Source organism: Lagenorhynchus albirostris, chromosome 6, assembly GCF_949774975.1.
Source record: "Lagenorhynchus albirostris chromosome 6, mLagAlb1.1, whole genome shotgun sequence".
Classification (NCBI taxonomy): domain Eukaryota; kingdom Metazoa; phylum Chordata; class Mammalia; order Artiodactyla; family Delphinidae; genus Lagenorhynchus; species Lagenorhynchus albirostris.
Window position 1 is genome coordinate 74125332 of NC_083100.1, and position 72089 is coordinate 74197420.

The following is a 72089-nucleotide window of genomic DNA, read 5'->3' on the forward strand; positions in this document are numbered from 1 at the left end:
TGGATTTCCTTTGGCAAAAAGCTTGAACTAAGGACATATTTCCTTCCAGTGTTTAAAATGGTCCATAAAAACTATGTTGTAAGCACTGAATGAATTGTACATAAATTATATATAAAAGACGTGTTAATACTCAACAAATGGTAGTTGATTTTTATAACACAGATTTTACTAAAGACTAAAACCTGTGTAAGTGGTTTTATTACAGTTATACTGAATCTTATTCTAGATATTAAGTTAATTTGTACCCTGAAGTTTTTCTAGTTCCAGAAATGTGTTTAGCTCTGCAACTTAGACACTCGTGTTCAGTAGAGGAAACAAATTCTGTTCTGAAAATAAGGTCATGAGCTTAAAACTGGCATCTATTTTTACCACTGTTGCTCCAGTGTTTAGGGATGAAGTGAAGTGAGGGAAGTGAGATGACTCACACCGAGTACATCAGTGGGATCTGCAGAAAGTTTGCACGAAAAGGTAGGTAGGAATGTTCCTTCACAAGGTTCAATGAGATCATGTTTTAAGGCACATTTCTACTCTTCTCATCATATTAAGCAGTAAACTAAAGAATTAGAGATTATAAATAGTAGCCCTGGGGTATACAACTCTAAAGAAGAAAAAGGAACAAATGTATAAAACCACAGGACTTTTGGTCTTCAGACACAGAAGTAAGCAAAATCAATCAGACTTCGGCACTTTTGGTTCAATGAAACTAAAAGTGTTCCTCACAAGACGAAGAAGAGTTGGACTCACTTTTTGAAGTTAGTAGCCTTTGCTGAATTCCACTGGGATTTTGCAGTAACAAGCTGAGCCTAGAAAGATAGGATAACAAACAGCATCCTTTGACCAGATATTGAACAAAGTAATTCAGCAGACTGGTGTTACATACTCTCTCCCACTTCACAATAGAACAGGAGGCTTATGTGTTGGTTCCGTATTAGAGGCATAGAGGCCAGACAAGAAAACTTCAAAAACCACTAGTACGAGAAATGTGAAGAGAGAGAGAAAGGTAAAAAATAAACCAAAAATATTCCCTTTAAAACAGCCTACTGTCAAAATATAAGTTGACCCCAGGTGAATTTAACTTTATGTAATAGTCTGAAAAATAATCTGAAATAAATAAGTTGAGTTGAGTGTTCTCATTGAGGCAAGTTATAACTTTCATTTTAATAAATCAAAAATTATAAAATAAAAAATGGTGTACATGAATCAAAACCGGGTGGACACAAAAAAGAATAAATTATAGAACTTGGAATTATTATAGATGTCATTAAATTTTAACTTATCAAAATAGACTTTATTAGGAGCATTGAAATATTATATTCCTAAATTTATCTGAATCACAGCACAGAAAGAGAAGGAGATAAAAATATGAAAAAGCAGTTTTTTTTTTTTTTTTTTTTTTTGGTGGTACGCAGGCCTCTCACTGTTGTGGCCTCTCCCGCTGCGGAGCACAGGCTCCGGACGCGCAGGCTCAGCGGCCACGGCCCACGGGCCCAGCCGCTCCGCAGCACGCGGGATCCTCCCGGACCGGGGCACGAACCCACGTCCCCTGCATCGGCAGGCGGACCCCCAACCACTGCGCCACCAGGGAAGCCCTGAAAAAGCAGTTTTAAAAGCACACTGAGAAGCTCCAATGTATGTTGGATATTAATTCCAGAATAAAATACTGAAAAATTTAAGACAGCAATGTTTGAACAAATAACAGCTAAAAGTTTTCCAGAATTAAAGAAACTAATCTTTAATTTAACAATTTCTAAGTAGAATGAATAAAAATAAATACATTACTAAGGGGGACCTTCAAGATGGCAGAGGAAAAAGACATGGAAATCACCTTCCTCCCCACAACTACATCAAAAATACATCTACATGTGGAACAACTCCTATAGAACACCTACTGAATGCTGGCAGAACACCTCAGACTTCCCAAAAGGCAAGAAAATCCACATGTACCTGGCCGTGTGGATGACAGGGTCTTGGTGCTCCCGTTGGGTGTCAGCCCTGAGCCTCTGAGGTGGAGAGCCGAGTTCAGGACATTGGTCCACCAGAGACCTCCTGGCCCCATATAATCTCAATAGGCAAGAGGTCTCCCAGAGATCTCTGTCTCAATGCTAAGACCCAGCTCCACCCAACAGACAGCAAGCTCCAGTGCTAGATGTCCCAGGCCAAACAACTAGCAAGACAGGAGCACAACCCCACCCATAAGCAGAGAGGCTACCTAAAATCATACTCAGTTCACAGACACCCCAAAACACACCACCAGGCACAGTCCTGCTCACCAGAAAGACAAGATCAAGCTCCAACCACCAGAACACAGGCACCAGTCCCCTCCACCAGGAAGCCTACACAACCCACTGAACCAACCTCACCCACATCAAAAACAACAGGAACTATGAACTTGCATCCTGAAAAAAGGAGACATTAAACACAGTAAGTTAAAAAAAATGAGAAGACAGAGAAATACGCAGCCGATGAAGGAGCAAAGTAAAAACCCACCAGAGCAAACAAATGAAGAGGAAATAGGCAGTATACCAGAAAAGAATTCAGAGTAATGATAGTAAAGATGATCCCAAATCTTGGAAACAGAATGGAGAAAATACAAGAAACGTTTAACAAGGACCTAGAAGAACTAAAGCGCAAAGAAACAGTGATGAACAACACAATAAATGAAATTAAAAATTCTCTAGAAGGAATCAATAGCAGAATAACTGAGGCAGAAGAATGGATAAGTGACCCTGAAGATAAAATAGTGGAAATAACTACCACAGAGCAGAATAAAGAAAAAAGAATGAAAAGAATTGAGGACAGTCTCAGAGGCCTCTGGGACAACATTAAACACACCAACATTCGAATTATAGGGGTCTCAGAAAAAGAAGAGAAAAAGAAAGGGAAAAAGAAGAGAAAATATTTAAAGAGATTATAGTTGAAAACTTCCCTAACATAGGAAAGGAAATAATAAAGTCCAGGATGCGCAGAGAGTCCCATACAGAATACAGAATAATCCAAGGAGAAACACACCAAGACACATATTAATCAAACTATCAAAAATTAAATACAAAGAAAAAATATTAAAAGCAGCAAGAGAAAAGCAACAAATAACATACAAGGGAATCCCCATGACGTTAACAGCTGACCTTTCAGCAGAAACTCTGCAAGCCAGAAGGGAGCGGCAGGACATACTAAGTGATGAAAGGGAAAAACCTACAGCCAAGATTACTCTACACAGCAAGGATCTCATTCAGATTCAACAGAGAAATTAAAACCTTTACAGACTAGCAAAAGCTAAGAGAATTCAGCACCACCAAACCAGCTTTACAACAAATGTTATAGGAACTTCTGTAGGCAGGAAACACAAGAGAAGGAAAAGACTTACAAAAACAAACCCAAAACAATTAAGAAAATGGTAATAGGAACATACATATCAATAACTACCTTAAATGTAAGTGGATTAAATGCTCCAATCAAAAGACACAGACTGGCTAAATGATTACAAAAAAAAGACCTGTATATATGCTGTCTACTAGAGACCCACTTCAGACCTAGGGGCACATACAGACTGAAAGTAAGGGGATGGAAAAAGATATTCCATGTAAATGGAAATCAAAGAAAGCTGGAGTAGCAATTCACATACCAGACAAAATAGACTTTAAAATAAAGACCATTAAAAGAGACAAAGAAAGACACTACATAATGATCAAGGGATCAATCCAAGAAGATATAACAATTGTAAATATTTATGCACCCAATATAGGAGCACCTCAATGCATAAGGCAAATGCTAGAGCCATAAAAGGGGAAATCGACAGTAACACAATAACAGCGGGGACTTTAACACCCCACTTTCACCAATGAACCAATCATCCAAAACGAAAATAAATAAGGAAACATAAACTTTAAATGACACATTAAATAAGATGGACTTAATTTATACTTATAGGACATTCCATCCAAAAACACAATACACCTTCTTCTCAGGTGCTCATGGAACATTCTCCAGGATAGACAATATCTTGGGTCACGAATCAAGCCTTGGTAAATTTAAGAAAATTGAAATCATATCAAGTATCTTTTCTGACCACAACGCTGTGAGACTAGATACCAATTACAGGAAAAAAACTGTAAAAAATACAAACACATGGAGGCTAAACAATACACTACTAAATAGCCAAGAGATCACTGAAGAAATAAAAGAGGAAATCAAAAAAAAACCTAGAAACAAATGACAATGAAAACACAACAACCCAAAACCTATGTGATGCCACAAAAGCAGTTTTAAGAGGGAAGTTTAGAGCAATACAATCCTACCTTAAGAAACAAGAAATATCTCAAATAAATAACCTAACCTTACACCTAAAGCAATTAAAGAAAGAAATTAAATGTGATACAAACAGATGGAGAGATATACCATGTTCTTGGATTGGAAAAATCAACACTGTGGAAATGATTATACTACCCAAAGCAGTCTACAGATTCAACACAATCCCTATCAAACTACCAATGGCATTTCTCACAGAAGTAGAACAAAAAATTTCACAATTTGTATGGAAACACAGAAGACTCCAAATAGCCAAAGCAATCTTGAGAAAGAAAAACGGAGCTGGAGGAATCAGGCTCTCTGACTTCAGACTATACTACAAAGGTACAGTAATCAAGACAGTATGATACTGGCACAAAAATAGAAATATAGATCAATGGAACAGGAAGGAAAGCCCAGAGACAAACCCACGCACATATGGTCACCTTATCTTTGATAAAGGAGGCAAGAATATACAGTGGAGAAAAGACAGCCTATTCAATAAGTGATGCTGGGAAAACTGGACAGCTACATGTAAAAGTATGAGATTAGAACACTCCTTAGCACTGTATACAAAAATAAACTCAAAATGGATTAAAGACCTAAATGTAAGGCCAGACACTATAAAACTCTTAGAGGAAAACATAGGCAGAGCACACTTTGACATAAATCACAGCAAGATCCTTTTTGACCCACCTCCTAGAGAAATGGAAATAAAAACAAAAATAAACAAATGGGTCCTAATGAAACTTGTGCATGATTGAGAAATAGCATGCACAAGACCGGAGAAGTTGCATCTCCCTCAAAACAGTTTCATACCCTCCCAGAACTTTTAGTCAGATTGATTAGTGAGGGTCTTCCCCCATACAAAGCCTCTTTAAAGTTTGTAAAGACTGGGAGTGGTGGCTATTTTTTCAAATGTGTGGATTTTAACACTAAGTTATGAGACACACAAAGAAACAAGGAAACATGGCTCAAAGAAACAAAACAAATTTCTAGAAACTGATCCTAAAGAAATAGAAATATATGAATAAAGAATTCAAAACAACCATCATATAGATGCTCCATGAGCTCAGAAGATGATGCATAAATGAAATGAGGATATCAACAAAGATATAGAAAATATAAGAAGAAGAACCAAACAAAAATTTTGGAGCTGAAAAATATAATACTTGAGCTAAAAAAATTCACTAGAGAGGCTCAAGAGCATACTATAGTGTATACAGAAATCAAATTATAATGTTGTACACATGAAACATATACAATGTTATAAACCAATGTTACCTCAATTAAAAAAAAAATGATCTCAAGTTAACCTAATTCTACACCTTGATGAACTAGAAAAGAAGAACAAACTAAGCCCAAAGTTAGCAGATTGAAGGAAATAATTAAGATGATAGCAGAAATAAATTAAATACAGACTAGAATAACAATAGAAACAAATCAACAAAATTAAGCTTGATTTTGTTGGAAATGATCAGTTAGATTAACTAGGAGCAGAAGAGAGAAGAGTCAAGTAAATATATCCAGAAATGAAAGAGGAGACATTATAGCTGATGCCACAGAAGTTAAAAGGATCATAAGAGACTACTATGAATAATTATTTGGCAATAAATTGGATAAACTAGAAGAAAGAATACATTTCTAGAAATATACAACCTACCAAGATTAAATCATGAATAAATAGAAAATTTAAACTTACCTAGAATGAATAAGATTGAATCTGTAATCAATAATCTCTCCAACAAAGAACCCAGGACAAGATGGCTTCACTGGGGAATTCTACCAAATATTTAAGAAGAATTAATGCCAATACTTCTCAAACTCTTCCATAAAACTGTAGAGAAGGCAACACTTTCAAACTGATTCTATGAAACCAGAATTATCTTGATGCCAAAGCCCAAGAAGACATTTTAAGAAAAGAAAACTACAGGCCAATATATCTGAAAATTACAGATGCAAAATCCTCAACAAAATACTAGCAAACAAATTCAACAGCACATTAAACAGATTGTACACCATGACCAAGGAGGATTTATCCCTGGGATGGAAGAATGGTTCAATATTACAAAATCAAGTAATGTAATAAACCACATTAACAGAACTAATGGCTAAAATCACATTAATGTCTCAATACATGCAGAAAAATCATCTGACAAAATATTATACCCTTTCATGATAAAAAAACCCCCAAAATAGGAATAAAAAGAAATTACCTCAACATAATAAAGGTCATAAGTGAAAAACTCACAGCTTCCATCACACTCAATAATTAAAGATGGAAAGCCTTTCCTCTAAGATCAAGAACACAACGCGATGCCTACTCTTGCCACTTTTATTGAACATTGTACTGGAACTACTAGCCAAAGCAATTAGGCAAGAATAAGAAATAAAAGGCATCCAAATAGAACAGGAAGAGTAAAATTATCTTTGTTCACAGATGACATGATCTTATATATAGAAAACCATAAAGATCACACACACACACACACACACATGCACACACCACTGTTAGAACTAATTTAAAAATTCAGCAAATTTGTAGGATATAAAATTTACATGTAAAAATCAGTTTCATTTTTATACACTAACAACAAACAATCTGAAAAGTAAGTTAAAACAATCTCATTTACAATAGTGTCAAAAACAAAACAATACTTAGAATAAATTTAACCAAGGGAGCAAAAGACTTTTAAACTGAAAACTACAAAACATTGTTGAGATGAAATTAAATAGACATAAATAAATGGAAAGTCATCCTATGTTCATGGATCAGAGGACTTAATATTGTCAAAATGTTCATATTACTCAAAGTGATCTATGGATTCAGTGCAATCCTACCAAAATGGAATTTTTCACAGAAAGAGAAAAGCTATAATAAAATTTATATGGAACCACAAATGCCCATGAAGAGCCAAAATAATCTTGGGAAAAAAGATCAAAGCTGGAAGCCTCATACTTCCTGATTTCAAATCATTTTACAAAGCTGCAATAATCAAAAGAGTATGGTATTGGCATAAAAACAGACATATTACAGATAAGTGGAACATAATAGAGTTCAGAAATAAACTTACACAAATATGGTCATAATTGTTAATATAGAAAAGACTTAGTAATTCATTGGACAGCACTATTAAAAATCTCCATGTTGATATGCACATTTGAAATTTTGGTAAAAAACATAAACTTCTAAACTTAGTTAAAAAATAGAAATAGTTAATAAAAACAATGATCATTAATAAATCAAACTGAAAATTCTCTTCATATGGTGGACTGAACATTTACTTTTATCCCTGCTACTCCAAAGTCTTCACTATAATGAAAGACGCGGGTCAAAATAAAAACCCACAGAGGCAAAGAAAATAGAAGCATCAATAACAGCATAAAAGAGATTTCAACAAAATGTCAATAGCTTGGAAGCAAGTGCATCAGTGGTAATTAATTTGACAGGATATTAAGGAATCCTGTTTGTGTCTCAGTACCCTGGAAAGTCTTAGCAGGTTCTTGGCATTGACATATGGGAAAATGTGAGGCTGAAAACATGAGGATTGTCTAAAAGTCTGAATAAAATTAGTTAGTAATCTAGATCCCTTCCTGCTCTTGTATAATAAGAGGTTTGCTTAAAGAAAGACTGAACTAGTACCATGAACCTCAGATACCAAGATCACCATGGCAGCAGGGAGATGAGGAGCTGGGAAACAGGGGAAGAGGCCATATGGAACTCCATGGATTCCAGGGAAAGGTCCTGTTCCCTCAACAACTTGCCTCCAAGAACCCTGCCAGTCTTCCTCTATGGGAGACTGGTCCAAGAGAAAATACATTCACCTAGTCCCAACAAAATGGCAGTGTCTCATTAAATCACTCTCCAGGGAAGCATACCAGGGAATTTCAGAACTTCTGATCAGCTTTTAAGTGCTTGTTCTTAAATATTAATCAACCTCCAAAGGTGCCCAGATGCTTGACGAAAACCTTTAAGACGAAAAACAGAAACCAAACCAAAGAAAAAGCAACTCAGAGGAAACAGGGAGCTGAAAAGAATATATAAATATGTAGATAAAGAAGTTTTAAATATGTAAAAGCATAAGATTATGAGCTTTAGAAAGATTTTTCAAAATCCATGAAAAACATGTCATATAAATGTAACACTCAAAAACAATACCTAAAGAACCCTTGGAAATTAAAAATAAAATGTTTTAAAGGAAATAGAAAATTGAAAGATAAAGTGGAAAAGATCTCCCAAAAGCTAGACTAAAATGACAGATTTAAAATATGGGAGAAAATTACATAATTATTTTAGGAGGTTTGATATGTGGATAGTGGGAGTTCCAGGACATAGGGACAAATAAAATGGAAGAGAACTGTAGTTACCAGAGAAATAATAAAATAAAACTTTCCAGGACTAAAGGCCATGAATTTCCCTATAGAAAGGTCCACTGAAGACTTAGTATGAGAGAGGGGAAAAAAACCACCTCAGCTCATATCATCATGAAATTTCAGAATGCCAGTAGTCAACCAAAGATGCCAGAAGCCCCCAAAGGAGATAAACAGATCACACACAAAAAAACAAGAATGTAAATGGTACTATTCAACAGCCTCACTAGAAATTGGAAAACTATGGAAATGCTTTCAAAGTTCTGAGGAAAAATGATTTGTTGAAGTCCAAACCTAGCCAAGCTGAAAATGAATTTCAGGGATTAATTAAACTAAATATATTTTAGATATTCAGGTTCTCAAAGATTTACCTGCCATGTTCCTTTTCTAAGGAAATATTTGAGGATGTGTTCCATTAAAATTAAGGGAATCAACCGACCAAAAGGAATAAAACTAGTCCACATAAAAAAGCAGAACTATGGTCTTCCCTGGTGGCGCAGTGGTTGAGAGTCCACCTGCCGATGCAGGGGACACGGGTTCTTGCCACGGTCCGGTTAAACCCCACATGCCTCGGAGCGGCTGGGCCCGTGAGCCATGGCCACTGAGCCTGCGCGTCCGGAGCCTGTGCTCCGCAACGGGAGAGGCCACAACAGTGAGAGGGTACATTACTGAAGGGGGAACTGAAAAGCAAGTAAGCAAACAAACAGAAAAAACACCAAGGAATTATTAACTCCAGGGAATATAAATTTTGCACTCATAAGTAATTCATGGTCCATTAAGTGGCTCAGCTGTGAATATATTTACATAGATCAAGTAATGTAAACACTGCAATTCTGGATTAAACTAAGATAATGATGCAACTATATTGCATCTGTGCTGTGTACAGGGTGGGGGGAGTTGAAAGGAGTGTCAGGAAGTAGGCAGAGGGACGGAGGGGTGGAGAATGTAAGAGAACTAAACCTTCCTCTTACATAGCGGGAAAACAATAAATAATATTATAATATTCTTCACCTCAGCAACAGCGTATCACTCCAGTTGAATCCAGTTTGTAATTTTAGCCTCACTTACAGAACCAGTCATATCGCAGGGGACCACCAGTAGGCTGGCACCTCTTCCTCCGAGATTGGAGCCCCAGCACTTTGGGGTCCCTCTTCCAAACTTCTAACAATTCCAGCCCCTTCTCTTTGTTCCCATAGACCTAGGGCTGGTAGCTGCTTCTTTTAGTGGCTACCTCTTTGATAACTTGGTTTTCCTTTTTGCCTTTGCAGTTACCTAGCTAAAAATTCTTTATACCTGGTTAACGATTCTTTATATTTAATTTTCTTTGTTGAAACAATTGTGATTTCTGTCTCCTGATTGGACCCTGAATGGTAAAATAGTTAAAACTGAAAATTTAAAAATAGCACTACCCATCTACTGAATAGGAATATAGAAATAAATATCAGTTGAAACTACTAAAAGAGGTATAGTTGATTGCTTCTGGAGGTTTTTGTTTGTTTTGCTTTGTTTTATTTGGAGCAGAAGATTCATTTCTAAAGAAATCTCACTTAAAACCATATCTTTAAATGATAAAAGAGGAATTTCTCTGGTGTAAAGGTTGAATCTTGTTAACCAGAGCCATCCCTCATAAGACATCTCCTTGAAAACCTATGGAGAGAAGCCAGGGAACATTTGTAATGTGGGTCACGAAATAAGGAATATCAGTCTCAAAGTTTCATTCTTATCCTCAATGGTATAGAATCCTAGGTATGTGATTTACTAAACATTCATTTGTCTATTGTCTGGTGATAACATAATCTATTGCTGTCTCCAAATACTTATGATGATATTTGAGTAGGATGAAGTATCCCATTCATATTTAAATGGTATTCAAAAATGAGAATTCAGAGAAGGCAGTCATTGAGAAAAGAGGTAACACTTAAGGTGGACCTTGCACATAAGAGAGATGAGAAAGGAATTAGAGGACAGTTAGTCAGAAATAGAATCATAAAGCAGGAATCTTAAGCAACCAAATATTCGGGTCATAAGTCCACCATTTTACAACTAAAACTTGTGAGAAAAATTGTTTGCAGTGTTCATTCAAATATCAGTATCTTGTTGCCCGAGGTTACTTTAGACATACAGTAATTGCATCTTGTTTCCCAGTGTTTGTCTTAGCTGTCTGGTGTCCCACCGATCCATTGATTCTTCCCCACAGGCTACTGACTTCAGTTTTCAGTGAAGAGCATGCTGGGAGAAGGGCTTTGTTTTTTCAATGCTTCCAGTAGAGTGATGTTGTCCTGGAAAGTCAGATTTCTAGGTACTTCAAGTTTCCTGTGGCATTGGTTAATTATCCAAAGGGAATTTTATATTTCTAGGAGAAATATCTCCAAGTCTTGGAGTCCCTGCAATGCTCTTGTCAATCAGACTTGAAAACAGTCTTTGTCAAACAGCAGGGTCTGTATGAATGTAGGTCAAAAATAGAAAAGCTTTCAAAAGATTAGCAGCAACTGGTGAAAGACAAGATGGTATCAAAATTATTCACAATCCCTTTCTTTCCCCTTAAAATTCATTAAGAATATCATTGTTGATGAAATCTACTGGATTTTAACAGTGTGTGTGGCTCAGAAAATAGCTCTTTCATTCCAGTCTTCCAATCACCACAGAAAAATTGTAAGCACTATATCCCCTAACTTTTTAGAGGCAACAAGAAGAATTTGGAGTGGAATATAGAAACGTGTCTTTTTACATGCCTATGTCATATTAGAAGCAATTTGATAGGCACAGACTTCTTTTTAAAGAAAGTCAGTTCCAATGAAGATTTGGTATATCACTTAAAAGAAAACCAGGCAACCCCCCCACCAAAAAAAAAGGAAATCAGGCAACCCCCTTTGCAGGAATAGTGTACATGATTCAGTAATAATTTCTAGCCTGTTAAAGTATCTTAATTTGTGTTGTTCTCCTAGAGATTCCTTTAAAAAACATAAGTGAAGGAATTTTGAATTTTGAGTTATTGCTGCTGTCACCTTCAAAGTACAACATATTTTAATTTTCAGTTTACCTATACAATAGGTGGGGATTATTTTAATTCTAAATGATACCTAGTATTTCTAGCTCTTTTACTCATACCTCATAAACATAAAGACAGTGTTCAGTAGCTAATTAATATTAGTTTCTAGGTACCTTCTCATCATTTTGTGATCTTCACAACAATCCTTGAATTATGGAAGCTCAGCTTCCTAAAATTTAGCCGCATTGTGCAAAAGGAGGGCCTGGGACTCTTTTCTCAAGGCAGAATTCATGTTCTTTCTACCATATCAAGATGCTTTCTTTGGTAAGAAACACAAGGGTTTAGATATACATAGTACAGGTATAGTGTCTGATGGTAAGAAATAGTGAATCATGTATAAAAGATGACAATTAGTTCAGAGGTCATGTAACCACTTTGGAAGAGATTTCCAGAGCAACAGAAAACCAATAAGAAGGGAAAACTGACATCTGGGAAATAGTAAGGATGGACTACCTCAAAGGGAAACTGAAATTACTTGTTCGGGGGGAAGAAATAGAAATTCCTTGGTCTTTCCCTTATGAAAATTCCCTTTATTGTGAAATGAATAACCGTACGGAAAATTTTATGGATGCTATACTTTTGGTATGAAGTGAAATCTATTTTTAAAAAAGAAACTAAATTCCCAGTGTTTTTGTCAGGCATACTTGTACCTACTGAGAGTGTATATCAGTACAAACTTTCTGGAAAGAAGTTATATCCAGAATCTATGAAATGTCTTATTTTACTGTGAAATTTCACTTCCAGGAATTTTTCCTAAGGAGAAGATTAGAAATGGATACAAAAAATATGTATATATGTTTTGAATGTTTATTGAAGTATTATTTTTAATACTGAAAAAGTAGAAACAGCCCAGATGCCCAACTTTATGGAAATGTTTAGATGTATTAACATGCATGCATAAAATGGAGTAATATGAAACAATAAACACAATGTGTTTGAAGAACTCTTTGTGACTTGGGGATATGTTTATAATATAACATTATGTAAAAAAAAAAGATGCAAACAATGTGCAGAGTATGATTTCAATTTTGGGGAAAAATATTTCCAAAATGAAAAAGGACTGAAGGAAAAACACCAAAAAAATTTTTTTACACTCCTACCAGTAGGTATTTATTTCCTCACACATTTGTCAAGACTACATATTATAAAATCTTTTAATTTTTCAAATTTCCTGGATGTAAAATAGCATCTTGTTTTAACCTGCATTGGTTTAGTAAAGTTCTAAATAAATTCTGATAAGAAACCAATTAAAATGTAATTAATTTCATTTATGGAAAATTGACATTTTTTCTTCTACTTTTATTGAGATATAATTGACATCCGGCACTGTAAAAGTTTAAGGTGTACAGCACAATTTGACTTACATACATCATAAAACGATGACCACAATAAGTTTAGTGAACATTTATCATCTCTTATAGATAAAAAATAACAGAAAAAGAAGAAAAAATATTTTTTCCTTGTGATGAGAACTCTTAGATTTACTCTCTTATAAACTTTCATATATAACATAGAGCAGTGTTAATTATATTTATCATGTTGCACATCACATCCCTAGTACTTGTTTACCTTATAACTGGAAGTATATATCTTTTGACCACCTTTGTCATCATACAAAGATATTATATTATTTTTTACTATATTAATAGCAATTATAACAGTAAGATTATAAAAGTCTTTCTTCAAACTTTTTTCTATTTTCCAAATTTCAACAGTATATTACTTTTATAATCAGAATATAAACAATATCTACTTAAAAAACTTTGAACATTTCAATCAACTTCTTTTAGACTTGTCTTTTTTTTTTTTTTTTTTTTTTGCGGTACGCGGGCCTCTCACTGCTGTGGCCTCTCGCGTTGTAGAGCACAGGCTCCGGACGCGCAGGCTCAGCGGCCATGGCTCACGGGCCCAGCCGCTCCGCGGCATGTGGGATCTTCCCGGACCCGGGCAAGAACCCATGTCCCCTGCATCGGCAGGCGGACTCTCAACCACTGTGCCACCAGGGAAGCCCTAGACTTTTCATTTTAATAATTTGTTCTTTTGATCTTTTAGATCGTTTTTCAAAATATGCCTGCTTGTTGACACATCATTCTGAATATTAATTTTTCAGATGAACTCAGCATTGCAACAATATTTCAATTAAACCTTTGGAGTGAAATATATACTGTTAATGGGATGAGTATTGTTTTTATTTCAATTTGTTTCTGGTTTTAGGGAACCAGTGGTAATTCAGGTATTACTATGCCTCATTAAGAGGGTTTTAACTTTTATATTTATGATTGATTTGGTTTAATCATTTTTCAACTGTACATGGACGATATTTTCTTCCTCTTTCTTGGACATATTGCTCCAGGAGCAGCTTTTAAAAAGAAGAAAAAAAAAAAAGATAATCTTAAATATTCTCACCACAATAAAGAAATGGTAATTATGTGGTGTGATGGAGGTGTTAGCTAATGCTACAATGTTAACCCTGTTGCAAGATAATGTGTATCAAATCAACACTTTGCACACCTTAAACTTACACAGTGTTATATGTCAATTACAGCTCCACAGAGCTGGAGAAAAAAAGAAATGCTGGAGAGGAATTTTTGAAATATGTTGAAGAGAATTTTAAAATGAGCTGGAGAAAGGAGGAACAGATAAATTACTTTTTCATTACCCTCATTTCAATACCAATATTGTTTTTAAGGTTATAAGACTCAAAAGATCTTAGTATAAGGGTACCTGAAACTATAAAAAAGAAAATAGAGCATGTCCATCATCCTCATCACACTTGCTCTCCTTTCAGACATGTAAAAATACGTATATGCTGATTTTATCTTTACAAAAAAGTAATCAGACTGGAATATACTTACTCTGTAAACCTAGTAGTAAAAAGTAGACATCTTTTCCATTCAAAAGCTATGGACTATTTTAGTGGCCAGAGAATATCCCATAGATAGATTCCCAAGATTTATTTCATGAATTCTTAATTATTTTCATTTTTTATCATTACTAGTAAGACTGAGATAATCATTCTTGTATATACATTTTGACATATTTGCCAGATTTCTTTTCACATCTAGCAGAGCAAGTCCCCCAACATCACTTTTCTTGCTAATATATTTTCTGGGAATTTTCAAAGTGTGTTTTAATAGTTCCTTTATAAAATGATTTTGTCGTTACCCACTCCCCAATACCAGCACCATAAGTATTTTGATTGAGAACATGTATTTTTAAAAATTAATTAATTAATTAATATTTTGGCTGTGTTGGGTCTTTGTTGCTGCTCACGGGCTTTCTCTAGTTGCCGCGAGTGGGGGCTGCTCTTCATTGTGGTGCGCAGGCTTCTCATTGCGGTGGCTTCTCTTGTTGCGGACCACGGGCTGTAGGCACATGGGCTTCAGTAGTTGTGGCACATGGGCTTAGTTGCGCCGCAGTATGTGGGATCTTCGTGGACCAGGGCTCGAACCCGTGTCCCCTGCATTGGCAGGTGGACTCTTAACCAATGCACCACCAGGGAAGTCCGAAAACATATTTTTAATGTAATTATGCTTTACTGCTTGCTTTTGCTTTATACAGTTTGCCATCTTAACTGATTTTCTGTATAGACCATCATATGAGTAAAAAATCATAACATAGCAATATTTTTAATATTTATATCTCTAATTTTGTGATCTTGACTAATTGCATCAGATAACAATTCTAGGATGATGTTAAATAATAGTGGTGCTAATCATGTATGTCTTCCTCACAAATTTTTTTTTAAGGCATGATGCTGTCTTTTAGATAGAGATAGGTTGTAATTTTCTTCATTCTTCTACTCTTGTTTTACAAAGAGTTATTTTTTTTAATCAATAGTGATTGTATTTTTGGCCACTTTATTTGTGGTATATGTGTAGTTAACAATAAGTATTTTTCCTATTGACCCCTTAAAATGAGGAGGTATTGATTTTTTAACATTGATCCATCCTATCATCCTGAGAATAAGTTTTACATATCCAATGTATATTATACTGATGAATCTGTTTTGTAAATATTTAGATTTTTGCTAATATTTATAAGTAAGAATGGTCTGCATTTGACATTTTTGCATGTTAAATTTCTTGTATTAAATTCAGAATTATACTGACTTTATAGAATAACTTGGTAAACCTTTCTTTTTTAGTACATGTGCAGGAAATTGTTTAAAAATCTAGTAATTAACCTATTCTTGAATGTGTGATGAACGTATTTAAGCTTTCTCAGTCAAGTTCCTTTCTTGGGAGTAGTTCTTTGACCGTTTGTTTAAATTCCTTTTAAGTTATAATATATTTGGTTAAAATTCTGTCAATTATACTAATACATATATTCTTAGAAAATTCTTCATTTCTTTGAGATTTCCAAATTTATTGTTATGAAATTCTGCATAGTGTTCATCTACAGATATTAGTTCTCCTGAACATCAGTATTTACATCCTTTTTCTAATTTGTAACATTTTAACTTTGTAGTTTTTCACTTTTGCTAAGGATTCTTACAAGACATTTACCACTTCTTAAGAATCACTTCAAAAATGCACCCTCAAATTTATAAAATTAGGGTTTTTTTCTAATCTATTAACTTTATCTATATTTATTTTTCTACTACAGTGTCTAAGTTTATTGTATTCTTTACATGGCCTTTACATTGAATACTCTAAATATTAGTATGTATAATATTATATAATCTGGTATATATTGTTATACGTTGTATCAATATAATATGTGTTATGATATATATGTTATATAATATGTATTGTCTGGATATGCTTATATAATAATAATTACTTATATTTATTTGTAGTTGTACAATCTTTTTAATGTTATGAATTTTCCTTTGACTTTGGACTTGAATACATTGTATAAATTGTGATATAGTTTTCTCATTGTCCTGAGTTTCTAAATGATCTGTTATGATGGCTTTGATATCCTTTGACTCTTTTTATTCAAATGTTATTTTAACAGTATTTTTTAATTCCTAAGAGGTCATATTGTATTTTTCTTGCTTTGTTATTAAGTTTTAGTTTTATTTCATGGATTTAATGGAAATTGGTGTGCTGGACTTGTGCTTCTTTTTTAATATATTGAGATTTTTTTAAAGATCTAGTAGATAATCAGTTTTAAAAATAACTTCCATAGGTGTTTGAAAAGAAAGTGTACATTTTATTTTTCAGACATAACAGTTTGGCATAGCTAATCAATAAATCATATTATTATATTATTCAAATCCTCTATATATGTTTGATATGTCAAGAATGAATCCAGTATATTTAAATATTCTACCACTACTAAATTTCTATAATGTGTTTCTACAGGTGTACCTTTTTTTCCCCTTTATATGTGTTAATGAATGGTTAATCAACTAAACTGAGTAAGGAACATTTGGGTCGAAATCTATTTAACTCAGAATTTCTTATGTCATCCTATGGCAGTTAGTGTTCTAATGACTAATCTAAAAGGTTAAATTTTTTCATTGTGTGAGTAACTTTGTTCATTCATACTGGGTGTTTTCTTAATATTTAATATAAAATTGTGTCTTTAATATTCAATAATTTTATCAAGACCTAGTTAACTATTGCTATTAACATTTTTTGCTGTCTGGTGTGCATTTTAAGTTCAGGGAAATTTTCTTTTCTTTTCTTTTTGGATATAACTTCTGTTTTACTTGTTTTGATCTATGCCAAAAACAAACAAAAATACCATCTATGTGTTTATTCTTCACTGATTGGCTTCCAAAACCTTCAGCTCATTTCTTTTGCCTCTTTTATTGATTCTGCTCATTATTGTTTATATTTTCAAAATATGCAGCTGCCTGCTTTGTTTTATAATATTCCTTACTCATCTCTTTGACTCTCTATATTTAATATTTCTCATCTAGTTTCCTCTTCATTTCCATGTGTTATTTCACCATGCAATTCTTGTTCAAAGAAATTAATTTCTATTGTTTTTATGGAGATTTAAAAGTAGCCATGGTATGAATCTTACTGTTTCCTGAAGAAATAATTTTTAAGTGTTTTGGTCTTCCAATTTATGGATTCAATGGACACTTTTTACTATGCAAAGAACCAGCTGAAGAGCCCTACTTCTTGTTTGCTTGTTGTTTTTTAACTTATCCATACTTATTTAGCCACAAATAGTAAGATTTTTATCCAGAAATAGGGAGAATGGCTTTCTCCTGGATCTCCTCCCTCTTTCCTCAAATAATATTGAAAACCTTTTACAGCTCACATTTAAATGCTTGTTGCTATCTCAATGACGCGTGTAAGTATGGGAACACAAAGATGGAGCTAAGGCCAAGGGCTGGAGAACTTTGTCTTTGTGCCATCTTTGATTGGGCACACATGTGTGCATATGTGTGAAGAAACTGTGACAGGTGCCTGGCTGCTCCCAGGCATCTATTTGAGATATTAAAGATAGCCTTGCTGCTTTGAACTAGATTTCCATATCTACTCAACAGAACTTCCCATGTTTCTTCTAATTTCTGACCAGAATCTTGGGATTCACTGTCACTATGGATCTTATGTAATATTTTGTTTGGTTAGTTTGGTTTTTGATTTGTTTGAAACAGGAGCAGATTACTCATGACTGTAGAAAGATAAAACATTCAATAAGTTATAATGATTTAGATTTTGAGATCAGTTAGAAACAGATGAGAAAAAGATGGGTACCAATATAATGAATTTTCCAAACCCAGGGATCAATGGTATCATTGATAAGATAGGAGAATATAAAGAGAATTATAATTAGGTGTGAAAAAGATGATTCAGTTTTTAAATGCATTCAAGTATAAGAATATCCCATTAGAGATATTCTAGAGAGTGATCTGCAAATGCTTGAATCTGTAAATATGGGATGGGCCTCTAAAATCTATTTTAAAAATCTTTCATGGATTCTGACGTGTAGCTATGTTTGTAAACTCCTGCTCAGGTCACCTGGAAATGTACATTTGGAGAGAAAGCAAGAAATTTGACCATATGTATGGAAATCCTTTAAATAAAACAGATGTGGTTATAAAGCAATCTGGCAAGAAAATGCAAAAACGTAAGCAGTCAGATGAGTATTATGATTTCTGTTGTTTCACTACTTTCAAGTCTGTAATTTATTCTTTAGATTTCCTCAAATGAAAATTTTCATTTGAGAATGAATTTGATATTTTTAAAGCAGACTGAAGTCTTCTGGAATTATCTTTTGGCAGCATGACTGAGCAGGTCTTTGGGAATCTCTTTCCAGGTCTTGGACAATTGAAGAATGAAAGTGAAAGCTAACTCTTCCTGAAGTTCTCAGGACTGGAGTTCAAATATCAATGTGAAGTTAATTACCCTTAAGTTGATCAAGATGCTTATGATCAGAAGCACATTTCAAAAGAAAAGAGTCTCTATTTCTTGACACTTATGTCCACAGTCCTGACACAAACAAGAGATAAGGCTTTTTAGTACATGCAAAAAGCCCAAGTATTAAGTCAAATTGTATGTAATAAGTGAGATTGGTATTTAACTACATGACAACTCCAGGTGAATAAAAAAGACCAAAAGACTACTCTTCCAATAATGGACTTCAGATAATTCAGTTCTATCCCAGCACTGTTCACATGTTTCAGCAGCTTGTATATTAATTTTAAGGATATGTAACATTAAAGCTGGACTAATTTCAAACATAATAGGTATTAAAAGAAATGTAAGTTCTGTGTTTATTTCGATTATGTGAGCATAGGGAAATTCTTAAGTAATCTAAAATTAAAGTGATAAAATATTTCTTTATATACCACTTCATTTTCTTTTTTTTTTTTTTTTTTTTTTTTTGCGGTACGCGGGCCTCTCACTGTTGTGGCCTCTCCCGTTGCGGAGCACAGGCTCCGGACGCGCAGGTTCAGCGGCCATGGCTCATGGGCCCAGCCGCTCCGCGGCATGTGGGATCTTCCCGGACCGGGGCACGAACCCGTGTCCCCTGCATTGGCAGGCGGACTCTCAACCACTGCGCCACCAGGGAAGCCCCTGAATCTTTTTCTTATCATTAAGTTCTGATTGCTGTAGCAGGCCTCTAGTGCAGGATGTGGCTTCCTATGCCTGATGTTCCTATCTTTCTACACACACAGTCTTTTGAGGAGACTCTACCACCAACTAGTTGCATGATCTTGGCCAACTGGCCAACTTACATAACTTCTCTGAGCCTTGTGTTAAATTAACATAATATAAAATAACCCATCTGTGACTTGAGTTCTACCCCAGTTTTGCTGCCCTTATTGTAGGTCTTTGGCATTGTTGTCAATCGTGCTTTGCTGAGTCTCTGGACGCTGACTCAGCAAAGACTGAGTCTTTTTCTCGTTTAAACCCTGCTGTCCTTCTGGCCTTGAGCCTCACCTGCTATGGAATTTCAGCACTGATGCTTATTTATCAGATTATTAGCTTCTTGGCATATTGTTAGGATGGCTTAAAATACAGGTATTTCTATATAAATGCAGATGCTTTAACACTTTATCCTTTTTAATAATCAAGCTAAAGAAACTGCAGCCATCAAACTCTGGTGCAGTCTCTTTTATTGAATGTGATAACATTATTGGGTAGCACTCAGTGTTCTTGTGGGGATTAATGCAGGAAAATGCCATTTTGCATAACAATGTCAAAAGTCTAACTCTGAAAAGGTCCATCTTAGTTATAAAACTCAAGCAGAGGATTGATACATTATCTTTAGAGAATTCCAAAATACTTTGTGATTCTGCATTGTATAATATCTCTGACAAGATATAAGAAGAAAGTATTCCATTTAAGTACACAGGTGCAGATCTGATCCCAGAGCTCTGTTTCCGAAGTCATGTTTGTTTCAGGTAAAGGTCACCAAAAAATGTTCCTTTTGAAACTTCAGATATTAGAAGAAAATATGGCAATATTGGGGTGAATAACCTTTGTGTTGATCACTCTGTCAAGAATCCATAAGTATGGGCAGATGAGAAGAGCCTTTGCCTATATTCACAGATTTTTAGAACAAGATTCAATATTTGCCATTATTGTCAACTGCATTTTATTTGACAAATGCAGGCTCAGCAACATCAATATTTAAAACCCTTAATATGATACTCTCTAGATCGTAATTCTGTAGGGAAAAACACTACCCTCTCTTCTTCCCACTGTTGAGAATAGTGAAGGGTTCCACATACTTACGTGGTTTTTATTCTTTCTTGTTCCTCGTGGTCCTTTATTTTGTGCTGCTGTTTATCAAGAAATGCCATGTGAAAGTTAATAATAACATAATTTAGAGCAATAATTACATTTTTATTCAATAGCTGTGGGAAAACACTGGGTTGAATAATGAGATAAAAATGAGTGTCTCAGGTCTAACAGGACATTAATCAACATACTAACTGTGTGGGCAAACTGATTTCAGACTGTTATGGCTTAATTTCTCTCAAAATCATTATTTTTAATTTATTGCATAATGTACTTTAAAATATGTGTTGAACTGATCATAAGGAAGCATTAGATTTCAACAGGAGACACTACTCCTTATCATGTCATGAGTTATCCTCTTTTTATAGTACACGGTATAAAATCGATATTCCTGAAACTCTGACATTTCACAGCTATGTTCAGATAAGACTAAATTAGTTCTGCAACCTCTCTACCTAAATTCAGTTATAATATCATAGCCTAGATATTTTCATAATCCTAATTGCCAAAATATATTTACTACTCCTTGCCGTTTTCAAGGATTTTCACAAAAACTGTTTAAATATCATTGCAGTTTCAATAAATAAGAGTAATCTTCCAAACCCAGGAATCTTTGACCAGTTTCACGTGACAGGAATTCAGTTCTTAACTCTAGATCTTCATTTAACACAACTTTGGTCCTTTCGAGACCTCAACCACGTCTACGGATTCAGCCATCACTGACACACTCCTCATCTTTCAGGAACCGCTTTCAGCGTCCCTGCCCAAGGGAAGCACGCCTCGGCTCCTTCTTCCCCAGTCCAGCCCGGGGATTCATTCTTCCCCTATGCTTCTGAGTAACCTCTGATGTTTCTTCAGCACTTAACTAAACAAAAGTGGAATCATTTGTTTACAAGTCAAATTCATTTGTGTGGCTGTTTTTCCTTAAGGCGAAGGACATTTCTATCTTGCTTTAAGAGGTCATGATATCTGCACTAATACAGAGAAAAAATTATATAGATAATTCACATGGAGATAAAACAGTTAATTTAAAAGCTGATGACTGCTGGAGTAAGGTAGAATTCTACCGAAGCTCACTCACACTTTTTAGGGAAAACACGATAACAATCTTTTTGTGCTTAAAAAGACACTGAGAACAAAATCCAGTAAGACTGGGTAAATGTGTGTATGGAGTACAAAGTAGAAAGAACTTTAGAGACAAAATAATTGATAGAAATAGGAAAGTCAAGAAGAACAGTGTTGAAGTTCATTAGGAGAATAAAAATAATGATATGCATATTTTATGGTGAAACAAAATGACCTAGTATGAGCTGTCTTAGCATCCTGGCCTTGTAAGAATTTGGCTTTCACTCTGAGGGAAATGGGAACTACTGATAGGATTTGGGCGGAGTAGCAACACGATCTTACTGTCCAGGAAAATGTTTGAAAAAAAGTATTTTGAAATGAGAGTGTGCTGCATATAGAAAGGATGAACAACAAGATCCTTCTGTATAACACAGGGAACTAGATTCAATATCCTGAGATAAACCAGGATGGAAAAGAATATAAAAAATGTACATATATATATATATATAGAACTGAATCACTTTTGCTGTACAGCAGAAATTAATATTGTAAATCAATGATATACTTCAATTTTTTAAAAAAAAGGCAAAATGAAAGTGTGACTAACTGTGTTCAATGCTGCTGAAGGAGTAAGATGAGGTCAGAGAATTGACCATTAATAATGCTTTGAGATGTAAACCAGACTTGATTAGAGTGGGTTTAAGCAAAAACAGGAAGAGAAGAACTGGAGATAGTGAATGTGCACACTGATTTGAGGACTTTCTGTATTAAGGGAAGCAAAGAACTGGGGTAAGAGATGACATAATTGGAGTCAGGAGAATTTCTTTTTTAAGATGAAGGGAATAAAATCGTATTTCTGATAAACAGTATCCAGTAGAGGGTAGAAAAATAAATGAAAAAGAAGAGAAAGGGAAGAATCACTGAGGTGGTATCTTTAAGTAGTAGAGACGATCCAGTGCAGAATTGAGGGACTGGCCTTAGATAGGAACACGGACAGTTCACCCATAGTAAGGGGAGGAGGACAGCCTATAAGTGTACAGATGCCACTGGTGGGTAATTGTGGTGTTGGAAGTTGGTAGAAATTGTCTTCTGATTGCTTAAATTTCCTTGCTCAAATAAGAACTGGGACATCAGCTGAGGATGAGGATAGGTGAAAAGGTAGTAGGTACAGATCTGAGGAGAGAAAAGGAGGTTTGAAATAATCATGTGGAAAAGTCAACAGACCAAAGAAATGCAGAAGGGGCACAGAATCAGATGCAGTAATGGTTAGAATTTTGCCGAGTGACTATGCTTAAGTGAGAGCTGATGCAGTATTTTATTATCCATACCTATTATTTTAGCAAAGCCTATCAATCAGAGCTGCCTGACCTGCATGGAACTGTGAAGTCAATGAAAAGTAGACTTATTTTTTTGAGCCACAGAGAGGTCAGTCTGGGGGGGGGGGATGGTCTTTGTTATATCTGCTACTGTTAAATAAGCTAATAAACACTTGTTAAAATCTTTCCCATTTCTTTGTGAAAATTTAGCAATGATGTAAAAAATAAAGCCTATATAATAAAGGGATTTCTGGTTCCATTTGCTTTCCAAATTTCCCTGGGTGTCTTACATCTTAACCTATATTCTAATTTCTGGTTCTTAAAATTTTTTGCAGTTTCATAGAACCTAATACAGCTTTTATTTTCTCCATAAATAATTGTTGAATAATGAATGAATAAGATTCATTTTGTGCAAGATTTAGAGTTATACTATCCTATTCTATTAGTTAGTTATTTCTTCTGGTTTTTTTTCTCCCGGAAGGAAGTGGTAGCAGAAAGGCATGAGAATTTGGTTTCATAGTGAAATGTATGCATGCACTGAAAGGTTTCTGACAGGCTTGTTTCATACACTACGAAATAAAACAATCCTCACTCAGACTTGGATGCTGAATATTTTCTTGGCAGTCCACGGTGCCATATTTCTTCAATGGCAGCGTCTCTAAGCAGTGTATACTTTTGTTGGAGACCTTTGGGTTATGACATTTGCCTTTGCCCAAATATGCCTCTGAGAACACAGGGCAATGTTTTCAAAAGAAAACACACACATTCACTGGGAAGTACATTGGCAATGAAGTTGCAATTGACTAGTGCCCTAAGCCATGTGAGTTATTTGTACGAGTGAGTAGCTATTTCAGAAAAATTAATTCTATTCCTTAGAGGCATTCTAATGTAACTAAAAATGGAAAAGTCGAGATCTCAAAATATGTAGTTATTAGAATGTCTATACCCTCCTTCCACCAGCCACGATTTTCCTTAAGAATAGCACAAATAGAAGCTAACACAGGGTTGGAAAGGATATTGAAAGCGTATAAGGGTATCTAGTTCATCCCTTTACCTGTAGGTCAGATTAAACCTAAACTTTATATGGCCCCAAGAGTGCTCCAAGGTTGAGGAAAATTACACATGGTAGAGCACATGTCCCAGTCTACTCCCAAGTCGTGGAGTTGACCATTTTTACTACTTTCTTTCTTCCCTTTCTTCCCTCCCTCCCTCCCTTCCTCTTTCTTGCTTTCTCTTTAATGAAACAAGGGGCACTGTGTTTAGATCTCATACTTTGTCTCTATAGTTCAAAAAAGAAAGCTTCTAGTTTCAAAGACTTTATTCCAATCTTCAAACTGAACTTTTCCTGATTATACTGTCCTCATCTTTCAGGAATACTCACTCATGTGTGATCCAATCAAATAAAGCCTCCTGCAGGCCTCCACATTCACACTCACTCTATGCAGACCGGTCTCTTCCTCTAAGCTATGGCCTGTCACTGCTTGTCAATCATGTTCCACCAGTCTCCACAGAACCTGTTCAGCAAGCTCTACTGTACATGCTTTTATCCTTAAACTTACACCTTGAGAGTTACTTAGTGTACACACAGGTCCATATATATAGAAGGATTTTAGACAAATAAATCTCATTGGGTATATTACATATATTTAAATCTTTCCCTTTTATTTTTTATTCTGTAATGTTAGATTGTAGTCTTCCCTTTCCTCTGTGACTTCCCTCTGTGTATAGCATTTCTTCACTATTATAGTGTTAGATGCCTTTCTTTGAGAATAAATCTAAACCTAACCCTTTTCTTCAGGCAAATTTGAACAAATCCAGCTTAAGTATCAAAAAATTTAAATTTAAAACGTCTAAAAATGAATCCAATATCTTTATTAAACTATTTCAATATTTAACAACTTTTATTTCCTATTATTTACTCGCTAACATATATATCTATATGTATACATGCATATTTGGGTGTATATATCTGAAATCAGTTCATTTATACAGCCAAATGTATGTTTCACTATACCTGATACTCTATAAAATACTTCTTCTTGTTTTCCTTTAAAAATAAAATGGTTGCCAGAGTCCATGAATGATGTACAATATCTGAATTGGTAGCACTTAGCAATTAGGTAGTTAGCAATGCTAATGTCAGATGCCAGACAAACTGGATGTCAAACAAAGGCTCGCTTGACTTCCCATCCGGTATGAACTGCAAAGCTGGCTATCGTTATATACATTTCAGAAGACAAAAGGCAAGTAATGTTCAGAAGTTGGCAGAGCAACTCTGGGTACAATACACAGGAAAGAGGAGTTTAAATACCTGGCATTTGAATCAAAAGTTTGGAAGAGGGAACACTTCTTAGAAAGCAAATAACCTTGTAAAATTTCTCTCTTGTTGAAATATGCAAAGGGGTATATTAAAATCCCAGTATAATTAAATGTTCACTCTATTTGTTTTGATTTTCATCAGTTTAGATGTTTGTGAATCACGTTTAGCAATTTACTGTATACTCTGATTAAGACTTAACATTATGTCTGGTAATGTACTTTTCATTTCTGGCATTTAACTTGCCTTTTATTTACAGTGTCTATCTAGCCCAATAGTCTTCATCTTTGTATGCACATGTCCACCATTCAAACTAAGTTCCTGAACATATTAACACAGTTGGATAGTTCCCAATTCTGGGAAGCAATTACTAGTGTTAGTTCCATTTTATAGATGAGGAAACTGAAGCACGGAGGTTAAGCAACTTTATCCATGATGCAATAGCTAGAAAGTATTTGAGTATGATCAGTTTAATTATAAGGTCCTAATTTTAACATCATATCAAAATTTTTTATTTATATACATGTAATTCTTTTCCTGTCACATAATTGAACTCTTCTATCAATTCTAGCAGTATTTTAGACATTGTTTTATCTTCTCATACCATAGAATTAACCTTTCATTTGTTCTGTCATCCTTTCTCCATTGAACAAAGAAAGGTTTCTTTGTTCATCCTGCACCAGGGTTGTCTTTCTCTCTGAAGAAGGAGAGAAAAATATATCCTCAATTTTAATCCAGCTATGAAGTTCCTGGGTCAGTATTAGAGAGACATAAGCCAATCTATACTTCAAACTAAGAAATGTATACGGTTCAGTTTCGTGCAACTGTTTTCCCTTATAAAATATTATTTTAATCTGAAACACATAAGCAATATGCTGAGTTTTAAATAAAAATTAATTTGTTCATATATATGTATTCACCAAAAGGCTTTAATTTTACATGGTTCCAATAAAGCAAACACTTATTCAACCTTAACTCACATAACACCATGTGTTAATTTACATATATTTAGTAGCCAAAAAGCAAGAAAACCATCTATACACAAACATCTATTCATGAGGACCTAATTATTACAGAGTTTTACCAATGGGTTTATCGAAACCTCTTTTTATAAAAATGCAAACATCAAGTTACAATAAATAGTTCTGCATGGCAATTAGAATTATTATCTTTGCAACGTACTCTTTAAGTAGTTCAGGTGGGAGAGATCCAGCTTTATGCAATTTTGATGTGTGACAAATCCAAGAATTGACAGAACCAAGTAAATCATGTGTATTATCATGCCTCATCTGAATGTCTCTACAACATATACAAGTTGAAGGATTAAGTGTGAGGAGAGCTTTCAGAGCTGAGTTGGTGCTGGGGGCTGTCTTGACACTGATTAAGACCCTGACAGAGTGCACAAAAAACCCATTTGTTGGCATGACATGTCAGATGGATGAAGAATCAGTCTGTGTCTATTGAGTTCCGTTTTCTTTCAAACGGACTTCGAGATCAGCTGCAGTATTTTCAGAGGCAAATAGTACATTGATTTTTAATACGGGCATTATGCAAAATATGTAGTAATGAAAACTTTTTGAAGAGGCTTTTCTATATAGCATTAGTAAGCACAATGAACAATTGTGCATTAATATGAGCAGTGTTTCCTTCCATCTTCTACTTCTAAGAGCCACTTTTTAAAACAGCGGCTCCCATTAAAAGGCTAATTCTCTTTCTACCAATGACTAAACTGTGTGGTAAGGTTTATTTTGTTTGGCACTGAAAAATAAATGATGGAAAATTGGAGCTAACAATATGTTCTGATTATTCCTATGGTATACAATATTCTCTGAATGTGACAAACCATGTTTATCCCACTAGGGAGAGCGAGTAAGGGAGAGAGAGATTCCCCATGATTTATTGGTATGCATAGTGCTGTTTAATAGCCATTTTCTTATTCTACCTTGACACTGACATATTTTATTTCACTTCCAAGAATTAAGATTTTCATATGCAAAATCTTACCTAAATGTTGTATTGACTATGAGAAATATTTGGGGCAGTAGTTGAGACCGTTGGGTCCATCAAGTATTACGTTTCCCTTGTTATTATTCTAAACCATGTGGGGTATTTTATTGTTTATAAGATGTTTAAAGTAGTTTATTTCCCATATTTCTATATTAAAAAAAAATAGTAGCATAGAGTAAGCAGAACATGACTCTAGAATGCCAAATTATTCGGTTAAGAACGCATACAAGATTATCACCATATATACCCTTGTTCTCGCTATATTTCTAACTTAAAACCTATGCTCATACACAGCAGCACTAACCAATAAGGCTGGCTATCCCAGTATAAGAAAAATACACATTCCAAGCAATCATTGTATTAATATCTGCTCAGTGGTGAACTGCTTATGCATGAAAGATGTTTCTTCTGAAAAGGGCAAGGGGAACCAAAGGACCACAAACTGTCTCTTTCATAGTTCTAGTTGAAGTGAAAAATAAAAACCTTAAGATGACTGTCCAGAGTTATGAGTATAATCTGTGATCAGAGAAGACAGTAAAGATAATGACTCAATGTATGAAACTTGACTCTGTAGTTGAGTTTGTGACAAAATACAGAACAGCAATATACCAAATAATTTTAAAATGTGTAATATTTAATTGTGTATTAAATATATATATAGTGAGATATAACCTAGAGGGAGAAAAATAGCATCTTTAGTTAATTGGTATCGTTATTCTTAAATTTGTGTGTATGTATTGTATAGTGAGATAAAAACCAAATAAGTAATTATTATGGTGTCATTGAGAACCAGGGAGGTTTGGTAAGGGAGAAACAGGATACAGACATAAGATAGATGAGATTAAGTAAAAGTTCTGTAGTCCTGATGAATGATAAGTAATTGTGATGTATTAAAAAAACATTCTTTAGCTAAGTCTACTTAAAAAAATCCTAGAAACAATGATCTAGCAAGATCCCTAGATCCTCATAGTGGTCTCTAATAACACTTTTCTCTAAAAGAATACAAGGATCCTTGGGGGAAATGGCAGATTCCACACCTTGGGCAGGATATATAATTATGAGCCTGAAACAGTTTGTCATACCAAAGCAAGAAAACAGACTGATAGGGTAATCATAAAATGCTTGGAAGCCTACTTGATGTTTTTAATAGTACAAACTGGGACAGTTTAGCATCAGTAAACGTGGAACATGCAAGGAACTGAAATACAATACACCTAAAATATTTAAATCAATGAGGTGATAATAATACTTCTTAAAAATCCCACAACTCATCGCTGGCCTCCAGAGGATGCCAAGAAACCAACTTACTTTTAAAACTAGCAAATAAAATACTTATTCTGCTTCTTCTATACAATTTGCACTTCAAGGTAACCAAGTAGATGATGAGAGGAATTTTCTCTTTATTGCAATAGTTCAGCTAATAACTGAAGAAGGAAAGACACAACTAAAATGACCATTTTTATAAAATAATGAATTTAGGCCAGAGATCAGCAAACTGTTTCTGTAAAGGGTCAGGTAGTATTTCAGACTTTGAGACTCACGTGGTCTCTGCTGCAACTCTGCTGTTACAGCACGAAAGATACTATAAACGATATGTAAATGAATAAATGTCTTTGTTTCTATAAAACTTTACCTACAAAAATAAGCTGCATGACAACAAACCATGGGCCATAGTTTGTTGACCTCTGATATAAGCAATGATCATCAATGACTGCTAACATTATAGTCATTATGTAGTTTTACTTTATAATGTATATACTATAATAACATTGTATATTACTAGAAATGAATAAGCTTCATCATATCAAGAATAGGGTATACTCATTTTTATTATGCTTATTGATTATCATTTTATAATCTTTGATCAATGAAAGTGAAAGTGTAGTTATAGGAAACTTCTGAACTTAATACATAGCATAACAAGGTGAAAGTCCCAGAAACAAATATGCAATAAAATTATATTTTAGGTTTTACAGAAATGCTAAAATCTTTCAAATTACACTTCTATCCTTTATATACCCAGCCACTAGTTATGTATAAGAAGCATTTGAATTTTTATTTTATGCTATATAATATTTGACTTGATGATTTCACTCTTCATTTAAATTTTTTATAAGAAAGCATCACATATCTCTTTAAAAGATATTTCTTGGGGGCTTCCCTGGTGGCGCAGTGATGGAGAGTCTGCCTACCGATGCAGGGGACATGGGTTCGTGCCCCGGTCCGGGAAGATCCCACATGCTGCAGAGCAGCTGGGCCCGTGAGCCATGGCCGCTGAGCCTGCACTCCGCAACGAGAGAGGCCACAACAGTGAGGAGCCCGCGTACCGCAAAGAAAAAAAAAAAAAAAAAAAAGCTATTTCTTTAAGATTTCTAACTTCTTTTCTCAATCTCCATAAATACATATTATTGGTTTACGTAAATACTGTGATCATTATTATTATAGTCACAACTATCATTCATTAAGTCTCAACCATGTTGTAGGCACTTTGTATATATTCATTAAATTTTTAATATTTAAAACAACCTTGGAGCGATGGCCTCACTACCACTGCATATTAGAAAACTGAGATTTGGAGAAGGCAATGAATATTCCTGAGTTTTTAGTCTTAAATAAAGAGCTAAGTTTCAGGCTTAGATCTGAGTCTCTAGAACTCACATTTTTTCCAGCCTACACCACTATATAAAGTAACTAAAGCCATGTGTCAGAAACCTGTTGTTATTATGGAGACACCACCAGTCCAGCCTAATGGCAAATGCAGTCTTCTTTATTCCAAGTGAATATCATACACTTACATATTACTGGCAAGCAAGGGGAACTGGATAGAGAAATAGAAATGATACCAACTGTCTGGAATGTGTATTCCACTGAAAATGTTAAGATGATATTCTCAGTAAAAAAAAAAAAAAAAGATCAGTTTGAGGTGACCTAGTATATGATTTCAAAGTACACGAAGGCTAAATTAATCCGATTCCAGAAAATGTAACATATGAGAAAAATAAAGTCAAGAATAATGTATCATCTAAATATTAGGAAAAAATGTATTACAAATAGATTTTGTTTACTACAAAGTTAAGAACTTTTTATTTTAAATAATGTGTATCTGAGGACTTTTCTTAGAGCATCATATTTTTAACATTTTGGTATGTAGATTCACTTACATAAAATGTCTTCAAAATACATTTGGAGGATTATAGAGTCAAATTTATTCTTTTATTTACAGTGATATTCCATTAAAGTTAAGGCCCTGGGACTTGGAAGCTCTGTCCAAAAATTAAAATTTGGATCTCATTCTCTTCTCCAAGAAAATGATTGTAGTGAGTTTTGCCAGTTCTTTTGAAAATCACAAATTTTTCATAATCACAATTCAAATAAGTTGCGACTCTCCAGGACAAACCTACACATTTATCAGTCATTGATTCTTCAAATGGTCACGCAGCCCTTCTCAGTGCATTGGTACATACTGTACTCTCATATTCTTCACTCAACTCATACTGAATATGAACCTCTTCATTTCTTTATAGGTTTCATTTTCTCTCTAGCTTCAGGTAACACAACCTGTTGTCTGCCTGAAATTCATTCCCACCACTCCTCCCTGGGATAACTCCTCCCATAATTCAGGGCTTAGAAATTACTTCCTGCTGGAAGCTTTTGCAGACTTTTTACATTTGTTTGTGGCACACAGAGGGATTTCTATTCAAAGCATGGACCTATTCTAACTCCTTCCAGCATGGCAGGTGTTGGGTCTTTATCTTGATATTTGACGCATCCTCTCTCCTCCAGGGCATGGGAGTTAATGTTTCTACTTTACTAGTTTGCTGAAATAAAATCCCAACTCCTTGTCAACAAAACACAAGGGGAAGCTGTTAGTTTTTCATGGGAAAAAAGTGATTGTGAAAACAGGAACACTATACATTGGAAAACATCAGGTTGCAGCTGCAGGCTAAGTAGAAAACTAAAAATCACCATGAATACTCTTTCTTCCATCACTATTGGATAGTACAGTGGGACTCATATCTTATCTCTAAAGTACATCCAAGGAAAGGGAAAACAGAGGCTTGTCCTCTGCTGCTGGTGTGACACCTGTATTGACAATCCCAAATCCAGTTTGTCCAACCAGTTTACTTGAGGCAGTCAATTTTTTTTCTGTGGAACTTTAAGACTTCCATTCAAAATGGCTCTTGGTTGTTTTCCATTGGGTATCTACATGTAATACAATTGCTATACCAATTGCTAGTAACCAAGATGGTGAAGCCAGCTATTTGTTTGACTTCAGCTAGCTGAAAATCTGGTAATATCTGCTGCAATTATAGCCCAGGTTAGAACTCTGCTAGGAGTAGGAAGTTTCTAATGAGGTGAAAGAATAGACCATCCAAAAGTTCAGAGTTTGTGGAAATAGTAAATATCTGTTCACTTTATTTTATCAAGGACATCCTCTGATTATCTTTTTAGAATGAGGAACAGACCCAATTCTCTAATTAAAAAGCCCTGCTTACTAGGAAAAACAGCCCCAGGGACATTCCATTTCAGGTGTTTAAAAAGGCAAATGCGAAGCTTGAATTTTTGTGTGCATGCATGTGTGCTTTAAGTATTTGAAACATGTCCTGAATAACACTGCACATCTAATCTTGGATGAGATGCCCCCTCTATATGCTCTTATAGCATCTTTTACTTCTACTGTCATAGCATTTAACACACTACATTGACTTGCTAATTTAAAATCTATAAAGGCAGGAACTATACTGTTCTTCATTTTTGTGTCTGTAGTACCTAAAACAGCTCCAGACACAGAATAAGAAGTCAATAAATATTAAGTGAGTGAATATCACATCAATGATAAAAGAATGGACTGTGGGTATCCTTTTTACAACTCTTAACATATTCATGTAGATTTTTTACATGTATTTGTTTATCCCAAATATCATTCATGCAATGAAAAGCATAGCAACGTAAAAATTGTATGACTCCCTCTATAATGATAAAACTAAAACCCCATTGATCTTACTGTTCTGTTCTCCCATCCACAAAATACACAGGAAGACAAGAGAAGTCCAAAAACACTTTGCAGGCTACTCAACGTTTATGCATTTTCAGGTGGTTGAAAACAGCAGCAGATAGATACTTTTTCAATTAATTTTAAATGAAAAGACAACCTGAGCAGAGAATTCCGTAGCAGAGACCATAGTCAGAATGCCCTGGCACCAAATGTCTCAAGATTAAATCAAGGGCAGATTAAATACCCTGCTGTGTCATAACTCAGTGACAAACCCATCATACTACATTTTTCTTTCAAAAGCATTTTTGAATAGAATGTTACTAAACAGAGTTCAATTTTAGAAGTAAAAGATTGAAAGGTCATTTAGTCCTTCCTCAAAGGACCTGAAAACTTCCTCTTTACAATACAGCATATAGTATTTTCTCCAGTTTAGTTTTTTATATATTAAATGTTTTGCTCAAATTTCCACAGAAACTAATTTCTGTGAATTTGGACCCCCATTTCTCTTCGAACAAGAGTCAAAGAACTTAATGATTTGAATCCTACTATGTGACCTGCCCTCTGCCACCAGTTACACTAAGCTCTTCTATTCCCCTACATCTTGACCACCCCTTCTAGCTTCCTTGCTCTTTCTTGTACAGGCCAGGCATGCTCCCACCTCAAGGCCTTTGCGCTGGCTGCTCACCCTGCCTGGATATCCTTCTTTCAGAAATCACCATGGATCATCATTCTGGCCAATTTCACATCTTTGCTCAAATGTTATCTCCCAGTGAGACCTTCCTTCCCTAACTGCACTGGAACCTTGCCCCGGCACTTCTCATCTTGCTATTCAGATATACATCTCCCATAGTATACACCACTTTCTAATATGCTATATAAATTACTATTTATTATCCTCAGTGTGAGTTTTTCCCCCATTAGGGTGTAAGCTCCAGGAGGGAAGATCATTTTTTTCTCTCTCTAGCACCCAGGACAAACAGTACCTGGCATATGTTAGGAAATATTCATTGAACAAATAAATGTAATTGTTACATATCAAAAAATAAAGTGTGTAGTTCTCCAAAGGACTTAAAGAGGGTGAACCACTTCTTGAAATGCTTACTTTAGAAGAGCAGAATTTTATATGCAGTTTGATTACAATTATGTAAAGAGAAATTTAAAAAGCAACCAAACCTCCCACGCAAAGAGATTAAAAAGAAGAAGAATGGAAGACTATACACACAACAATAAAACTCACAGAAATTGAAATCCTATGATGAAACCATGGGTAATTTTTTTCCCTTCCTTTAAATTTTCTGCAACGTATAAATTTTTAAAGAAACATTATTTTAGTGTTTAAAATAAACATGAGAAAAAAAGAAATACATAAAACGGCGTTAAAGTTTTTCTCTGAAGAAATGCAGAGATTTTCAAATAGCTTCTATGACCAATCCCCAAAGAGAATCTAAATTTAAGAAAATTTCTTTTTATTTTCTTGAGACTTTTCTTTTCAGTTAGGTGTCATTGAGTCTTTTAAGTTCAGAGTTCTTTGTCTGAAAACCTCGTTAGAGAACACTGGCATCTTCAAGCACATATCTTAGTTCTAAATCTGGGTGGTTTTATTTTGTCTTCTGCTTCCTTCTGTAAAATTAAATAGGAAGACTTACTTAGACTGGAAGGGTTATTTTAACCACATTTAGTTGTAGAAAAACCCAGCTGTTTTCAGGAAAGGGAGCTTTTAAACTAAATAGAAACAATTCTGTTATTCGTAACATCAAACTACATTTCATGAAAGCAAGTGCTGCCCAATTTAATAGTGGAAAAATTTTATAATAAACAAATGCCTTTGACATCAATGACAGTTAAGTGTTGCTGGGTTTTAGCAAATGGATCACTATTTATCACAAACACCGTACATTAACTTGGATTCTTTTTAAATTTTTATCAAAAAAGGTAACAAAATAGTAGGGAAGAGTTCATACAAAAAAACCCCTTCCATCCCACCTTTTACAAACTGCAATCCCACATAGAGGCACCCCTTTGAATCTAATGAATCCGTACCTATTTGGATTATCTACTTGATTCACACACACTATCTCCCTCCATTCTCTCTTTCGTGGTACTCAAATTTGTTTGAATCTTACATTGGTTGAATATCTAAGTTTAATTAAAATGTTTTAACATGTATTTCTTGTTCCATACACTTTCAGAAATACCTGTGTAGTCTTATAAAAAATTCCAAGATAGTCCTTCTTATTTTTATTTTTTGCTCAAATTAAAAAAAAAGCTTATTTGCACCTCTACCCACTTCCTTCCTATTATATTCTTACATTTTAACTGCATCTTCCTTTTTAAGAATATAATTATTTAAAAAATGATTAAAGTTTATTGACAAAATTTTCCAGTTTCTGTAGTGACCATTCTTTTTGTAATCATTCCTTGCCTCTGTTTATATTCTCCTTGTGAAACACGGCCCAGAGTAATTCTTTCTGGGAGGGTGTATGAGTGATTCGTTTTTGTGTATCTGAAAATGCACTTATTTTGTCCTCACTCTTGAATAATAGTGTGGCTTGTAATGATTTCTAGAAATTACTGATTTCTAGGAATAACAGCATTTTGAAAATAGTATTACTTTGTTTTCTGGCATCATTTTTGCTAGTGAGAAGGCTACTTTTATTTATTTATTTATTTATTTATTTATTTATTGGCTGTGTCGGGTCTCAGTTGCGGCATGTGGGATCTTCATTGCGTCATGTGGGATCTTTCGTTGAGGCACGTGGGCTCCTCTCTAGTTGTGGTGCAGGGGCTCTAGGGCACGGGGGCTCAGTAGTTGTGGCGCGCGGGGTTAGTTGCCCAGCGGCATGTGGGATCTTACTTAGTTCCCCGACCAAGGATCAAACCCACGTCCCCTGCATTGGCAGGCAGATTCTTAACCAATGGAACACCAGAGAAATCCCCTTATTTCATCCTTTTATAGGTAATTTGTCACCTTTCTGGTAGATGATAAAATTTTCTTTTTATAACAGATGCTCTGCAGTTTTATTACAATATGTCTAGATATTTATCTCTGTCTTACTCAGGACCTGTGTACATTATTTTTTTACATTTCTTGAAAGGACTCACCATATTACCTTCAGTATTTCTTCCTAGTTATTTGCTCTATTCTCTTCTTCTGGCTTTATTGTTGGATGTACCTTGGAATATCTCAATCTTTTCCTATGTTTGCTGGGTTTTTTTAATTGCTCTTTAATATTTTTTACTTTTTATCACTCTGTGTTGCAATCTGGATAAAACCCCTGGTGCAGTCTTCTGATCATGAATTCTCTCTTCACGTCTATCCATCTAGATATTAATTCCTTCTCTTGAGATTTTTAATCCCAATTTTTGTTAATTTCCAGCATTTCTAATTGGCTCTTTCTTATATGTCCAAGACTGGTCTTTTAACTTTTTAATAATTATTTTAATTAATTAACAAATGGTTTTGTTTTTAAATTTCTTAGTTCTTTTATTTTAGTAGATATAATTTAATCTTTTATGTCTTTGAGATTCTAAATATGTTTGTAAAGTCTTTTTCAAGTTGGTTTACTATTTTTATTTTGTCTGCATTTATTTATTTCCCAGTAGTTGAGTAGTTGATTTTAATTTTGTTTGCTGTCTTTTTTAGCATTAGTTTTTAATAAAAATTTACAGATCTTTCTTGATTGGGAATTTGTTCACTCTTGCCCTATCTATCTATCTTCATTTATTTTTGTCTGGCCAAAACATTGTCTGTGTTGGGCATGTTACTCCTATGCTGCAGAATAATTATGAATACTTCACATCCAGATACTTGAGCTAGTGGGTGGCTTGACCCAGCCCTCAGAGGCAAGATTGAGTCTCCTCCTTTTTTCTTAAAAATTCAGTACAATTTACATAAGGCTTAGTTTCATCAGTGATCTGCTACAGCTCTATTCAGTTCACTCCCTAGGTTAGGGATTTTTTTTTTTTAACATCTTTATTGGAGTATAATTGCTTTACAATGGTGTGTTAGTTTCTGCTGTATAACACAGTGAACCAGCTATACATATACATATATCCCCATATCTACTCCCTCTTGCGTCTCCCGCCCACCCTCCCTATCCCTCCCCTCTAGGTGGTCACAAAGCACCAAGCTGATCTCCCTGTGCTATGCGGCTGCTTCCTACTAGCTATCTATTTTACATTTGGTAGGATATCCTATTCCAGTTCCTGATTTCAAGCATGACCTTTCTTCTACTCTCTTCATACTTGAACCTCATTCCTCAACTAACAGATCAACTATGCAGCAGGCCCCAGCCTCTGCCTGACTTACTACTTCACATTTCTCTTCTGATTTAGATTGATAATGAGGTTTACTTTGCTGTTCAATGTGGCTATGTCTTTTTCATTTGATCTCTTTCTGTACATAGTCAGAGGAGACTTTCAGAAGGAGAATGGGTTGTATAGTAGAGGAGTAGTATGCAGTTGAGTTAGTGGAAATAAAATGAGTTAACAGAATTGAAAAGGCAGTATGCATTAATAGGATCTAATAGACAAAGAAGAGAAGCCAGCAAACTATGAGAATAGTGACATAGGGAGTAAAGAGAGATAAGATCTCAGTAGGACTTAATTGAGTTGAGATAAGGTTTTAGAATTGTCCATTCAGCATTCTTGGATGTCTTGAAAAAATGATTTCAGTTTTTTTATAATTATATTATAGGGAAGGAACTGGGTGACTATAAAGCATATAGCAGTTATAGGTGGAAAAACACATCACCTAGAGATGGAACATGAGGTAAACAAGAGAAGAATGTGGGTTATTACTAAGGTCTTACAGTGGTCCTACATGTTTTAGATTTTTGTGTACAGCACCACCTCTTGTGTCTACCAATGACTTCTTTGAGTCAGTGTAGACCACTAATTTTCAACTCTTTGACTTCCCAATAAAATCACCTAGTGACCGTTTACAAAATATTAATGCCCAAGCCTCTTTTCCAGAGAGTCTTATTTAATCGGTCTACTGGAGGGCCTGGCATTTAATATCTTTAGAGCACCTCAGATGCTTCTAATGTGTGGGCAGGATCGAAACACTACTAAGAAATATTGAGTAGATAAACTTAATATAGTTGCCTATCCATATCGTCTGGACTCTACCGTATTTTGACCACAATACCTGAAAGTAACCTTGGACAGAGAAATGGTAGAAATCCATTCTCTTAAGAAGCTGCGTAAATTGGCTTACGTATTAGCTTCCTATTGATGCTGTAACAAATTCCACAAACTAAGTGCCATAAAACAACCCAAATGTATTATGTTATAGTTCTGTAGGTCAGAAATCCAAAATGGGTCTTACTGGGATGAAATCAAGGTGTCAGCATGTCTGTGTTCCTTTTGGAGACTCTGATGGAGAGTTTTGTTCCTTAACTCTCCCAGCTTCTAAGAGCCACCTGAATTCTTTGGACTTTCCATCCCTTTTCAAACGCCAGCAATGTAGCATCTTCAAATCTCTCCCTGACTCTAACCCTCCTGCTTCCCTCTTAAAGGGAATCACTCTTGTGATTACATTGGGACCATGGGATAATCCAGGATAATCTTCTTATCTCAATGTTCTTAACTTAATCACATTTGCAAATTACATTTTGTCATGTAAGGTAACATATTCATAGATTCTGGGGATTAGAACATCGGCATCTTTGGAGGAGTGCATTATTCTGCCTATCACAGTTCAGGATAGAAATGATCGTAGCAACTTGATGATTAGATCACGCCCACCCTCCCCTGAAGTCCAGGGAGACTAGACTTTTTCGGATGGGTTTATGGAAGTAGATCATGCAATCATATTGTCAAGAATTGCTATGTGGTTTGAATAGAAAGGGATATTTCAAAACATGAGCTTATACTGCCATGGTGTGAAGTCTGATGCATCACTTTCAACAACATCACCTTTTTCCCTACTTTGTCAGATAAAGACATTAACTGCTCTTCCTCTATCTCTTCTCCCGCTTTTCCTAGCCTACCTTTTGTCTATTACTCTTGCATTTTTACCTGTTAACAGTGTTAACATTTAAATTCTGTTCTGTAAGCAAAAGCTGTCTTCCAAACTCTGGCCATGAATCGATGCTACAAACTGGAAAACACTATAAAACTTTACATTATTATGGTTATGTAAAGATTTTTCACTGCAGAGCCAATTAGTGTGCTAGAAATATAATTTTTTGTCTCTTGTTCAACTGTTATGACCTCTGGAAGACTTGACGGAAAATGTTCCTAAGGTCAACAAAAACAACAACAGCAACAAAAATGGATTCTATTTTCCTAGGCTATAATTATGAATTTAAGCAATCATATTTTCAGTTGTTTCATACTTTGATCATGATGTTTTTGAGGGTATTTTCTTCTGGACTTATTTTCTTCTTTAAAAAGAAACGATTTGTCGTTTTTTGTAGCCACAGTTTTTTCAGACTTTTAAAAAAACCACCTAATTTATTGAGTCTGCCCTTTTCCACGAAACCTCTTCTCAGAGTCTTCTATCCTCTGGCTCCAGTTTTCACTGGTTGTTAGTGGGACTGTGCACAATTAGTATTCTCAAACCTCCCTTCTTTGCCCAATTGGATTGAATTAAACTACATACTCTGGGATTGATCACCTCTTCCTCATTCTTAGAAGACACACTTACTCTGCTGCAGTGTATCTTTAAGTAACAGCATGTGGAAGGGTGTAGGTGAAGTAAACTTCCTGAATTCTTGCATGTAGGAATGTGTCTTTATACTACCCTCATGTAATGAAAAGTTTAATTGGTTATAGAACTGTATATTGAATATATTTATGTATATGTCTATATGTTTATATGTGTATATATATTTTTCAGTATATTCAGAACATTGAGAACATGGTAGTATTTTAGAATCCACTTGGATAATTCATGATCCTTCTGTTTTTCCCTCTGGAAGATTTTAAGATTTTCTATTTATTTCCTAAAATTTCAGTGTGTTCTCATGTGGACCGGATTTTTAAAAATTCATCCCATTGAATAATCAAGTACACTTTTAATCAGAAAACGTATTCTTTACCACTTTTGGAAAATGATCTTTTATTTTTAATCTTAGATAATTTCCCTCTGTCTTCTTTCACTATTTCTTTTTCCCAAACACTTATTAGTGAAATGAACTTCCTGGGTTGCTGGCTTCTTTTTTATTTATTTTCTATAATTTTGGTCTCTTTACCTTTTTAGTTCTCTTTGGGAATGTCTTTGAGTTTATCTTCAAATATTTCAATTTTTAAATAATTGCTAATCAATACATCCTTGTCTCATTCTCTAATTATCTTTTTATAATATCCTGGGTTTTGTACTTGTTCCATGGATACTGTATTTTCTCAAATTTCTTTGAGAAAATTACATGTGCTATTTAAAAATCCCAGTCTGTGATAAGTTAAGAATCTTGCATCACAATGTAAATGAGTGCTCTTCTGTCTTTACGGAGAAGGTCTTGCAATGAAAGTCTTAAAAAAAAAAAAAAAAAAAAGGAGAAAACAAGCAGCTAGCTCAAGAGTGTGATGCTTAATGCCATAGCTGGTTTAGATTCTGACACAAGCTTCTTACCTCTCTAGGACCAATAACAAATACTTAAGTACCAGCAGCCAGGCTGAGGACCACAGTGTATATTAAACCCCTTGCTGCTGCCTGAATAATCTCTTTCCTCCTATATACATTTTTCTGTTTGTTTACTTCCCTCTCTCTCTTTGGTGTTACCAAAAGAGTGATGATTTATACCTAAGAGGGAAGAAATTGGTACCTAGCGTGGGTTACCTGTGTCATAAGGTCCATAACATTGTTTTCCATCAGTCTCACCTGTGGGTGAGAATTCCAGTTAGGAGCTCCACATGAAGTGGGCAGAATAGGTTACCTCAGGTAGAAACCTGACTCTTTTTGGAACCTCTTGAGTTCAGGAATGAGAAGAGCTTCACTGCCCCAAAGATTTAGTTTTCTACAGGCATTTTAGGCCATATCTTCAGAAAAGACCTATCGTTTTCTACCTGGAGGTAAATGTTGGCTACCTATAGAGCCATATCTGCATTTGGCCTTTATAAACGTTTTTAAAATTTCTCCCCATTTTCATCTCTGAATCTCAGACCAGTCCTCTCCATTAGGTGCTAACTCTGCACCCAGGTTTTCCCACTAATTCCGTTGAGAGAAAACTGGCTTCTCTGTAGCTCTGCTGTAGTGTGTTCTGGGCTGTGGTGTTCCCATTTCATCCATTTACCACGCTTATCTGTTTTCTGCCTTTCAGAAGTTTGTTGAAATCTATTTATTTCTGACTCACCCCTCAAAATCTCTTATGCATTAGGAGATTATGTCTTTCTATACTTCTATGCATTTATTCAGATGGGAGGACGGTCCTGGGAAGGACCAGAGAAAACATGTATGTCTAGCAGGTCACTGTAAACTGAAAGTTTATCAATATGACTTAAAGCCCAGAATGAAAGAAACCAAACATTAAAAACAAGCTTGGTAACTTTTTTTTTTTTTTTTTTTGCGGTACGCGGGCCTCTCACTGTTGTGGCCTTTCCCGCTGCGGAGCACTGGCTCTGGACGCGCAGGCTCAGCGGCCATGGCTCACGGGCCCAGCCGCTCCGCGGCATGTGGGATCTTCCCGGACCGGGGCACGAACCCGTGTCCCCTACATCGCCAGGCGGACTCTGAACCACTGCGCCACCAGGGAAGCCCTTGGTAACTATTGCTGTCTAGTTTAAGAGTGACTCAGAGGGCAGTGACAACAAAGCAAATAGTTCTATTACATACATATGCATTTTCAGATAATTTGTGAGCTCGGTTTCATACATATCTATGTAACTGAATCACAAATTTTTAAAACACAGCATAACAAATATAGGGAGCTATTCCATTCATTCTAACTCCCTAAAAAAAATAGGTTAAAAGTAGACATTTCTAAACTTGTAAGTACTGACAAAGAAAGAATCCCTTACTCATACTATACACATCCAGCTACCTTAACTTTCCCTTTCCCTAGTTTTTTCTAGAGAAAGTCCCTGTGCAGGGTGGGAATGTGTCCAAACTACACACCTCTTCCTTTCAGGGTTCTGGATGTGCTGCCTGCTCATCTTTCCCTCCCAGGGGTCATTTATAACCCATTAATTTCCCCTCAGGAAAACTTTGGTGGTTGCTGTGGTCACTGCCTTTGATGTTGCTTTTCTCTCCCAAACACAATACTCCCATTCTCCCTCTTCTATCTCCTGCAAGGTCACCTCGGAATCATCCTTTGCACCCTGAGCAATTCCTTCCATTTGTGACTACAGGGAGAAAAAATGGCCTCAATTATGGCTCATAAGCATTCATGATACACCTGTAATAAAGAGGGAGGGAGAGTCTCCAATTGTGAAGTGAGATGAGACATAATCACAAGCCAGCACCGGCAGTGCTAGAGCCTTTGAGTGGGCCCAGGAGTATCCTTCAGAATTTCCACCCATCTCCACCTACATCCTCATCCTCTTCTAATTAAACCTGCTTTCCTCAAGCACCAGCATTTCCAAAATATTCCTTTTCAGTTTTGTTATTTTCCTGTGTTGTTTGATTGCTAGTATGAAAACACCCATAATTTTTATAGGTTTTCTCTGAAAATGTAAAACAATGTTTCAACAACATTGTGTATGGGGGGGGGAGGGAAGTTGGCCTGAGCTCCTAATCACTGTTATGATATTGTTGCTACATGAAAATGCATTCTAAGTTCCACACAAGTGAGTTACAAATGAACTCTCAGAATATAACCCATGCTGGGTGAGGGGACTGTCTACATACATTGTTTGAGAACCACTGTAGCTCCATCCTGTCAAGCATCAAAAAGTCTGCAGCTTTGCATGTAAATAAATTATTCTCCAACCTCAGCAATTTTGCAGCAAGTATCTGCTCACTTTTGGAAGTTCATTTATGTTCCTTCACCTGGTGTAAATTGTTCAAACTGATCACTTAAACCAGAGGATCAAATTAATACTAACAAAAATAGTGAGAAGCCACACAGAAAATGTGAAAACAGCCCACTTTAGGAAAGACTATGACAAAAAATAAACAGATATATAAAACATTTGGCTACTTATAAAATGTCTGAAGACATTTTAAAAATCAGGAAATGAAAGAAGTGCTATGGAATTAGAAGAAAATTTAGAGTATTAATAAGATATTTTGTCTTATTAATAAAGTTTTCTTGAAAGAAACCTGGGACAGTAACCATTAATGATCTATTAATACCCCTTGCTTTTCCAGCCAGGACCAGATGTACAAGCAAATTTTTTGAAGAGTTGAAAAATATGTTTTTCAGATTTTTGCCACTAGTATAAGCATTCCTTTTTGACCAATTGATTAAATTACAGTAGCGATACCTACTTGAATCATTTTGGGCTTGTTTTGATATAAGAAAAAAAACTGGGAACCATTATTATTTATAACTTGAGCATCATGTTGGAAAATGTCACTTGAATTTTGCTTGAATTCTACTTCCTATGTGAAAATGAAACGGCCACACAAGTTACTCTAAATCTATGGTGTGTGTCTGTGTTAGCACTCAGAGACAGGAAAAATGTGTTTCTTTCTCTTTCCATATGTAAAAAGCAGCAACCTTACTGATTTTTTTCTTGTTTTATCCTGGAAGAAATGACATCGTCCCCCAACCCTCGTACACACATAAAATTATGTTGCTGGCCTCAAAGGTCAATGAACACATTCATGCAGAAAGACATCAATGGCTATAGGGAACGGGCTCTCTCTTATCCTAATAAGGACTTGCATATTTTGTCCAAGAGAGATTTCTACAAGGACATATTCTTCTACAGGTAGTAGTAAGCAAATTCCTTAGGTTCAAAGGGGGATTCAGTGAAAATATGGTCTAACAGAAGGAGATTGACTAGCCAGGCTTACCTGGTAGGGCTGTTTGTGTTTGGTGGCAGACCTAACACAATTGCTTTTGCCACCTATGCACCCCTCAAATACTGCCACTGGAAGATTAGTTTCCTTTGCCTCAGGTATGAATCCTGATAAACACAATGTGGTAAGGTGTCACTAGATGTGGGAGAGATAAAGGTCAATTTGACTGTGACAGAAGGAGGACATTAGTGGATCGCTTTGTCAATTTGAAGCATACTGATGATGTAGGAGGAGTTGAGAAAGTACAAAACTTTGGTTTTGCCGCATGGAATGGGGTTCTTTATAAAATGTGCTTCCACTGAGATAATGTTGCTGGTTTAAATGTGTCTTCATATGAATGAACAGGAAGGCTCAAGTTCTGTTTCATTTTTAAAATGTTTTTCTATCCAGTTTCAAGTTCTACATGCTTTTTGTAAGCTTTGGGGGCCGTAGCTTTCCACCCCCCTTGCTTTTAAGGAAGGTAGGGAAATGAGTTATGTGATCTCACACATGAGGAAAACTAAAAGAGCACTAAAATTAAAAATTAGAACCCTGGGTTTGCATAGCATAAATGACCACATTAACTTTCTGACTCCCAATTCCTCACCTGCCAAGTAAAAGTAATAAGAGATGTTTACTTACTTCACAGGGTTTTTATAAAGATAAAATAAGATGATTTCTACGACAGCAATTTGTAAACTTTTAGCACTAATAGAATTAAGTGACTTAAGATTTTCCAAATTGATCGCAAAAAAGCTCAAAATGGTTTCTCAGAATTTTTACGTACCGCAATATTGAGTGAGTCAAATATTTTTTTTGCAAATGAATCCTATGAGGAGCATGTGATCTAAACATTAAACTCTAATTCCCTTCAAATCCAGCTTCGACATTAAAGATAACATACACATAACAATCCAGGTATTCCAAATCGCAAGAATGAAAAGAGGAAGAAAAATCAGTTTACAGGCACAGATATGTGCTACCTCTCCAACTTCAGGTCTGTATTTATTTCACAATTAGATTTTCCTCTTGAAGAAACTCATTGCTCCTTATTGGTATTTTATTTAGTGAGAATTAGTTAAATGAAAAGGAATGGAACATGATGCTCACATTCCTTTCATGAAGTAAATTTTATCTCAGACTGTTGAAAGAAAGATGAAGAACTTGCTCTGTCCTAGTCCCCAAAGGACTGTGAGCCTTCATAGCACAGGTACCTTTCTTTAAATATATTTAGCCTGGAAGCTAGCAAAGGTGATACATACAGGACTAGCAGGAATGGTGATTAATTTCATTATGAGGGAGAGAAAAAAAATTATAAGAAATTTCTAAACTGGCTCAGTACACCTGCATTTATACTGGACATTCCTAAATTCCAGAGGTATCCCATCTTAAAAATCTGGTAACAAGGATCCAGCAACCCGTGAGACAAGGACTCTAATTTGAAAAACAAAGAGGAAATTAGACATAAAGGACAAGCCCGAAATTAATATTATTTAAAGAGTGGCACTGGCACCTACAATGTGAATAAAAGTAATTAGTTCAACATTTTGTCTCCTGACGCTTTTCGTTTCCTTTTTTTGATGTAATCAAGCCCATTTCCTTCACTATCCTGACTTAGCGCAAGCCTCATTAGAACAGTAAAGCACAAACTGCTGGGTTGTGGATGTCTTTTCTGCTGGATATGGCTCTCTATTCAGTGATTTCAGTCCTCCTGCAGATTCCCTGCATATTTAAGCACTGGTGGCTCAGAAAGAGCGAGCTCCTGTTCTATTTGTTAACATTCTGAGTCCTACATGATTCTGATTGCATTGCAGATGGCTTGAAGCTTTCAGGGATAAACACAAGGGTTAAAGAGAACATTTGTCACTGAGACTGGACAACAGAAGGACCGTGTCTAAAGCCTTCTTTGTTAGCCTGTGTGGCTTAAGCTTCTTTACTCTGTATTCGAATTGTGTCTAGTTTATAGTTATACAGGTGAGCTCTTTCCTTCTCTGTGTTTGATTTTTTTTTTTTAACTTTCTGTCATTTTTCTTGCTATGGAAAATTTCTTTTTTTTTTTAGCATCATAAAGGTATATGGTATATTTTGGGAGGTCACAGGAATATAGTTTGGAAAAAAGATTACACTTATGTATTTTCTTGAATACTATTAAGAAAGCATAATTAATATTCTGCCTCACATACAAAATTTCTTTTTTTTTACATCCTTATTGGAGTATAATTGCTTTACAATGGTGTGTTAGTTTCTGCTTTATAACAAAGTGAATCAGTTATACATATACATATGTTCCCATATCTCCTCCCTCCTGCATCTCCGTCCCTCCCACCCTCCCTATCCCACCCCTCCAGGTGGTCACAAAGCACTGAGCTGATCTCCCTGTGCTATGCGGCTGCCTCCCACTAGCTATCTATCTTACGCTTGGTAGTGTATGTATGTCCATGCCACTCTCTCGCCTCGTCACAGCTTACCCTTCCCCCTCCCCATATCCTCAAGTCCATTCTCTAGTAGGTCTGTGTCTTTATTCCTGTCTTACCCCTAGGTTCTTCATGACTTTTTTTTCTTAAATTCCATATATATGTGTTAGCATACGGTACCTGTCTCTCTCTTTCTGACTTACTTCACTCTGTATGACAGACTCCAGGTCCATCCACCTCATTATAAATAGCTCAATTTCGTTTCTTTTTATGGCTGAGTAATATTCCATTGTATATATATGCCACATCTTCTTTATCCATTCATCCGATGATGGACACTTAGGTTGTTTCCATCTCCGGGCTATTGTAAATAGAGCCGCAATGAACATTTTGGTACATGACTCTTTTTGAATTTTGGTTTTCTCAGGGTATATGCCCAGGAGTGGGATTGCCGGGTCATATGGTAGTTCTATTTGTAGTTTTTTAAGGAACCTCCATACTGTTCTCCACAGTGGCTGTACCAATTCACATTCCCACCAGCAGTGCAAGAGTGTTCCCTTTTCTCCACACCCTCTCCAGCATTTATTGTTTCTAGATTTTTTTGATGATGGCCATTCTGACTGGTATGAGATGATATCTCATTGTAGTTTTGATTTGCATTTCTCTAATGATTAATGATGTTGAGCATTCTTTCATGTGTTTGTTGGCAGTCTGTATATCTTCTTTGGAGAAATGTCTATTTAGGTCTTCTGCCCATTTTTGGATTGGGTTGTTTGTTTTTTTGTTATTGAGCTGCATGAGCTGCTTGTAAATTTTGGAGATTAATGCTTTGTCAGTTGCTTCATTTGCAAATATTTCCTCCCATTCTGAGGGTTGTCTTTTGGTCTTGTTTAGAGTTTCCTTTGCTGTGCAAAAGCTTTGAAGTTTCATTAGGTCCCATTTGTTTATTTTTGTTTTTATTTCCATTTCTCTAGGAGGTGGGTCAAAAAGGATCTTGCTGTGATTTATGTCATAGAGTGTTCTGCCTATGTTTTCCTCTAAGAGTTTGATAGTTTCTGGCCTTACATTTAGGTCTTTAATCCATTTTGAGCTTATTTTTGTGTATGGTGTTAGGGAATGATCTAATCTCATACTTTTACATGTACCTGTCCAGTTTTCCCAGCACCACTTAATGAAGAGGCTGTCCTTTCTCCACTGTACATTCCTGCCTCCTTTATCAAAGATAAGGTGACGCTATGGAAAATTTCTGTGTCCTGAAGAAATGCTTTCACCTGCGAGTGAGGTAAACACATTGTGCACTGTTTGGCCAAAAGAGGGCAATGTTGCTGTTCAGAATCTCCTCGTTCTGCTCCCTGGGACCTGGTCTCTGGAACGGTAAATAATCGCTGCTGTCTCTTTCCTTTCAGCACAGACAAGTTTCCACATGTCTCTGCGCTCTGTAGTTAATCAGGACTTTGTAACTATCTGTCCTACCTATTAACTGCATCCACTCCCAAATTGTTTAAAGGTTAACACATTTCACTCCATGCATGACTGGCACACACAAGCAAAGTGCTGTCTCTGAAATTCTAAATTCTTCCTTTCCATTTGCCAGTGATAGACAAGGGGAGAAGCAACCTGCTTTGGGAAATACTGAAAGGCATTTTTACTATGTCCTTATTCTCAAATAGTTCATCAGTGTATGATCTAATCACGGTCCTCATAAGTGACTAAAATGAATGCACAAGGGAAAAAAAATACTGGTTCATTTCCAATGAATCTCCTTCAAAATTATCCATCATCTTATTAGTTAAAACATGACTCAAAATTAACATCAGGATATTGACAATAATCTTGATAAGTGGCATTCAATTTCCTTTGTGGGGAGAGGGCTTTGCCTACTATGATTTTAAATTACTTAACCTACTGTGAATTCAGGCCTTTATATGAGAGTTATTTTCTTTAGGAGACTAAATTAGTGATCTTCCTTTTCTTTAATAAGATGTTGCATTTTTTCCCTTATTATCTTTTAATAGATTATTTCCACCTATATTTAATTCCTTTAAAAAGCGTAATTTAGTTGTTTTCTGGAAGCACATTAGATTTTCAATGGAAGGTTTGTTTGAGTAGCAAAATTCCTGGAATTTTTTTGTCAAAGAAACACTCTCAGTATATCAACAAGCTCGTTTGTGCTTTTGCTCCCTGAAGCAATTGGCAATGTGGCTGGACCACGGTAGAGTGTGTTACCAGAACAAACTGCGCTTGCATTTAATAAATCCACTAACTCAGTTTTTTTTACAAAGATGTGTGTGTGTGAACATACTGTGTGTGTACACACACACACACACACACACATATACAGGCACCTGCTTTTGTCTTTGGTTTTTTAGTCCAGAATCATATTTAAAGTTCATTAGAGGGAAATAATTGTAGACATTTTTCTTGAGCATTAAACATTACTAATATCACTTCCTAGAAACTGCGAGTAGGTGTTTTGTCAGAAACAACAGTCTGAAAATATGAAAATTGCAGTTAATAAAATTAAAAATACATTAAGAGAAAGAAGAATTAGGCTTAGAGCGGCAGATTCTTGGAGGAAGGGACGGTCTTAGATGGGCCTCTTGGTTTTTTTCAGTCTCCAAAGGGTCCCATGTTCCCATATTTAACTAAGCTTGAAAGATTTAGGTAGAATCTACTATCTCAGGGACATCAATAAAAGCCATAGAAAGCTGTGTCTGCTGTAGGTGGTTCTAGGAAATCCTTATTTAACATTGACTTAGTTTACTGTGGCTCGGCTTTTTCATTTCTTCTGAGTTAAAGCCCCGCCATCTCATTTCTGCTTCCTTCCCTACATCTGTCAGTATACGTACATGAGAAAGTCGACATTATTAAAAGAATAATAACCATATGGCAGGTTTCTGAACCCAAGATTGTATTTTCTCTCTCAAATATTCATTAAAAAATATAGATTGTGTTTTATTGAAAGTGCTCTTTAATGAATGGTATTCCTGTTTGCGTACAAGAAGGAGCTTCCAGTGCAATTCCCTGACAGTAATTGTGGTCTGAATTGAGAACATACAGTAACGGAGTGCAGTTAATGGCCACCCTGCGGATTGAGTGCTCCACTTTTGTCATATCTGGCTACTTTTTAAAATGCAGAAATTAGTTAGGCCAGTAAAGAGTTAATTATGTTCTTGTGTAGGAAACCCTCAATGAGCAGTCAGAGACAGGAATTCTTTGTCTTCAATGCAAAACAGATATTTGAGAGACCCTGGCAGATGATAATATATAAATAGTAACTGAGCATCTATTTTGTGTGTGTGTGTGTGTGTGTGTGTGTGTGTGTGTGGCCATGTGTAATGTGAGAACAAGGGAAAGCCCTTCAGTAAGTCAGCCCAAACATTAAGGAGCACTAAATGAGTCAGTGGCACGTTTTCATTCCTTACAGCTGAAATAAACAGGACAAAACACCTTTCCAGCCAAACTTCATCTTTCTACTTCTCTACTTTGATTTCATTTCCTATCTCCTGATATTTATTAGCATGCAAAAAAGCACTTCCAGCTTAAGAAATGGGTTCTTTGTGAGAATATGGTCCTCTTCATCAGGTCGAGTCAAAACAGACAATGTTCATAAATAGGTTAAGACGTGAGAGATGAGGTTTCCAAAGATGAAATAGATGTTGGTATTTTGTAAGATTTGGGGAAATAGATATATAATTAAACAATTAAATCTTCTGATTAGTCAAAACTTGAGGAAAAGAGGAATTTAAAAAGCATATGTGTGTGTGAGTATACACACACACACACACACACACACATACACAGTTATAGTGATCTGGGTAATCTCTTTGCCATAGGGAATTTGCTCTGAAAAGCAAAAAGCTAACATAAGCAAGAACAGATATTTCCTAAACCTATCCAGGCTTTTGTGAAAAGTAAGATAATATGTCATTCTCAAAAGTCTTCTTGGAAACGGAAAAACTCCTTTAAAGATGGAGCATTTGATAAAATTTCTCAGCTAATATTTGAGGTCCACACTCAGCGTGAGCAGTGCATGAACAACCAGCATCGCCCAGTTGCCACCTCTAGAAACGCACCGCTCTAGATAGCTCTGCCTCCTGAGACTGTCCACAACCCCCACAACCCGTTTGGTGACCAAGGATTTACACCTCCTGTAAGATGCTGGTTTTTACCAAGTCATGGTGCTCAGTAGCATATTTTGCAAAACCAGAAACAGGTTGTATCAAGAACCCTGTCATTATAACCATGTGAAAAATTCAGTCAGGAAAATCCCCACAATTCTTTTCTAATACTTGTCCCAATCATTGTTTGATTAATTTTTGCTCTCAATTGACTTTGTTTTCCTTTTGGAATTGACTACTACGGTAGGAACGTCAGATCCTGAGTTTTCATGTTCAATTCAGGAGCTGATCTCGGCAGTAGCACAATTTTCCTCTATGTGCAGCACAGATAACACTCAGATCCATGTTTGAACTGTTAAGTTAGAGGAACATGAACAATTTTTATTGTGATTAAAAGCTTTTTGTTTAATATTTCAAATCTTTTTCAGGAAGTTTTTTCTTTCTACTTTATTGTGCAATTTTATTTGGGATAAATTAGTTTAATAGCCAATTGATTATTTTAGAACCACACTTAGCATGGTAGAGTAAGTATTGCTATAAAGCAAATTAGATCATATACTCATGCATCATATTCATGATGTCCAGCTAAACTCTGATCCTCCAGTCCACAGGGTTGAGAGTGAAACAGAAAGATTGTCACACTATTAAGTTGATGGCAGTCTTCTGAAAACCCAAAAAAGTCTGATTTGGGTCTTTCACTTAATCAAGTGAGACACGTTAAGTATTTGTTGTGCTTGAAATGAAAAAGCATTTGAAATGGCTCACAAGGGTAACCTTACACATTGGCCATTTGGTGGTCAAATTAGGGCTTCCCAAATTCAGAGAAGTGCATGGCACCAAACTAGATTTCAATATTATCTACACTTTTTAAGAGAATATTGATTGTAATGCAAGTGTTAGATGTGAACACTTGAAAAATGTAATTGTGATAAGTTTCAAATACTTTGATGTCAGGCCTGTCAATACCAACATTTCCATCTTTGACCCATGGCATAGATGCTTCCATATCTCGGAGTTCATTTGAGCAATCGTATTTTTAGGACTGAAACATGGGCATTTATACTCATATATTGGCTACTTGAGGTGAAATGATTATGAAGAAAAGGAAATACCTCATTTTAAAAACCAATATAACTTGTGACTTTCCAGAGTTAAGAATAAGTCACAACCTAAAGATATGCTCTTCTTCAGTATGATTTAGAAGGTAAATTATCAAAAATGCGATGCAATACAACAGAGAAAATGTATATACGTATATAAATGTATACATATACAGACAATTTTATTTTCAGTTTAGTTTCATAGTATCATTAGTATTTATGTTTGAAGTTATTTTAAACTCACATATGGTTTATAATAACTTCCCCTTCCTCAATGACAAACACAATGCAAAGTGTTTAAAGTACTGTAACATAAAGATATAATTGTTTCTAGAAACCAGAGGGGTTTTTTGCAGTGTTTACCAAATTATCCCCAAAACACTTCTCTTAGTATTTAAAAATAACAATCTAATATTGCTCTCATTCAACTGGATACGTTTTCACCCCACCCCCATCCCTGTCAAATAGCTGTCAGTGACATCAGTCTATTGTTGGTTGTTTTTGTTATCTTTATTGCTATTTTATTTTATTGTTTTTGCTGTTTTATTGTTTTTATTTTTTTGGCCATGCCACTGCTGTTTTATTATTTTTATTCCTAAATGTATAAAGAGATATAAGTAGAAATGGCCACGTTAATTTTGAATGCTGTAATTTTTTTTTTTTTTTTTTTTGCGGCACGCAGACCTCTCACTGTTGTGGCCTCTCCTGTTGCGGAGCACAGGCTCCGGACGCGCAGGCTCAGTGGCCATGGCTCACGGGCGCAGCCGCTCCGCGGCATGTGGGATCTTCCCGGACCGGGGCACGAACCCGTGTCCCCTGCATCGGCAGGCGGACCCTCAACCACTGGGCCACCAGGGAAGCCCGAATGCTGTAATTTTTTATACTCATTTATGAAAGTAGAGCAAACACTGACCATCAGCAGACCATATCTATGCAGGATAACAAAATATACCAGCTGTCCATTAAATAAATAAATAACCATAAATAGAATTTCTTGGCAAGTTATAAGCCAGTACTCCTGTTATTTTCCAAAGTTGAGGTGTTCTGTTGTTGATGTGATCTGAGAGTTCTTCTGTCCAGAACATTTACATCACAAGCAATAGTAGCATGTTAGCATCCAGAGCAGATGATGACATTTCCCAAAAGGTACCTTCGCCAGACATCAACTCCCAATGTTGTCTTAATTCCATGTTCACAGGTACCCAGAAACTTGCCTTTCGGGATTCTGAACACATATCCCAAAGAAATATCTAGGCAGTTGGACATTAAAAATCATTGCTAAAAAACCAGAATGACACAAACATATGTATTCCCAGAATATGAGTACACCAATATCTGGCATTACAGAATTAAGTGAGGAAGTGATAACTAAAAGTGTGCAAACTTTAATTATTTTTATTACCAGCCATATATGAATGAGCACAGTAGCATGGTCCCCATTTGTTAAATCTATTGGCTCATATGATAGTTGCCTGGCTCAACTTGGAGTTATGCTGAAGAATCTATAAGCTAAAAATTGAGCCTTGAGTCCCTTTATTAGGCCATTATTTAAGTATAAACACAATGTTTTAAAAATTTTAGTAGGAGGGAAAATGTTCAAGAGACCTGAGGACATATTTGAGGGTCAGGGCTGTTATGTCCTAACCTCATCCTGCTTCTGCCTTGCTATGTGATTTCAGATGGCTCCATCAACTTTGCTGGGCTTTTATATCTATAAACAAAATTTAATGCTTGGGTGTAAAACATTGTAACATCTCTGGATAAAAGGTGCATGAAACACTATGTACATCCTCCTCAGCTAAGCACAGGTATGCACTGCCAATTATATAAAAATAATAAAAACTAGAGGACTACTCTAGTTGGAATAGAAATCAATTCCTAAAATGCCATCTTGGATAATATTGAACCTGAAATACCTGGCTCATATAAAATAACTGAATTCTCAGTCAGTGTGCTGAATAACACAGCGATTATTAACCACCCTGAGTAGGAATATATTTATATAGTACTTTATACTTTCCAAAATCTCTTCATTTACATCATCTCCACTCTATCACATATCTCAGCATCACATAAATTATCCCTTAAAATGTATCCATCTTGGCAGCCTAAATCAGCTCTGTTGTTTCCTCAGCTTTTGAAACTGATTCCACAAGCCACAGTGAAAATCCATCTCATAACTTTACAGGCTCAACTCATATATACGTATGGTGGGGATTTATTTCTGAGGAAATATGTTTCCCTAACAGTTAGGCAGGAAGGAAATCAAGTCCTCAGGCAGCCACCCACAGGGAGTGGGGACTCTCTGATGTCTGCCCCAGGTAACACCATGAACAGACATGGGGGAAGCCTCTGTCCTGTGCTGTCGCGACTTGATTATCCTTCAGGAAAATAGGCCACTTCATTATACGGCTGACAACTTTTGTAAGGAATCAAACATTTGCATTTCATCTGAATGCATCAGCTTCCCCTTGCCTTTCTTACCATAAATATAGATCAAAAGTTCCATCCAAAAATATATAGTCTGTGACACCTGTGTGCAGAATCCCTCTTTCCTCCCCTGTTAATCTGTCATCAGCACCTGGTGGGACAGCCAGAGGTCCTCACAGAAACAAACATTTACATAACACAAGTGGTGGGTTTAGCTATTACTCACCGTAGCTTCGCTTGTTTCTTTGTTTTGATTTTTCCATTAAGTGAAACCTGCTGACCTCTTACATTCCGGAGCAGCTTTTGGTGAATGCTCAGGTGTCTCAAAAGGAGAGACTATCCAGGAGACACAAAAGCAACCCAATCCCCTTCCTTGTTTCCTCCCCGTAATTTCCTTATTTTACTCTGCCTGTTTGGCTTCCCTCTTTTATAATAGTACATACCTACATCATAAAGTTGAAATGAGGATTGAATTAGTGAATACAAATCACTTAGAACACATAGTAAATGCCTGAAAATATTAGGTAGTATTGTTACAAAATCTGTATTAGTTTCCTGGAGCTGCCATAACGAAGTGCAACAAACTAGGCAGCTTAAACCAGCAAAAATGCATTATCTCTTATTCTGGAGACTGTAAGTGTGAAATCCATTTGTTGGCAGGGCCAGGCTCCCTTGGAAGCCTCTAGGGGAGAATGCTTCCTTGCCTTTTCCCAGCTTCTGGTGGTTTGCTGCAATCCTTGGTGTTCCTTGGCTTGTAGATACATCACTCCAATCCTATCTTCACATGGTGTTCTCCCCTTGTCTCTGTCTTCACAGGTCAGTCTTCTTATAAGGACACCGGTCATATTGGGTGAGCGGCCCACCCTACTCTAGTGTGACTTCAACTAAACTTTAATTACATCTACAGTGACATAAATTTCCCCGTTAGGTCACAGTCTGAGGTACTGGGGTCTTTTGTGGGGGACACAATTCAACCTATAACAATGCCCCATGTGCAAACTAACATCCCTACCTGCAAACGGCTTGAAGTTGAACTTGTTTTCTCCTGTCAGTCTGATCCCCATCAGCTGCTGCCATCTCAGAGGGCGGCACTGCCCTCTGTTTCACTATCCATGGCAGAAACCAAAGTTGCATTCCTTTAATTCCTCCTTCTTCTGTGCCCCCTTGTTCCTGTCGATCATCAGATCCTGTTGGGGCTTCCTCATTTATTTCTCTTCATTACTTCTCATCTCTGTGTCACTGGGACAATTTTTCTCCTGAACTACCTAAGCTTCCTAACTGATAGTTTAGCTGTTCAAAGCTAAAACAGCTTTTCCTTCTCAAATAGTCTCTAGGATGCTGTAATGATCACTCTAAAGAACAAGCCAGATCAGGTCAAGACCTGCTTGTAGTACTTACATTTTTTTTTTCAACATTTTTATTGGAGTATAATTGCTTTACAATGGTGTGTTAGTTTCTGCTGTATAACAAAGTGAATCAGCTATACATATACATATATCCCCATATCTCCTCCCTCTTGCATCTCCCTCCAACCCTCCTTAGCCCACCCCTCTAGGTGGACACAAAGTACTGAGCTGATCTCCCTGTGCTAGGTGGCTGCTTCCCACTAGCTATCCATTTTACATGTGGTGGTGTATATATGTCCATGCCACTCTCACTTTGTCGCACTTACACGTCCCCTTCGTCGCATCCTCAAGTCCATTCTCTATGTTTGCGTTTTTTGTCCTGTCCTGCTCCAGCCCCTAGGTTCTTCAGAACGATTTTTTTTTTTTTTTTGTGGTATGCGGGCCTCTCACTGTTGTGGCCTCTCCCATTGCGGAGCACAGGCTCCGGACGTGCAGGCTCAGCGGCCATGGCTCACAGGCCCAGCCGCTCTGCGGCATGTGGGATCTTCCCAGATGGGGGCACGAACCCGTGTCCCCTGAATCAGCAGGCGGACTCTCAACCACTGCGCCACCAGGGAAGCCCTTTTTCTTCTTTTTTAGATTCCATATATATGTGTCAGCATACGGTATTTGTTTTTCTCTTTCTGACTTACTTCACTCTGTATGACAGACTCTAGGTCCATCCACCTCATCACAAATAACTCAATTTTGTTTCTTTTTATGGCTGAGTAATATTCCGTTGTATATATGTGCAACATCTTTATCCATTCGTCTGTTGATGGACACTTAGGTTGCTTCCATGTCCTGGCTACTGTAAACAGAGCTGCAATGAACACTGTGGTACTTGACTCTTTTTGAATTATGGTTTTCTCAGGGTATATGCCCAGTAGTGGGATTGCTGGGTCATACGGTAGTTCTATTTTTAGTTTTTTAAGGAACCTCCATACTGTTCTCCATAGTGGCTGTATCAATTTACATTCCCACCAACAGTGCAAGAGGGTTCCCTTTTCTCCCCATCCTCTCCGGCATTTATTGTTTGTAGATTTCTTGATAATGGACATTCTGACTGGTGTGAGGTGATACCTCATTGTAGTTTTGATTTGCATTTCTCTAATGATTAGTGATGTTGAGCATCCTTTCATGGGTTTGTTGGCCATCTGTATGTCTTCTTTGGAGAAATGTCTATGTAGCTTTTCCTCCCATTTTTGGATTGGGTTGTTTATTTTTTTGATATTGAGCTTCATGAGCTGCTTGTAAGTTTTGGAAGTTAATCCTTTATCAGTTGCTTCATTTGCAAATATTTTCTCCCATTCTGAGGATTGTCTTTTCGTCTTGTTTATGGTTTCCTTTGCTGTGCAAAGGCTTTTAAGTTTCATTAGGTCCCATTTGTTTATTTTTGTTTTTACTTCCATTTCTCTAGGAGGTGGGTCAAAAAGGATCTTGCTGTGATTTATGTCATAGAGTGTTTTGACTATGTTTTCCTTTAAGAGTTTTATAGTGTCTGGCCTTACATTTAGATCTTTAACCCACTTTGAGTTTATTTTTGTGTATGGTGTTAAGGAGTGTTTTAATTTCATTCTTTTACTCCCAGCACCACTTATTGAAGAGGCTGTCTTTTCTCCATTGCATATTCATGGCTCCTTTATCAAAAATAAGGTGACCATATGTGTGTGGGTTTATCTCTGGGCTTTCTATCCTGTTCGATTGATCTGTATTTCTGTTTTTGTGCCAGTACCATACTGTCTTGATTACTGTAGCTTTGTAGTATAGTCTGAAGTCAGGCAACCTGATTCCTCCAGCTCCGTTTTTCTTTCTCAAGATTGTTTTGGCTATTCGGGGTCTTTTGTGTTTCCATACAAACTGAAATTTTTTGTTTTAGTTCTGTGAAAAATGCCATTGGTATTTTGATAGGGATTGCATTGAATCTATAGATTGCTTTGGGTAGTATAGTCATTTTCACAATGTTGATTCTTCCAATCCAAGAACATGGTATATCTCTCCATCTATTTGTATTATCTTTAACTTCTTTCATCATTGACTTATAGTTTTCTGTATACAGGTCTTTTGTCTCCTTAGGTAGGTTTATTCCTAGATATTTTATTCTTTTTGTTGCAATGGTAAATGGGAGTATTTCCTTAATTTCTCTTTCAGATTTTTCATCATTAGTGTGTAGGAATGCAAGAGATTTCAGTGCATTAATTTTGTACCCTGTTACTTTACCAGATTCACTGATTAGCTCTAGTAGTTTTCTGATAGCATCTTTAGGATTCTCTATGGATAGTATCACGTCTTCTGCAAACAGTGACAGCTTTACTTCTTCTTGTCCTATTTTTATTCTTTTTATTTCTTTTTCTTCTCTGATTGCTGTGGCTAAAACTTCCAAAAATATTTGAATAATAGTGGTGAGAGTGGACAACCTTGTCTTGTTCCTGATCTTAGTGGAAATGGTTTTAGTTTTTCACCACTGAGAATGATTACGGCTGTGGGTTTGTCATAAATGGCCTTTATTATGTTGAGGTAAGTTCCCTCTATGCCTACTTTCTGGAGGGTTTTTATCATAAATGGGTGTTGAATTTTGTTGAAAGCTTTGTTTGCATCTATTGAGATGATCATATGGTTTTTCTCTTTCAATTTGTTAATATGGTGTATCACCATGATTGATTTGCGTATATTGAAGAATCCTTGCATTCCTGGGCTAAACCCCACTTGATCATGGTGTATGATCCTTTTACTGTGCTGTCGGATTCAGTTTGCTAGTATTTTGTTGAGGATTTTTGCATCTATGTTCATCAGTGATATTGGCCTGTAGTTTTATTCCTCTGTGACATCTTTGTCTGGTTTTGTTATCAGGGTGATGGTGGCCTCGTAGAATGAGTTTGGGAGTGTTCCTCCCTCTGCTGTATTTTGGAAGTGTTTGAGAAGGACAGGTGTTAGCTCCTCTGTAAATGTTTGATAGAATTTGCCTGTGAAGCCATCTGGTCCTGGGCTTTTGTTTGTTGGAAGATTTTTAATCACAGTTTCAATTTCAGTGCTCGTGATTGGTCTGTTTATATTTTCTATTTCTTCCTGGTTCAGTCCTGGAAGATTGTGCTTTTCTAAGAATTTGTCCATTTGTTCCAGGTTGTCCATTTTATTGGCATATAGTTGCTTGTAGTAATCTCTCATGATCCTTCGTATTTCTGCAGTGTCAGTTGTTACTTCTCCTTGTTCATTTCTAGTTCTGTTGATTTGAGTCTTCTTCCTTTTTTTCTTGATGAGGCTGGCTAATGGTTTATCAATTTTGTTTACCTTCTCAAAGAACCAGCTTTTAGTGTTATTGATCTTTGCTCTCATTTCTTTCATTTCTTTTGCATTTATTTCTGATCTGATCTTTACGATTTATTTCCTTCTGCTACCTTTCGGTTTTTTCTGTTCTTCTTTCTTTAATTGCTTTAGGTGTAACGTTAGGTTGTTTATTTGAGATATATCTTGTTTCTTGAGGTAGGATTGTATTGCTCTAAACTTCCCTGTTAGAACTGCTTTTGCTGCAGCCCATAGGTTTTGGGTCGTCGTGTTTTCATTGTCATTTGTTTCTAGATATTTTTTGATATCCTCTTTGATTTCTTCAGTGATCTCTTGGTTATTTAGTACTGTATTGTTTAGCCTCCATGTATTTGTATTTTTAATAGATTTTTTCCTGTAACTGATATCTAGTCTCATAGTGTTTTGGTCAGAAAAGATATTTGATACGTTTCAATTTTCTTAAATTTACAAAGACTTGATTTGTGATGCAAGATATGATCTATCCTTGAGAATGTTCCATGAGCCCTTGAGAAGAAAGTGTATTCTGTTGTTTTTGGATGGAATGTCCTATAAATAACAATTAAGTCCATCTTGTTTAATGTATCATTTAAAGCTTGTGTTTCCTTATTTATTTTCATTTTGGATGATCTGTTCATTGGTGAAAGTAGGGTGTTAAAGTCCCCTACTATGATATTGTTACTGTCGATTTCCCCTTTTAGGACTGTTAGCATTTGCCTTATGTATTAAGGTGCTCCTTTATTGGGTGCATAAACATTTACAATTGTTATATCTTCTTCTTGGATTGATCCCTTGGTCATTCTGTAGTGTCCTTTTAAAGTCTATTTTGTCTGACATGTGAATTGCTACTCCAGCTTTCTTTGATTTCCATTTTCATGGAATATCTTTTTCCATCCCCTCACTTTCAGTCTGTATGTGTCCCTAGGTCTGAAGTGGGTCTCTTGTAGACAGCATATATACACGTCTTGTTTTTGTATCCATTCAGTCAGTTTATGTCTTTTGGTTGGAGCATTTAATCTTTTTACATTTAAGGTAGTTATCGATATGTATGTTCCTATTACCATTTTCTTAATTGTTTTGGGTTTGTTATTGTGGGTCTTTTCCTTCTCTTGTGTTTCCTGCCTAGAGAAGTTCCTTTAGCATGTGTTGTAAAGCTGGTCTGGTGGTGCTGAATTCTCTTAGCTTTTGATTGTGTGTAAGGGTTTTAATTTCTCCATCAAATCTGAATGAGATCCTTGCTGGGTAGAGTAATCTTGGTTGTAATTTTTCCCCTTTCATCACTTTAAATATGCCCTGCAACTCCCTTCTGGCTTGCAGAGTTTCTGCTGAAAAATCAGCTGTTAACCTTATGGGGATTCCCTTGTATGTTATTTGTTGCTTTTCCCTTGCTCTTTTAATATTTTTTCTTTGAATTTAATTTTTGATAGTTTGATTAATATGCATCTTGGTGTGTTTCTCCTTGGATTTACCCTGTATGGGACTCTGCACTTCCTGGACTTGATTATTTCCTTTCCCATGTTAGGAAGTTTTCAACTATAATCTCTTTAAATATTTTCTCAGACCTTTCTTTTTCTCTTCTTCTTCTGGGAGCCCTATAATTTGAATGTTGGTATGTCTAATGTTGTCCCAGAGGTCTCTGTCACTGTCCTCAATTCTTTTCATTCTTTTTTCTTTATTCTGTTCTGTGGCAGTTATTTCCATTATTTTATCTTTCAGGTCACTTATCTATTCTTCTGTCTCAGTTATTCTGCTATTGATTCCTTCTACAGAATTTTTAATTTCATTTATTGTGTTGTTCATCATTGTTTGTTTGCTCATTAGTTCTTCTAGGTCCTTGTTAAACATTTCTTGTATTTTCTCCATTCTATTTTCCAGATTTTGGATAATCTTTACTATCATTACTCTGAATTCTTTTTCAGGTAGACAGCCTATTTCCTCTTCATTTGTTTGGTCTGGTGGGTTTACCCCTTGCCACTTCATCTACTGTATATTTCTCTGTCTTCTCATTTTGCTTAACTTACTGTGTTTGGGGTCTCTTTTTCACAGGCTGCAGGTTCATTGTTCCCATTGTTTTTGGTGTCTGCTCCCAGTGGGTAAGGTTGGTTCAGTGGGTTGTGTAAGCTTCCTGGTGGAGGGAACTGGTGCCTGTGTGTTCTGGTGGATGAGACTGGATCTTGTATATCTGGTGGGCAGGCCCACGCCCAGTGGTGTGTTTTGGTGTTTCTGCGAACTTATTATGATTTTAGGCAGCCTCTCTTCTAATGGGTGGGGTTGTGTTCCTGTCTTGCTAGTTGTTTGCCATGGGGTGTCCAGCACTGGAGCTTGCTGGTTGTTGAGTGGAGCTGGGTCTTAGTGCTGAGACGGAGATCTCTAAGAGAGCTCTCACCATTTGATATTACATGGGGCCAGGTCTCTGGTGATCCAGTGTCCTGAACTTGGCTCTCCCACCTCATAGGCTCAGGCCTGTCACCCGGCTGGAGTGCCAAGACCCTGTCAGCCACATGGATGGTGAATCCCTATGCCAACTCAGCCACAGGGCCCTTCCCCAGTGTGGCTCCCGGGTGCTCCTGCTTCTCTTTCTTCCTGGCCTTTGTGTCCCACACATTTTGCTCTTCCTTTTTTTAATTATTTTTTTCCTCTTGGCCAATCACTTACTCCTTCAGAAATAAGCTTAGACATCAAATTCTCACCCAGATGTTTCCTAACTAATCTCCCTTACCCCCACCCCCATAAAAGCTGAATTCGATGCTATTCCTATGGAATCCATAGCACCCCCTAGCTTTTACCTAAAATTGTACATTTCACTTTGTACTGTGTTTTTCCATTTACTTGTCTGCTTCCCACAATAGACTGTAAATTTCTGGAGGACAGAACCTGACAATTATTCATCATTATATATTTGCATCCCCAAGATTAGCACATTTTTCCTTAATTTACATATGCTTGTTCAACCCCTGCTCTGTGCCAATAACCATTTACACTTCAGGAACACAAACGAAGAACAAAACAGACACTGTCCTTCTTCTACAAAACTTTATGTACTTTGAGTAAAATATTAAACAGTTAAAATACAGCCTAATAAGTGTCTTGATGGTAGGTACAGTTTCCTGTGGTCTCAGAGAGTCAACAAGATTACCTAAGAAGACCTGAAGGGTGAACTGAGTTATCCAGGTAAAGAGTAGCAGGTGTAGAAAGCCAAGAGGAGTGCAAAAAAGGGGAAAAGGCAGGTAGCAGAACGTGAAACAACTGTAAAGGCATTTAAATTAATGTTAAAATGTTTTAAAGTGTCCTAAGAAAATTGAGAAAATATCAAAGGGTATTCAGTATCGGAATGACTTATGGACCTATGTTTCAGAAACGTCACTGGGGCAATCATGTAGAAACCAACTGAATTGGGACAAACTTGCAACTTGGATGCCAGTTACTAGCCAGGTGAAAGGAAACGGTAGTGTGGTCTAGGGCAGTGACAGTGTGACAGAAGAGAAGTTAGGCAGCCTGCATGAATAATTAGAAGGCAAAAAAAGAGAATTGGGTGATTGTGGTAGGAAGGACTCAAGAATAACTGAGAGATTTCTGGACTGGATGCATTTTGATGAAATCACTAAAATAAAGAATATTATACAAAATTTAGATTCAGCACATATGGAGAAATGATGATGCAACTCTGAAGAAGAGGTTGGTACCCACTAAATGTCCAGGAGGATGTATGCAGGAGGCAGCTGTATATGGGCCTATTGCTTAAGGAAAAAATCTTGACTGAAGATATTGATGTATCTTCTTATTTATTCTACTGTACAGGTTCTCAGCATTGACTGCATATTAAAACCACCAAGGGATCATTTTATAAAAATAAAAAAAACTATGCCTGGTCCTCATTGCCAAAGATTCTGATTTAATTGGTCCCAGGCATTAGTATTTCTTAAAAGCTCCTCAAGGAATTCTAAAATGGATCCTGGGTTTTAAACTACTACTCAGCAGGGTATGTAAAAAAAATGCCAATATCCATAGCATGACAAAAAAAGATCCTGCACGATTTGGTTCAAGTCTTTCACTTTCTTCTCTTGACACTTCACACATCCTTTACCTCCTACATGTCAGAAACCCTGGTCTCCTTCTTCCCCAAACAGGCCAAGGAGTGACACATTTCCTTGCCTTTACTTGTGCTCCTTCCCCTGCTCAAAGCCCCTTCCTGGCCACTTCTGCTGAATTCCTATTCACTCTTCAAGGTCCAACTGATATGTCACCTCCTCTCTGAAGCCTTATCAAACCCCATCTGAATACAGAATTAATCTCCCACACTTATCACATCATATCATAATTATTTGATTCCATTTTAACTGGATCATTAGAAAGACAGTATTGTGCATTCATGGAAATGTCAATGAAAGAAGGAAAAATGGAGACCATAATTATAAGGTTGCTTCCTTCACGTAAAAAAAAAAAAGGCAACTTACATTTGCATAGTATTTTCACAGACATTTTATTTAATCCCACAGCAACCTTGTGGATTAGTCACGGAGAGTATTATTTCCCCCATCAATATTAGTGATTCTCCACTCTACTTTTCTAAAATATCATTAAAAAAAAAAGACCTTCTTAAGTAGGTTTGCTATATTTATTTTCCCACTTATTTTACTACAATACAAAATCTAAGCACTTGCTTAGAAATTATATTTTGAAACCAGCTAATAGAGGACTTTTTAATTTGAAACAAATTTGTTCAGACGCTGTGCTGAATCTCTTTTGCGTGTGAGTACCAGTCTACTCTCAAGCACGATCCTCTCTGTCCTCTGAAGGGAGAGCTGCCCTGTGTTGACAATGTCAATGAGCACTCTTGCCCTTTGCCTTGGACATATAAGAGTGCAGTGGGTTGATCAAAGGGATACAAGAGAGTGGAGTAGTGTGGAATTGCCAAGGATAACTGCAACCCTCAACTAAAGGCCATTGGTCCCTTTCAAGGCAGCCCTTACCCACCAACCCTCTCTGTAACTGTCCTTCCTCTTTACACCTCAGGGTGGTATTTAAAATGCTGTTACTAGTTATTAGTAATAAACTATACAAGAAACTCTACTGGGCACTATATCATCTCTTGTGCTTCCCCTAAGTCCTAGATGCACTTTTCTAAATAGTCCCTTTATTAAACTTTTAAAATTATCCTACTTTGAGTGTGCCATTTGCTACCTGCTAGAACACTGACTGGTGTTACCCCAAACTTATACTGGTTTAAATCAATGGTTTTTCAGATAGAAGGTATGATTTATGTTTCAGAAGAATGTGTGATTTTAATATAGCATCTGCATTTGCTAATGTTTAATATTCTAAATTATTATGGCTCCTGGTAAAAAGTGGCACTGAACAGTAACTGGACAGTTTTATGAAATAAATTTTAGGTGATTAATAAAACATAATCATAATCTGACATAATCATTTTGTTTGTGCTTATTAAACACTAGATAAACCTTAAGATATATTATCTTCCATTATAATGTAAGTTTTACGATACTTGAGAGGGTTTTATCTTTTAACGGCTGGATCCTTCTTAACACATTTCAAAAGATTAGGATATCAACTGATACTAAAAATATATTATTGCTGTTTCACAACACCTTTGTCTTACCATTACCACTCCCAGGAAATATTTATACCATACTGGAAAAAAATCATTTATTCTTTCACTGATTGATTTATTCTTCAATCAATTTTTTAGCAATGCTGTGCTAAGCATAAGAATGTAGAGCTGTCAAGTAAAACAGACAGTCCTTATCTCCTAGATTATAGAACATAGTATAAAGGTTATATAATGTGCTGAAATTTTAAGGGTCATCAGAACAATTTTTTGACATACAAATGTTCTATATATATATATTTTAACATCTTTATTAGAGTATAATTGCTTTACAATGGTGTGTTAGTTTCTGTTTTATAACAAAGTGAATCAGCTATACATATACATATATCCCCATACCTCCTCCCTCTTGCATCTCCCTCCCACCCTCCCTATCCCACCCCTCTAGATGGTCACAAAGCACTGAGCTGATCTCCTTATGTCATGCGGCTGCTTCCCACTAGCTATCTATTTTATGTTTGGTAGTGTATATATGTCCATGCCACTCTCTCACTTTGTCCCAGTTTACCCTTCCCCCTCCCTGTGTCCTCAAGTCCGTTCTCTACATCTGCGTCTTTATTCCTGTCCTGCCCCTAGGTTCTTCAGAACCTTTTTTTTTTTTTTCCTGGAGTCTCTCATACAGAGTGAAGTAAGTCAGAAAGAGAAAAACAAATACTGTATGCTAACACATATATATGGAATATATATTTTTATATGCTGTAAATGAGAGCTTATCAAAGGGATAATCAAAGCCTATCAAAGGTAAGTAATTGACCTAACCAAGTGATTTTTTCAACCTATAGAGCCCCCTATTATATTTAGGTAGTTTAAATATATTTAGAGAATTGAATCAATTTACAAGTAGTCAGAGTCAAATTAACAATTATCACTAAAATGTGTATCTGAGCTATTAAGAGCACAGGTTTTAGAATCGGAGTGTCTCATCTTGCTTCTAGCTCTGTGACCATAACCAGATAGTCAATACTTCAAACCTGTTTTCCCCTCTGTAAAATGGGGATACTAATATACCTTTCTCCAGGATTTTTGAGGTACAGTAAGAATTATTGCATATATGATCCGTAGCCTGGAGACTAAGGGCTAAATAAAAATAATAGTCAACTCACCTGATTATCCATTGTTCTCCATTCCTTCTGTGAGAAGCAGTGACTTTTGCTCACAACATGGTGAACACTTATGCTAATAGGTTACCAGCTGGGATGAACCCAAGAGTCGAGTTTAATGCCCATAAAGAATGTTATGTTCATTCTCAAACATGTTTATTTTTAGTGCATAAAGATATAATTTCATATGGTAAACTAATGAAATACGAGCACAGAAAGATAGAGAGCTAGTTCTATTAAAACATTCTGAAGATATTGGAAAGAATTACTCAGTTGTTTACAAAAATACTATGTTAGTTTGTACGTCAATGAAAAATATAGCTTGAAAAGGATTTTGGATGCAGGCTGACTTACAAGTTCTCACTTCAATTAAAAAAACAAAACAAAAAAACCCTTGAAAATTGTTATCCTTATGGGTGTGACTTTTGTAAAGAAGACAATGAAAATCTCCAATCAAAGATCTATACTAAAAGAAAAGTCTGAACACTGCATTGAAGATGGGCAAACAAACTTACATTTACATTTTTAAGTTAAAATCAATGTTTAATTTTTTTCTGTATCTTTTAAAGAAATCTATCTCTTTAACTCATTTTTTTCAATTAACCTCTCAAATACCACTCCCAATTCCACCAGAACAGAAATGTCCACTGTACTATGTATTTGATCCTTATTATGTATTACTTTATATAACCATGCCATTGTCCACCAAATCTAGTCCCTTCTTTTTCTGAGCCCACAGCTCTACTGTACATGTTTTCCAGGCTCCCTTACACTTTGATGTGGTCACAAGACTAGATCCTACCTTGGCTTTAACAGCAAGGATGACTTCTCAGACTCCTTCCCTACCATCAGCTAGATACAGATGACGAGGCTCTGGGGAATAGCAGAGTCATAGGATGAAGAAGCGTGAATCACCACATGAAGGAAGGCCACCTGCTAACCAGAAGTACATTTATTTGTTCTATTCATTTATCAAGTAAATATTTCTTGAGAATCCACTATATGTTGGACACTTTGCAAGAGGCTGGGCATATATTAGTAACCAAAATAGACAAAGCCTTTATACTCAGGGAGCCAGCTATACAGGTCTCCATAGGCCTGATTGCCTTAAACTCCAATTCCCCTCAAGGTGTCCCTGAGCTATTCCTAAGAGCTCCTAGAGCACTGCTTTTCAATCATCTGTAGCCATAATTACCAGTCAAATACACTGTATAACATGACCCAGTAAACCCATGTGAAAGTTTACAAAAACAATACTTAGCTTTAATACCATGTACACTGATATTTTCTATTCTAATCTAGTCTAGTCCATTTTAACCTAGTCTATTCTACTGACTTCACTCTCCATGAATGCACAGAAGCTTTCACAGGCTCCGGACGCGCAGGCCCAGCGGCCACGGCTCACGGGCCCAGCCACTCTGCGGCATGTGGGATCTTCCTGGACCAGGGCACGAACCCGTGTCCCCTGCATTGGCAGGTGAACTCCCAGCCACTGCGCCACCAGGGAAGCTCGCACAGAAGCTTATAGTTTGAAAAGTATTGTCCAAGAAGGCTCTCTCTCATGGGCCAAGATTCTGGCTTTCCCCTCATGCCTTCACACTGCTTGCCTTGCTGAGATTCTCTCTCTATCACACACAAATTTCTGTTCCATGTAATTGTCTTAAAAATCCCATTTCCATCTTAAAAATGATACAACTCCCCCTAGCTACTATTTCTGAACATGGACAGGTGCCTTCATAATTTTTCTTAGTACAATAGTCATTGGAATCTTACCTTTGACATGATTTTACTAAAAGCTTGAGGAAAACGTAGGGAAAGCACAACTATTAGAAATGGCAATTCTAGTGAACTATGTACGATGCAGTAACATTATCTCTGGGATTTCTCCTATACTAATTTTGGGGCAGAGGGCATAGATTAAACAATAGTGGCCATGAGGAAAATGGTAAAGCTGAGTGACAGGTGCAGTGGAACTTCACTGTGCTATTCTTCTGTTTGTGTGTGTGTGAAATGGTTCATGATAAAAGATTTTAAAAAGACAGAGGTAGAAAAAGAAAAGGAAAGAGGGAGGGAGGGAGGGATTGTGGAAAAGAGAAACAGAAAGAAAGGAAGAAAGAGAAGGAGAGAAAGACGGAGAGAGGAGGGAAGGAAGGAAGGGAGGGAGAGAGGGAAATGACTGCTCATAACCTATATCCCAAATTTGATCTCAGAACACTTAACTGAGTCAGCCCCCTATAGCTTCCATGTGGCAGGATCTAAGGTTCTCAGCTCTGAGAATATGCACCTGTCCCACAACTGCATATTTAAAGGGACTACCAACTTGACTTTCCCAGATAAAAGAGAATTCTTATTCAAAGGTGAAGACTGCTGGTAACTTTCTGAATGGCCGAGTTTTTTCAGCTTTGAAATCTCCAAGGTCCATTTTCCATACACTAATATGCACATGGCTATATGCAATAGCTGTTCCTTATATATATCAATATAAATTCTCTTAAAAGCTTCTCTGAAAGAAGCTACTGTTTCCTGCTCCCCTAGTTAAGAGACCATAAAGAGGAGTGTGCATGTGCTTTGCTACCTACCCACTACCAGTTTCAGACCATTGTCCAAGCAGTACTTCCAAAAACCTCCCTTCTATTTACATACACTTTCTATATCCTCAGTACTATCTGTTTTGACCAACAGGACATTTCATCCTTTAGGAAGACTCTAGAATTTGACTTATGATTACTATCTATGGTAGATTTAAATTATTCAACAAGGCTGGTATCTGGGCTGCTGTTCTGAGGTCTAGGATATGCTAACTAGGAACTATGTCATTGCTGCCGAATCTGTTCCAATGATTGAGGAACTTCTGTTTTTCTGAAGTAAGGACAAACTGTACCACAAGGCTTGCTCAGCCTTGGGTGCTATAATATCTTATTGACAGTCTCCAGTTCAGAACTCAGTCTAACATGAGCCTCAGAACTCTAGTCCTAGGGAATATCCTGACTGGCAGGACCAGTCACAGGCCTGGGAAGCTGTTTTCTCAGCTACCAAGCAGTGATACTTGCTCTAATCTCCTGCCTCGTATGGGATAATCCGCATTAGATCACAAGAGTTGAATTCGTAGTCTCCTTTCTACACACCAAGTCCTCACTTACTGATTACATTTCTGTCTGTTTCTGGTCACAGAGGTGTTCACCTTGTTCTTGCATCTGACTATTTCTTTTCTGAAATATTTTATCTATCATTGTTCGATGTTTAGAGGGGTGTGTGTTGGGGAGTACGTTTGTTTACATATTTTCTATGTATGAACTCACAAGCCACCTGCACTGAAATATTATTATTTTTTTTTTTTTTCCGGTATGCGGGCCTCTCACTGTTGTGGCCTCTCCCGTTACGGAGCACAGGCTCCGGACGCGCAGGCTCAGCGGCCACGGCTCACGGGTCCAGCCGCTCTGCGGCACGTGGGATCTTCCCGGACCAGGGCACGAACCCGTGTCCCCTGCATCGGCAGGCGGACTCTCAACCACTGCGCCACCAGGGAAGCCCTATATTCATTTTTATATTCAAGCCTAACCATGGCCCTCTTTATTTCCTACATGTCCTTCTTATTTTCCTGTCTCAGTGCCCTTGCTCTTCACCTTTCCAAATGGTCCTTCCCTGTGTTACTCTGTTCAAATCCTATTAAGTTTTTCCTACTCAACTCTCAAGTCATTTCTTCCAGAAAGCATTCCTTGTTCTTACCAGCCAGAAGTAATAATTCTAGCTCTGGCTTCAAACGACATATCATCTCTCTGTCTCTTGGAGAACAGTTTCAATAGTCTTTCAACAAATTTTTAGGGGCCTATACTGTGTCAATATCTATACTTGACTCTGCACCTAGTAGAGGTGTAACTCATCATCTGATGTCTTGTACGTTGTACGTATTTATGCACATGACTTATTTCCCCTATTGAAATATAAGCTCCTTGAAGCCAAAAGGTCTATTTCAGTCATCCTTTTCTCCCCAGTGGCCTTTTGTGCCAAATTAATGCTCACTGAACTGATATAAATTCAATAAAGAGAAAAATTCATGAATAAATCAGATGATATACTCTCAGTCCCACTAGATTGTACTTATTTAGAGTGCCTGACCATACTTTACACATTTTTCATTCTCAGGATCTAGGAAAATGGTTGGTCATATTCAACAAGTAATTGTGGAGGATGATAATGGTGATATTTTGGTTCTTATTTTAGTCAACCAAAGTGTGCAGAAACAATGTAAAAATACACTTTAAAATCATCTTATTACAAATACTTCATATTCAAAATTATTAATTAAAAAGTACTTTTTCCATCTGGTTCTCTCATTACTGAACTAGAACAACTTTTCTCTTTTCCTTCTTTTATAATGTAAGCTTTATTTTTTAAGAACTCCTTCAGGATTTTAATCAACCTTTCTTTCCCCCATTGTGCTAAACTATTTCTTATTTCATCTTTGCCTCTATGTAAAGGACTCCAGAAAATTATTTGAAGACTCTGCTACTATTTTTCATCTAATCAGATTTCCCCACTTCTGATGAAGCAAATTCAGGTGTCTTTCTTCTAAATTCTCATATTTCTTAGTTGAATATTTTCCATGTAGTTTTTCTCTCATTACTCTAGCCATGGGATTAAACGAAAAGGCGATTGTTGGTTTTAAACAATACCTGCTTAAACCCCAGATAAATAGGGTTTTCAATGAGAATCACATTCTTTTTAAGACATCTAAGTATATGTACTTTACTTCTGTTGCTATAATAAATATTTAGAAAAACTAATTTAAATTTTGGTATTCTTAATTTCTTCATACAATCTGCAGATCTCAAAAGTTACACACAACATGAAGAATTACCAGAAATTCTCAGATTCAAGACTACTGATTAAGTACTTTCAGAGAACAGGGGTTTTATAGGGTGAGCGGAATATGTGGGTAAGATAATTGAATATAGTTATCTTAATCTTCATAACACATTGCTTCCAACCTCATTGCCTTTCATTCTTGCAGCTTCCCTGACACCAAAGCACTTACCATTTGTTCAGTCAAAATTTAATAAAAGGAGAAAACTGCTATGTTATTTTCCCAAATGTTTACTGTGTGCATTTCTCATTTGCCAGTGTTTTGATTGGTAGTTTTATATAAGCCTGGATTTTAATTTTATATGAAATCTGATGGGAAGTATATTTTAGAAGTCATAATCAAAAATGACTGCAGCTCCCCTGTGTGTGTTTTTCTAAGGAACCTTAGTTTCCCCAAGTTGAATTTCATAGTCCTGAGACCTGATGAGAAGATATGTATTTATAGGCTGTAATCACTTTTGCTACTTGTGGAAATAAATAAATAATTGCAAACCCTTTTAAACTTTACTTTGGTGGAAGTAATTAGGTACTGTTTGCTACATTTTTATAAGTTTCCTAAAATCTCCTGAGTGGCTTTCTCTTTTTGGTGTTTTTTTTTCCTTTTGGTGTCTATTGAATACCTTGTGACTGAACAGAGTTTAGAGCCATGGGGCCATGGTCATAAAATAAATGAACTATCTTTATTATTCACCTTTGATTACCATCCTCAAAACTTTTTGTTTTATGTTCTTTAGGTCCTGGCTACCTCAAGCATGGTCCATGAACCAGAGCATCCCCATCACTTGGCAATTTGTAACAAATGCAGAATCTCAGGTTCCACCACAGACCTACTGAATAAGAATCTGCATTTTCAATCAAAACTACAATGAGGTACCACCTCACACTAATCAGAATGGCCATGATTAGAAAGTCTACAAATAACAAATGCTGGAAAGGGTGTGGAGAAAAAGGAACCCTCTTGCACTGTTGGTAGGAATGTAAATGGGTGCAGCCACCATGGAAAACAGTATGGAGGTTCCTTAAAAAACTACAAATAGAGCTGCCATATGATCCAGCAATCCCACTCCTGGGCATATATCTGGAGAAAGCAATACTTTGAAAAGATACATGAACCCCAATGTTCATTACAGCACTATTTACAATATCCAGGACATAGAAGCAATGTTAATGTCCATCAACAGAGGAATGGATAAAGAAGATGTGGTATATACATACAATGGAATATTACTCAGCCATGAAAAAGAATGAAATAATGCCATTTGCAGCAACATGGATGGACCTAGAGATTACCACACTAAGTGACATAAGTCAGAAAGAGAAAGACAAATACCATATGATATCACACATATGTAGAATCTAAAATAGGACACAAATGGACTTATCTATGAATCAGAAAGAGACTCACAGACATAGAGAACAGACTTGTGGTTGCCAGTGGGGGGTGGAAAGGTAGGGCTGAATTGGGAGTTTGGGATTAACAAATGCAAACTATTATCTGTATGTATAACTGAATCACTTTGCTGTGTGCCAAAAACTAACACAACATTGTAAAGCAACTATATTTCAATAAAATAAAATTTAAAAAAAAAGAATTGGCATTTTAACAAAAAGCTCAGGTAATTAATATGTCTTTCAAATTTTGAGAAGCACTAATCTAGATAAATTTTGTTATATACATTAAGACCTTTCCCACACTTTTATCAGCTGATTATAAATGCTTCTCACGCCCCCAACTTAGTTTCCCATGCCGTGAAGTTCATGCTCTATTCTCCAATGTCAGAGAAAGAAGTTAGTATTACAGTAGTGAGGAGGAGTGTCCTGAATTTCCAGCTAATGTAAAGGCATCACTTTTGGCAGCATTGCTTCTTTATTTTAACTATTTGGATGGCAAAATTTCCAAAATGCATCACACATTTCTTAATCTCTGAAAATAGGGTATACTGAACATAATTCACTCTTTCCTTAATAAATGCTGGTTATTATTATGAACATCAATAATAATTTTTGGAAACAAAAATCAGCTTAAAAACTAGTCGGTTATTCAGGCATTAATAAATCTTACTGGGCTTTCCACAGGCTATGATGTTGTTTTAATTCATTTCTTTCTTCATTTAATTAATTTTTGCTCCTTCTTTCATAGCAATGCTGCTTTCTCATTATGTTTTGCCACTCCCAGTGACAGTCTTTCCTCTCACTCCCGTTACTACTTAAGCAATTGTGTAATTCTGCTACTCACAGCTCTCTGCCTTATTGAGGCAGATTACTCTTTGTTGTTTTTATTTTTGCTTTTGTCTAGTAT